The sequence below is a fragment of the Magnolia sinica genome, chromosome 10, assembly GCF_029962835.1.
Source record: "Magnolia sinica isolate HGM2019 chromosome 10, MsV1, whole genome shotgun sequence".
Classification (NCBI taxonomy): Eukaryota; Viridiplantae; Streptophyta; class Magnoliopsida; order Magnoliales; family Magnoliaceae; genus Magnolia; species Magnolia sinica.
In genome coordinates, this window is record NC_080582.1 from 12,474,971 (window position 1) to 12,547,059 (window position 72,089).

At 41.0% G+C, this 72,089-nt stretch overlaps 2 protein-coding genes across 3 annotated transcripts; one reads left to right on the forward strand and one right to left on the reverse strand.

The window, feature by feature from the left end:
- Positions 1-6,300: 6,300 nt before the first annotated feature.
- On the reverse strand, positions 6,301-52,203 carry LOC131257997 (uncharacterized). 2 transcript variants are annotated; one of them, XM_058259019.1, is made up of 8 exons: positions 50,850-52,203; positions 50,174-50,513; positions 43,580-43,664; positions 22,866-22,922; positions 15,909-15,968; positions 15,592-15,810; positions 13,500-15,131; positions 6,301-6,941 (listed from the first exon to the last, which is right to left on the reverse strand). In XM_058259019.1, exons 1-8 carry the CDS (start codon positions 52,099-52,101, stop codon positions 6,369-6,371), a joined length of 4,218 nt encoding a protein of 1,405 aa, XP_058115002.1. In that variant the 5' UTR covers positions 52,102-52,203; the 3' UTR covers positions 6,301-6,368. The 2 variants fall into 2 exon arrangements, with proteins under 2 accessions (XP_058115002.1, XP_058115001.1); XM_058259018.1 differs by having other exon boundaries at positions 50,174-50,540.
- A 5,604-nt stretch (positions 52,204-57,807) lies between these two features.
- On the forward strand, positions 57,808-59,202 carry LOC131217349 (uncharacterized). The gene has a single exon (XM_058212262.1). It carries the CDS (start codon positions 57,808-57,810, stop codon positions 59,200-59,202), a length of 1,395 nt encoding a protein of 464 aa, XP_058068245.1.
- Positions 59,203-72,089: the final 12,887 nt, after the last annotated feature.

Below are 72,089 nucleotides of genomic sequence, written 5' to 3' on the forward strand. Positions count from 1 at the left end.
ACAAGATTCTAGGAGGATCCACAACACATTTAAACAAACATTTGAAGATGTGTCCTAAGAGACCAAGACTCCCTCCTAAAGGTCAACAATTGTTATCATGTATGAAGTCAGAAGGGGACGACTCACAAGGCGTAGTATCCACTCATAAGTTTGATAAAGAAAAGTTAAAATAGTAGTATGCTAGATTAGTGATTCTTGAAGAAAAACCTTTCAGAATGATAAAAAGTAAAGGGTTTAGGTCTTTCTGTCAATTTCTTAACCCTCGAGCCGAGAATATCTCCCGCGTCACTGCGCAGAGAGAGTGCATGAAGATATACGCAAAAGAGAAGAAACTGAAAGAAGTTTTGGCTTCAGTATCCAGAATAGGTTTGACGTCTGATTTACGTACAGCGTCCAATCATAGAAAAGGATACATTTCATTAACCGCTCACTATGTAGATAAAGATTGAAAACTCTACAAGAGAATTTTGAACTTCCACAATCTTTCTCCTCCACATACCGGTTTACTTATTTCAGATTGCATGTACAGTTGTCTACAAGATTGGGGCATTAAGAAGAAAATTTCAGCGATAACTTTAAACAATGCTTCAACAAATGACAGTGTCATTTCGTGTTTACGTAACCAGTTCAAGGCAACAGAAAATTTATTTTTTGATGGAAAAATATTTCAGGTCAGATATTGTGCCCATATTCTAAATTTGATTGTACATGAAGGGCTTAAAGAAATTAACCATATTTTAGAGAACATAAGAGAAAGTGTGAAATATATAAGGGGATTGTCATCGAGACTGAGTGTATGAAAGACATCATCCAATGTTTGAATATGACATCTAAAATAACGTTGAAGTTAAATGTGTGTACACGTTAGAACTCGACTTATAAAATGTTAGATACGGCAATGAAATTACAACTTGCATTTTCTGAATATGCGGCGCATGACAGAACATATTCTTGGTTGCTGAGCACAGATAATTGGACCACAGCAAAACAAGTTCACACCTTTCTCAAAATTTTCTATGATTGCACGAAGATTTTTTCCAGGAACCAGTATCCAACTGCAAATTTGTTTCTTCCATCTCTTTGGAAGATTAAGAATGTTCTACATAAAAATGTCAATGCGGGTACAGATTTCATACGCCAGATGACAATTGGTATGAAGATGAAGTTCAATAAATGTTAGGATGAATGTCATTTGTTGATGTCCTTAGCAGTTGCTATTGATCCTCGTTGTAATATGGGTTTAGTCAAGTTTATTTTCATGAAGATTTATCCTCCTGAAAGAGCGGCAACAGAGATGTTCAAGATTCGTCAAGCCCTTGAAGATTAATACAATTCGTATGCTACTACTTTACTTACAGCAGGTGTTCAAGAAATTAGAGACACGAATGTTTCTATACCTGATATTGAGGATGTACTAAATGAATACATATCATACTTGGCACAAGAACGAATAGGAGTTGAGACTAAGGAATCAAAGCTAGAATTGTACCTTAATGAGCCAATCATAATGTGATCCGACTTTGATGTGTTGGAATGGTAGAAAATGAGGGTCAATGAATCAAAATACCCTACATTATCTGTGATAGCATGAGACATATTATCAATACCAATTTCAACAATGGCATCAGAATCCGCATTCAGTATAGAAAGCAAGGTTGTGAGCAAGTATCAAAACTCACTTTCACCAAATACAGTTGAAGCATTGATTTGTACGGAAGATTGGTTGCACCCGATATGGGGAGGAGATGATATTAATGATGATAAAGAAGAAGAAATTAAAATTCATGACGAGTCTCTACCTGCAGCAACAAATACATGAAGGCATTTTCGGTTTTTCAATTATTTTCTTTTTGGTTGAAACTTGAATAATCTATAATATTATTTAACTTGAAATATGAAAGTAGTGGAATGTGTTCTTTAAGACTTTGATATTTATTTACTCACTATTGTTCATTTGTTTTTATTTTTGATATATTTATATTGCTTTTATTTTGTTCTTATATTAAGTTCAAATTATTTATCAACATTCTATTTTTTTATTAAAAATTGAGTATAGATATGTCGTCATCTGACCCATTAACAAACATTCGGGACCACGCTTTCCTAGTTGAATCGCCACCAAAGTCTGGAAGAACAAAGATTGTATGTGGTTTGTGTGGCACAAATTTATGAACAAGACTCATTGGTTTCGGTTACACTTGTCATGTCGAAGTGGTGATGTAAAATCATGCCCCAATGTCCCTAATGATGTCCAAATTCTTTTTCAGACCCTTTTAGATTCGAATAGAAAACCTTCCACTCCATCCAAACCTTTTGGTTCTGAATTTAGTACACGAATGACTTCCACGGAAGATACAGAGTAGGAAGCCAGATTAAAAGGTTTGGAGGAAGAACAATTCCAACTCGCCTTAAAACACAGTATGGAAGAAGTTTCTAGACTTCAGCGATATCCTCAGAGACAATACGATGTTAAAGCAAGATCAAGTATGACAAGCAAGAAGAAGAAGAAGAGTAACAAATTAAAATTCTTCACCCATCTCGGTAAATTTTATAAGCCAATGGGTACTACATACAAATCTTCACATAAAGAAAGTTTGAAAAATCTAGTTCAAAGTATGAAAGAGTACAAAGGAAACATGTCTTAACCTTCTGACTCAGAGGAAGTGAATCAATATGTATATGAAAAATTAGATAATAGTTCGGATGGATCAGATAACGATACAGAAAAGCACTACTCGTATGAAGGTTATTAGTTGTAAATTGTAATTTTGAATAATATATTTATCGAAATTTTTTAATCATAAATTATGTATTTTATATATTTTATTGTTTTGTTCAACTTCAAAGTAATCGAATTCAAATTCAAATGAAACTCAATATATAACTTGAACTCGGAACTCGGCCCAAAGCTCGAACTCGAAACTCGAAACTTGGCTCGAAAACTCGAACTCGAAACCAGCTCGAGGACTCGAATTCGAACTCGACTTGAAAACTCAAGTTGAACTCGGCTTGCACTGGACCGATCTGTTGGCCGAGCCGAGCACGATCTGTTATTCTAAGCTCAAAGGCCGAGCACGAGCTGAGACTCAAGCTGTCGAAGCCGAGCATGAGCTGGACAAAGCACGGCTCCGCTCGGCCGTGTACACCTCTAAATTGATGGCTACAAGAGATTTGCTGGGCCACCTCACCGGGCCCTATATCAGGTGGAACCCACCGTGTATATCCTCTGTCCAAGAACTAAACAATTATAATTACGTGATCAGTTACTTCCCGTTAAAACAGAGAAATGTTCCAGTGTTCGCAGAGCACTATACGTTATAGTGCTCTCAGTTGCATCAGTTCACTTGGACAGACCAATCGATCGATGTGAGCCGTCTATTAATTCCACAATACATTATATAGGCTACCAGACAAAAATCTAAGAAATCAGATGATCCAGTCCTTTGATTTAGCCTTATTTTCAGTAGCTACACTTTTTCCAAGTCATTGATCAGATGGTTGCGATTGCCTAAAAAAAGATTCCTAAGAATCATAAGCAATCCATGATTATTGATGGGCCCTAACCTGAATGGATCAAACTGTCGACTAGAGCTATTTCTGTAAACAATCTTGACCGTCTAAGATAAAGGATATTCATCAAATGGTTAATATTTATCAGATTCATTTGATCTTTGAATGATAGCCTTAGAAAGGCCCGTTGGAGTTAATGAACAGTCTGGATCAGTCGATGGACAGTCTGAATGTCCCAGTGCAACTAGGAGCACTATAACTGAGTAGTCAGAGAAGACGGAAACATTTCTCGTTAAAATATTGCATTTGTTAGGAATTTGTCAGTAAAATCCATTAAAATAATAATAATTTTAATTTCCTTGAAATTATTTTAAACAATTCCTTGTACTTGAATTTCTTGAGAAAAAAGGTTAGTATGTACCGGCTAACCTAACCTGATGATACACGCTGCTTTTTCCAAAATCCTATAAATAATAAAGTTCCTTTTTTTATTGAGGTCATCCTCACCACATGGTCCATCCATGGTGGATGCAACAAACGGACGGTTTGGATTACCGAACCATAGGCCCCACCTTTGAAAATCAAAATGGTGTAAAGATGTGTATAATGTATCATATAATGGAGAAATGAGTCAATGACTTGATGTTACAGCTGGACACATGGGCAATTCGATCAATCAATCCAAGCCGTCCATCTGGTGATGCACTGATTTTTTGGTCTACCATGCAAAAAAAAATGCACGAATAAGATGATCCGATCCACCTGTAAGTTCTTTTTTCTTTTTCTTTTTTTTTGCATCCGTCCATTTCAGAAACATAAGGATCTATGATAATCCCATGATACGTAAGGATCAGATTGTTGATTGGACCTATTTTTACACAAATAATCTTGACCATCCATCCTTTTTATCAATCGGACCGTCCCAAGTGTGGCGATGCAAATAGGGAACATATACAGATCATTTCTCCATATAATTCCTGATGACCAAATTGCCCCTAGAATTATTGGACGTTCTCCTCTTTTATTGAACTAGCAACGGATCATTTATAAAAAGTATTTTTTAAAATTGCAAAGACGAAAATACTCTGTAGTTTAGATTTTCTTTTCTTTTCTTTCTTTTTATTTTTTATTTTTTGAGAATTAGTTTAGAATGATAATGAAAGTGACCAAATTACCCCTGTTAGGATAAATATTCACATACAAATTGTTGTATGGGAGCTTTACCATGCAACTCCTCGTTGGGATTTTTACTGCAAAATTCATCCGGAACTCTAATTTTACTAAACAGTGCCTCCCGGAACGATATTCCTAAACTGCTTTTTCAGTAATTAAAAAAAAAAATTATATTACTACCTTGATTTTTTCTCTGCCAAGGCAAGAATAAAACATTGTGGGGCCCATATGGCATGTGTTAGACAGACCAAAAATATCTCAAATCCAATTATATGGTAACCAATAAAAAAAAAAAAAAATAAGGCAGGCCAATCCATGAAAAATAAAATATACCCACTCAAAATAACCCCATGTAAGTGTATACCATTTGATGATTTGATCAAACTTTTTTTTTTTCCATGTTATCACCATGGGGTTCATACACTTGGATGAATTGAATGTTACACACATACCATGTGGACCCACAAGTCTCAACTTTCACTACTTTTTTTTAGAGAAAAATTAGATGAAGGCATTTTGTAATTTCATCCCCCAGAGAGCACCTCCTTGTAATTTCTAATGGTCCTGGCGTTATTTGGTAAAATATATATTCCTTAGGAATTTTGGTTTATACACACACACACACACAGATTCTACAAGGTATTGAATGAGATTTCAATCTAGATCAATAACATTTCTGAAATTTTGAAATTTTGCCTGCTTACAAACAGATGGCTTGGATTTTAACCACATCAAGAAGACAGATGGCTTGGATTTTAACCACATCAAGAGGGGGTTAGACCTGCTCCTACGCAAGGGGAGTGGATTAGGTGTTACCCTTACCGTGTGGGGCCCACCTTAATGAATTTGTTGTATATCCAGGCCGCCCATCCGTTTTTTCAGCTCATTTTAGGACGTGGTCCCAAAACTTGAGCAGATCTATATCGCCGGTGGTCTACACCACTGGAAACAGTGGTGAATGACCATTAAAAGCTTTTTACAAGCCACAAAAGTTTCCGATCAGCTACACTTCATCCAGGTCTGGTTGACCTTATCAACAGATTGGATGGCAAATAAACATTACGGATCTGCTTATAGCGAGTCCTGGTGATTTTTAACGGGTGGCATTCAATCACCACTGTTTCCAGTGGTGTGGTTCACCTGAGATTTGGATCCACTTGATTTTTGGGACCACATCCTAAAATGGCCGGAAAAATGGATGGATGGCATGGATATACAACACACCATCAAGGTGGGCCCCACAGTAAGGGTAACACATTAACACCTAATCCGCCCTATGGGCAAGTGCACACGAGCCCATCTAACAAAGGTTATATGGAGCCCACCATGATAACCGTGTAACATCTCCTACATAAGTGCACTGCCTCTTGTTAGGATGTCAGCCCAAACAAAGAAGCAGATCTAAAACTCCAAAGGGCCACAATAGGGGATTATTTTTTTCTCAAAGAAAAAGGTCTGGATGGGTCCACCACTGACAACCTACTGTTTCTCATGTAGTCACATTCCTTCCGGGGTTTTTTTTTTCCTCCAGAAGTCTCTCTCTCTCTCTCTCTCTCTCTCTCTCTCCATATGCATTGCACATGCCAATTCCCTAGTGAGCTAACGGGCCAGCCAAGATTTACACAAAAAAATAACTAATGCCATTTCAATGAGAAAATATTTACAAAAGCAACCTACAATGGAGGTTAAGGAATTCCATCAGGCTCCAGTTTCGTACCTTCTTTTGTCTTGGCCGATGGCAATGGCTCCGAGCAAACCGTATCAGGCTCCAGTTTCGTGCCTTCTTTTGTCTTGGCCGATGGCAATGGGTCTGAGCAAACCGTATTCTTATTCATTGTGGTCTTCGGATTTGTTCTGCATACCCGCTTTCTGGGTTTCTTCACTAACAGAATACCATCATGTTCAGCAGCAGCAGAACTTAAATGGGGCAGTGGAGATTCTCGAGGACGTGCCGTTGCACCCTCCGTTTTGGGCTTCCTCTTGCTCAATCTGCTGGGACGGGATCCAAGTCCGTTGCTCAGGTCTTGATCATCTTGATTCCTTCTTTCAAGTTTGGATTTTGAACCAGAACTCCCTGGGGTGCACGTCTCAGAGCTAAAACTCACAGCATTTTTTTGTTTTTCAGTCGATCCTAACTTACGGGAACGTGTGTTGCTCTTGGCAATACAGACATTGCTTTGCGGATCGCATGTCCTTTGTCTATCATGATCCTGGCTGGCTACAATCTTTTCTCCATTTGCTGTCATGGTTGAGCCCACCTGCTACAGTGGCAATGTTAGCTAAAAGTGTTTCACCAAACAAAATTCAGATTTGCCGATCACACTAATATATTGCAGTATAAAGATGAGAAATGCAGTGCTTTCATAGCAGTGCAAGTTATGGTGCTACAAGACAGATTTAGAAATCAACACATGAAGAGCCTAATCAACCGATCTGGACCATCTGTTGATCCAGGACACTTGTAGGCCACTGGAAAATGATTACACTGATTCAACTAACCATCCAATCAGTATCCTATTGGTCAGGATCATTTAAATGAAATAGGTCCAAACCCAATAATCAATCCAGACAATCCACTGTAGTCCCAACTTGGAATCTTATGGATCCAAAGAACCATTTTAAACAGATCCCATCAGTAACTACAAAACATACAGCTATTCAAAAGAAGGCTGACATTCGGATGGATTTGATCATCAACTCAAGAGTGAGTTTTGCATGGCGACCAATGAACAGGTGCTGGACCAAATCAACGATCCAGATTTGTTGATTCCACTGTCCACATATCAGAATGCAACACAATTTATAATGCAACCGAGCAATGGCAGTACTTACACACTTCTCTCTCTACCATATACAACGTTGGCTGTAAACAACAATTTTGCAGCTCGTACTTTGTAACCACTCCCCTCCCAAGGAGAGTTCAGATTTTACCCTTTTATGGTGCAGGGGTATCACCCATTCTCATCCTGGAACCCACACCTCCTTCCATCCATCGGATTTTACCCTTTTATGGCACTGGGTACCAAACCTCATTACCATCTCACAAGTGAAACTTACAGTTAACTGAATTTCATTCCAATGGAATTTTACGAATCTCATTCCAAAGGTAAAATGTACTATCATTTTACCCTTACATTTGAATGACAAAGAAAGGTTAATAGTTAGCATAACCATTGATCAATAAATATCAATGTGGAGTGAGAAATGGGCAACGGTTGGCTAGTGTGTCCCCGAGAAGCAACTCCCCCACAACAACACCCGGTTGTGATGAGAAGTACACGGGGGTTCTTACGCCATTCTAGACACGCAAGAGTAAAGAAGCTAGTCAAGAAGAATAGGATTCGCCTTACCACATGGAATATAGAAATACTGACAGGTAAGAGTATGGAGCTAGTAGACATGATGAAACAAAGTAGAATTAAAATAGCTTGCATTCAGGAGACCAAGTAGAAAGGATTCAAAAAACTAAAGAAATTGATGGATATAAACCATGCTGTATAGTTAAGGACAATGATAGAAATGGGATAGGGATAGTAGTAGATAAAGATTTGAAGGATAAAGTTTTAGATATTAAGAGAGTAAGTTGTAAAATTTTATTAATAAAACTTATGTTAGGAGAGGAGATAATCAATGTTATCAGTGCATATGCTTAGAATCAAGAGGCAGTTCTAGGAACACCCTGATCCATAGCTCAAGTGGTAGACTGAGTGAAAGATACCTCGTTTCAACACTGAGGTCCTGGTATTGATCCCTAGTAGGGGGGGGAGGGATTGATGGATTGATGGAGAGAGAGAGAGAGAGAGAGAGAGAGAGAGAGAGAGAGAGAGAGAAATATTTACATTATTATGGATTTTCTAGGTACTTTTTCAGAATTTTCAGTCAAAAAAAAAAAAAATTCCAACCATTACGGGGGGGCCCGTATGGGCTGTTACGGCCGATACCCGTATCAGTAACAGTTGGTGAGGAAGATTCTATATTGTCGTTGAAAGAGAAATATGGTAAATTCTCAGTCAAATTGTTCTACATATTTATTTCTGAGTTTTCATCGGGCAGCCAAATTAGTCACATGTCATTTGTATGGCCCCCTCACAAAGAGGTAACTTTGGCATGGTTAGGTGTTAATGGTTGAAAAGCTTCTAAAAGTTGATCACTGCATGGGACATTGGAGAGTGCAGAACTAAACTCAAAGGGATATTTAGAATGGTATTCTGTTTGCAACAGTACATGGGCAAAGTGAGGACTGAAAAATGTTAGGTGCAGAGTTGAGGATGTTGAGGTGGATGTGTGGTAAGATTGGGAAGGAAAGAATCAAGAATGAGGTCGTGGTCAGGCTTTGAGTTCATGCTTAGGAGTAGCCCCAATCCGTTTTCAAAATATCGGTATCGCGCAATGTATCACACCCATGGGATACAGATACATATCAGTTATCGCACGGGATATATCGTTTGTATCGGCATAATTTATCGCACTTTTTGGGAAACATGGGGAAACATTGGGAAAATGGTTGAATTTTTCAATGAAACTTCAAGGATTATTAAAAAGGACCTTAACGCACACTTTTAAATCATATAGTCTCAAAAAAGAAGTGCACATAATAGGTTTCCTTTGTATAGGGTCCTAAGCTATGTGCTGTCCGATTGAACTAAGACAACTATATTCAATATCCACCCCATCCATCCATTTTTCCATATCATTTCAGGACATTATCCAAAAAATAAAGCAGATCCAATAAAGCAGATTCAACAGGTTGGATGGTTAATAACCATTACGGTGGACCCTAGGAAGTTTTTAATGATGGGAGATCATTACTATTTCTTGTAGTGTAGTCCACTTGAAACTTGTATCTACTTAATTTTTTGGGACCATGCCATAAAACAAGCAGCCCAAACAAATGTACAACATCGATATGCAATACATACATCGAGGTAGGCCGAAAAGAGTTTAGTCAGCTTTTCGAAATCCACGCACACTACACAAACCACTTCCTCGAATAGTGGTCAACTGTGGCATTGAGTGAGACCTTGACCATAGGGCCACATTGATGTAATAAGGTGTATCTACACCGTCAATTCATTTTGGCAAATGATTTTAGGGCATGGGCTAAAAAATGAGGCAGATTCAAAATTAAGGCGGACCACACCACACAAAACAAGGGTCACCATTAAAAACTTTTAGGGGCCACAAAAGTTTCGATCAAGCTGATATTTGGTTTTTTGTTCATCCAAATCTTATGTGATAAATTAGCGGGCCCTAACAAGTGGTTAGATAGCAAATAAATGTTACCATTGGCCAAAGAAGTTTTTAATTTTAACCGTTAAATCACCACTTTTTTTAGTGTGCTCAACCTGAAATGTGGATCTAACTCATTTTTCAGCTCATGCCCTAAACTAATCATCCAAAATAGATGGGCAGTACAAATAAAACACATGACATCAAGGTGGAACCCACAAAGCCCCCAACAAGACCGTCCATCTATAACTAGAGACCTCGTAGGGTAAAAGGGCAGCGGATTGGCTGGTGCACCACACACCACCACTAGCTGGTGTGTTGACGTCACCAAGTTTTGTGGGTCCCATCATGAGGTATGAGTTATATCCAAACTGTCCATCCACTTGGTGAGCTCGTACTAAGACTTGAGCTGAAAATTATGACTCATCAAAAAATAAAGTGGACCACACTGTAAAAATCAGTGGGGGATTGAACGCCAGCCATTGAAACCTTTTGAGGGTCATAGAAAATTTGGATGAATATGATATTTGTTTTTTCTCTTCATCCAGGTCCATGTGACCTTACGAACAAATTGGATGGAAAGTAAACATCACGGTGGCCCCTACAAATATTTTAACGGTGAGAATCATTGTCCCCACTGCTATTTGTGGCGTGGTCCACTTGAGCCTTGGAAATTACTCATTTTTGGGATCAAGATCTACAATGATCTCCCCAAATGGATGAATGGTGTAGATATGATCAATACATCATTGTGGGGCCCATGTAACTTTGATCTTGTTTGAACCTTTCATACAACTCAGAGCACTAGGAGTGTCAACGCTCGTTTTCGAACGACACGTACCCACACCAGCTAGGTTGTTGGTGGCTTCCCTGTAAAAGGGCTTCTAAAGCCATTTTTCAAACAAGTGGGTTCCAAAACCCTAAAATCTCTCGCTGAAACTCCAAAACTCCAGGATTTTTGCTGATTTGTCGCCAAAATCACCTTTGCAATTTCAATCTATCATCTATATGAAGAAAAAAAACGGAGAAATTGAGATTTTTTCGCACGGCGCACTGCTATCGATCATGGCCCACCAAAGTATACTTTCGATCACGCAATCTAGTACCGAAATCCCCTCTCTTACATGGATTGAAAGCCTTTCTCTTTTATTATTTTATTTTTTTCAATTTTTTTGAGTAATTAGGCATCAAATTTGATAAAATCCCTTAATAAAACATGAGAAAGATGATAATAATGGCAATATCGCAAAATATAGTGCGATATCGTGAGATATACCGCACGATACAAATAATTCCAGAAATTTTTAGTATTTTTGAGGGGTTTCGTGTCGACGGTGGCCGTTAACGATAATATCGGCCGATATATTGGCCGATAGTATCGATATTTAAAACACCGGCCCCAATAATGGAAAATGATGGAGACCTGGAGAACAGATCGAGATGGTTTAGTCATGAGCTACACCACTTCATAATAACCGAAGATAAAATGATGAGGAGCATGTTGAGATGGTTTAGTCTTGTTGTATGCTGCATCATAACAATCAAGGATCAAGTGATGAAGAGGAGATTGAGATGGTTCGATACTAAAATAAGCCCGGTCAGGAAGGGAACTCTAATTAGCATTGAAAGGCCTAAAAGGAGGACATGCGGAAGACATCTACCAGGATAGAAGTGGTGAGAAGAAATATGACGGCAAACTTACAAAGAATAGGGCTTTGATAGGAATGATTGATGAAATTGGATTGTAAAGACGGTTATTAGGTACTCCAAGAAGCTCTTTTTTCTTTCTTCCTTCTTCTTCTTCTTCTTCTTTTTTAAGAAGTAACTCTAGGAAGTGGGTTGAGACTTACGAGATCATAAAGGGAAGCAATATATTATTTTTTTCCAGTATGGTTGAGAATCTATTCTCAAACTGTACAAGGGCTGCAATCATTATGGAAACAAAACAGTAAAGCAAAAGCAAGAACTGAAACATGAGGATGGGATATAATTTCTGCAATAGTTTCATGGAATGCATAACTAGGGGTGTACACGAACCGAGCTAGCTCGTTTGGCTCGCTCGACTCGACTCGAAAATGAGTTCGAGCCGAGTTCGAGCTGGCCCCTGCTTGACTCCACTTGGATTGAACCCAGCTCGAATCGAACTCGGATCAAACCAGTTTGGTGACTCGGTTACTTTGATATTGATGTTACTCGCCAAGTGTTTGATGAAATGACTCAATGAAGAGTGGCTAGTGGCAAGGAAGGTATGTATATGAAACAAATACCCTTTTTTTTTGGATTTCTATGTTGCTTGGAAGGTATTTGATAAAATACCTGAACAACCTTTGCTGCTGTTTTACAGACAATGGGATTTTGAAGGTGCAGTCCAAGTGTTTGTGGAAATACTGCACAGAAAAACTCGGCTCGATCTTGGCTCGAACTCAACCCGAACTGGCCCGAGCTGCTGACCGAACCGAACCGAGCTAGCCAGTCAGGCTTGAGGACCGAGCCGAGCCGAGTTTGAGCTGAGGTCAGCTAGTGGCCGAGCCGAGTTGAGCTGAGGCCAGCTCGACTCGGTTCAGCTCGATGTACACCCCTATGCATAACAATAAACTAAATTTCAAAGATAGAGGTTTGCTAAACCTACATCAGATCTACACAGCCACATGTGCCAGCCTAGCACATTTGGGATATCGGAACCATGTAAATGTGGCCCCACGGTAGAGATGACAGGCCCAAAACTTAGAATGGTGAATTCATAAAGTAGAAACAAATGTTCAAAGACAATGGTTCAAATTTCAAAAGTATTTACAGAGACCATGTTCAATGTACATGTGTGGCCCATTTGATGAGTGGAGCAGCATGACTTTTGTGCTGGTTCATCCAAGGTTGGGACCACCTAATTCGCAGCTCAAATGCCCTATTTGTGCGAGGTTGGCTCATGCTGACACTTGTACAAATGCATGTGTGCATTCAAGCACTCTGGCCAAGGCAAACTCTGCAAATGTATGGGGCAAGTATTCTTCCGACAAGTTGTGTACATACAAAGAATAGGATTGGAGCCAGAATGGTGGTCTCCAATTAGTGATGAACAAGCCAGCATGAGGGTCTCCAATTAGTGATGAACGAGTATGGCCAGTATGAAAACCATCAAATAAATAAACGACAAGTTTTATCTCCACTACAAGCACATTTGGATGTGTATATATGCATGTAGTATGTACTTATGCCAAGAAAGTAGTACAAAGTAGAAAATATTGAAGCTTTATTAAAATACAGTTACTATATTCTAATATCCAGCGTTGGCAGCTGTCTGGATGTCCCCAGAATGAGGACAGCAGCTGATGCCATCTACCAATCCACATTTCCCAGAATTAGAGACATAGGCATGTGCTGCAACTGAGTATGGCAGGATGCACTAAATGCTCCCAACAGAAACATACTACCCAAAACGAGAATGAAATGGTAAAGGTTAGAACTGTTACCATCTCATTCTCATCCCGGGAAGCTAAATTGCACTCTAATCTGCGCTTTTAGGTAACACCCAGACAAGCCCTAGAACTCCCACAAGAACCTGAGCATTGAGATATGAGAAACTGGTGTACCTTAATTTGTATATCAGCAAGCTGCTCACAATCCAGTTCCTCTCCTTCGGAATCAGCCATCTCCTCACATTCAAATTCTACATCTTCTCCGATATCTTCATCAGAATCACTCAACTCTTCTTGTTCCATCACAATTTCTTGAAGAGATTGCTCACATTGATTATCTTCACCATATCTGCTTATACTGTTGCCTGATAGTGCCATTTCATGAGCTATAGCATGTGTATCATTGCTAGCTTTTGTCTGCGAGCCTGTTTTACCAATTCCCGCTGCATTCACACATGAATTGGCTGCGAAAGAAGCTGAAGAGCAGTTTTCTCCGTTGTGATAAGATTGGATATTACTCTGTTGTCTTTCTTCTATGTTTCTATCGTCCAGTGCACTTGTGGTCGGTCCACTAAGGTCATGTTCAGTCATGCCTCTGCTTCCCTTAATATTCTCCTTGCTAGTTGATGTACTTAAGTGGATGTCCAAGTCCAGTTCATTTGCCTTTTCATAAGGGCTGGAAGGTGCAGTATTGGTAGCCCACTGATCATCAATGACTTGTGAAATCGGAATGGGATTAGATGAATTGGAAATACGAGCAGAACTGCCTTGGAGTGATTCTGAATCACCAGACATGTGAGCCACCGAAGATCCAATTACGGGGTCACTATCTACATTATCAGATCTTTGCAAGAGCGGATGGAAGTCAATAGTGCACAAGTCAGAAGGTGTTTCCTTTGACCTTAGAGCTGGATGGAAACAATCCAAGGTGCTACCTACATGTTGGGACTTGCTGAAGGGCTTGAGGTTAGCCTGAAAAGGATTTCCTGGAAAGAAACTGAAAGTATTAGAACCATTAGCATTCTCATTCGCTGGAAAATATGGCACGCGTCCATCGTCAGGGGCCTGGAGTAGTAAAGGATGCATCTGAAGATCTGATTCAGGGACGCCTTCCTCAGTGACGAGTTGATTTGGAGATGTTCTTGGGTCTTTTTGGGAATGATTTTCAGTACTGTTTTTGGGGAGTACGTTTCTGGATTTTACAGCAGTCATGGAAGGAGCACTTGATCTTACCACATGGGGAGACCTCAAGACTGGATTTTCTGTTTCACAACCATGGTGCTTAGAAATTGGTGATTCACAGTTGGAGCTTTTGAGAGCAGATTGGGAGATCACGCGGACAGATGGGGGAAGGTTTACTGGAGGCAAATCGGGTGCTAACTTGACCAACTGAGCAGCATTGCTTTTACGCATTCGGTATGGCCTGAAAGGCTTCAATTTGCAATCAGAAGTCATTTGGCCAGAACCCACAGTGTGAGATGCACTGTACCTAACATTATTAAAACAAGATGCATTTTGCTGGTCACCAGGGGACTCCGAAGCAGCCTCATATTCGTGCATGGAACCAGATCCCTCGTATTCATTCATAATTCCAGTCCATTTTTCTCCTCCATGTGAACCAACTTGTGCCAGGGTACCACCAGATTGCAGGAGGGTACTGCTAAAATTTGAGAGAGGAAGTTCAGAAGACATGGGCCTGGAGCTTCCAGGTTTCCAATCTGCCAAGAATGCTTCATGCACATAGGCTTCATCTTCATCATCCATGTTACCTTCTGCACTATTATCCCCTCCATCAGCATTATCAACCTGGTAACCAAACATTCAGCATACACATGATGAGGTCATTAGAATGCTTCAAGAAATGTGTACACAACACGCACATTTAGATGTGCAGGCACACATCTAATGGGAACACTTGTTCAAGAACTGGCCATTCATCAGGAGAGAGAACACCTTCTAGATGCCCTGACCCACACAGGCCGGTCCAATCATCTAGTTGGCTACAAATGCATGTTGAATGTGGACCTTTGGACTTTCTTTCAGTGCCTTTGATTTCGTACATGTGTGATCCACCTGATGAGTGAACCAGCCTGATTTTGGGGCAGAAGATATGTGGGGTGGGGCATCTGATGAACAGCCTGGACCCCGCACACGTGTGCCATGTTGACTTTCATGTACCCACAAAAATCCCAAAGAGATCCCAATAGCAGGGTCCAATGTTTTAGAACCCTGTGGATTTCACTGATCAACCATAAATTGAACTCACCTCTTTTTCTGATGTACTTTGCCAACCAGACAAAGCCTTTTTTATTTTTCTTTTCTTTGATAAATATAATCGCCGCTTTTCCTTCACAGAATCACTTGTCTTATATGACCTCTGAGTCCCAAGTGCAATTCGCCACTGACGGGGCAGTAAGGATGGATCTCTATGTGGGACAAAGAATTTCCATACTGACATCCAATCAAGCTTTAGGACTTTGAGTCCCTGGTTATTACAAAATTGGCATATGATGGTTATATAATCCAAGTGGGAGATTTGTAAAGAAATGAGATAAGTGAGCAGAATGGCCAATTAATAATCACCTCATGAATACGTGCTTTTTCTTCAGCAGTCAATGGAGAAGTCTTCATGCGTCGAACTGCCTGCGTTAAGTCAAAAGGATAGACTAGCTCATTAGGTATAGACATGAAAATGGCCAACTGGAAATAGCAACTGAATATTCCACTGTATTAGCCAAGAAATTACAGCCTGATATCAGAAAGCATCAGTAAAAAAAGGGAAGACAATTAAGTTGTCCATATTAATGCAGTTGAACATGAGGAGTGCAACTGTCAAATCAGCCAAGCAGGCATTGAGTTTCCAGTGTATGAAACCGTCACAGTTATTTGAAAGAAGAATTATAGCAGCTATGTGCATTAGGCTTGTAACTATAACATTGATTTGAAAGTTCTACACTAATAAACACCAACCAGTCCATAGATGCATTATTCTTTTAAATGATACCATTAATTGTTCTTTGAAATAAATCCAAAAGATAATATGGAGAGAAAACGAGATGTCTTTTCCATAACAGAACAATAGAAGCAACCAAGTCTCCTGACTTAATCCCCAAGAAGGCAGGAACAGAAAGAGCATATGTTATATCAAGAGTGTATGGCTCAGGGCAAGCAATCTACCAAAAATTATAGGTTAACTGATCATTTGCAGGTGCAGATGTGATGGACTAAAAAAAGTTTCTCAAAAATAGCATCCTAACAATCAAGGATGGTTGACAGCACGTAGAAAAATTTACACTTTAATTTCTGAAACTAGTTGGGAACCACCCGATGCATGGTTGTGCATGGAGAAAGACATTCAACATGGTGCAGATAGAAAGTTTGACCCAGGATCAGAATGATCTAATATTGGCCACATGAAAAAGGAACATGGACACTATCCCGCCATGTTAGATGTAGAGAACTTCACATGCACAGTAAAACATCACACTTGTAAAGAATATGGGACCGTTCATAGATGGAAACCACTCTCAACATGCGCTGGCCTAAAAAATAAAGCAAGCCCACTCATCAGGTGGTCAATTATCTCATGTGTATCTATAGGAAAGCTACATTGTGTACTTAGTGTATGTATTGGGTGTGTGAGTGCACAGTGTTGTGTGCCCTCTTGGAGCATGTATATCTGTTGAATATGGAGCTTCATCCAATATATATAAAAGTCTATCTCTTCCCCCTAGAAAAAACTTTACAGATTGAGCCCACTACAAATAGTTGTTGCCATTCAACTTGAAAGTTGTAATCAATGTTTTAAATATCATTATCGCGTAATGTATCACACCCTTAGGATACGGATACATATCAGTTATCACATGGGATATATCAGTTGTATTGCATAATGTATCGTTGCTGTTGTTGGGAAACATGGGAACACTGGGAAATTGGTCGAATTTTTCAATGAAACTCCAAGGATTGTTGAAAAAGACATCAATACACACTTAGAAATCAAAACATTACCAAAAGAAAAGTGCACATAATAGGTGTTTCTTTGTATAGGGGCTAATATATGTGCTTTCCAACTGAACTAATGCAAGTATATTCAAAGTCTATTCATATAATTTATAAACGCAGAAGACATGTATGGAAACCCAAGCAATGCATTCAAAAGCAAAAGAAGAATCACTAGATCAGGTTACATACATGTTTAATTTTGTGTTTGGATACAAAGATTACAACTGACTTGCGAGAAATTGAGAATTTTAGATTTTTCTCAATTATTCGCAACTTAACCCATCTCCCCCAAATCTCAAAATCAAAGTTCCAAATCCACGATTTTTCATGGAAAACGTGAAGGATCATAGATTTATAACCATTTGACACTAGTTTGACATGACTTACAACAAAAAAATCGAAAATGCTCACTAGATCAAATATGTGGGATATATCGGCACTACCTGTGCATTTCGTAACACACAGTTGGGATACAAGATATATCGTGGGATATATCAGCTGATATCATCGATATTTAAAACACTTGTTGTAATTAACAAGGGATGAGCTTCCGACGATCCCATACCAGATCCGGAAGGAATATTGTCCAACATAAGGACCCACACATACAGAACCCAAGAATAAACAACTCAATGAAGGGCCACAGATCAGTGACAACCATAGATCTATGGCAAGTTAGCTTCAGATGATGGCTTGGCGGTCCAGAAACAGATGAAAAGAAGGAAACACACAACAGAGATCATAGAAGGCTTGATCCAAGCATTAACAATGCCTTACACAAGAGAATCAAGCCTTAAGACATACATGGAGGGTTTCGATGTATTTCCAAACCCCCAAGGACCCAAAAACGGTACCACCACACCTTGGTATGGCTCAACAGCACCTCCAAATCCCTAGTTCTTCCAGAAACAACTTCTTGAGAAGGTAGATAGAGAAAATCTGACCCAACATATGTGAAGAATCTTAAGGATTAGCTACAATTTGAGAAAACTCGACGAAAAACTTAATTTTGGGATTTTCCAGCTGAAAGTGAAATGTGTCCCAAATGTACCTCAAATGGGCTCCATAAACCTTGTAAAAATCACCGCAAATCTTCTCAAATTGAGATCTATCAAACTATATTCTTCCCGAACAAAAAGAATTCATACAGTTCGTACACTTGTTGACATCAGCAGATTTATGTGTCACCGATCAATGCAAGGAACGAGGTTCTAATACCAAGTTGGTTTTAGGAGATTTGAAGTGAGGAAGGAAGAAAAGAAATGAAGGAAAGAGAAGAAGTATTGAAAGAGAGAGAGAGAGAGAGAGAGAGAGAGAGAGAGAGAGAGAGAGAGGCCCTAACACACCTTTATTATATCATTAGAAACAAATATACATGCTCTAAGAGAGTACATAACACTGTGCACCCACACACCCAATACATACACCAAGTACACAATGTAGCTTTCCTACAGTATCAGGTTGGCATGTATGCCCATAATTCAAAGTACCTTTCCTTGTATAGTCCACTAGATCACAGAAAAAATAATGCATCCAAATGGTTGCCATCATGTTGCATTACTATTATTGAATTTACACGCACATAGAGAGAGAGAGAGAGAGAGAGAGAGAGAGAGAGAGAGAGGGTGTATATCGTCGATTTGTGTATGTCATATGGAAATAAGAAACCACATGAGTGCATGGTTAGCTTCACTGTCTCTAATACCATCGATCGATGTATATCACATGGAATAAAGTTCCTGTGAAAGAGCCAATATCACACCCAGCGTTCTAAACATTGTTGATGTTATTGGTATCGTTGGGTGGCCAATAGAGATACTGGAGTTTTTTTTTAAAAAAAGTTTTACTTTCATTGGCAAAAACATCACCCGTATCGCCAAAATATCACCGATATGCCGCTGACCCGCTAGCACAAATATTTTGTATTGGCAATATGGTTGATATTAACGCTACTACAGGGGATATTGTCAAATGATTTTAAAAGTTAAGAAAAATAAATTAAAATTTTGTTTACTTATCAAAAAACAATTATGTTGTTTCCCAATTATGTATGCATGTGTGGATGGATGTGTTATGCATGTACTGACATATCATGCGTGAGATGTACGTATGTATGCATGGATGTATCATGTATGTATGTATGTATGTATGTACATATGTGTGTATGTATGAATGGAGGCATGAATTTATTATGTATGGATGTATGGATGGATGCATGGATGTATGCAGTGGAAACAAAGATGATGACTTCAAGCTGCATCTTAACTCCATGTGGATTTGAGGCAAAGTTATGTTTTTCCTTTCTTTTTACTTTGTGAATATGTAATTTATGTTTTATTACTTTCATTCGATGGTATTTGAATAATATGAACTCATTTTAGTTATAATTGACTGCATTTTACCGACAACACATGGCTTAGGCCCCTATAAAATGGATGTATAGTTGTTTTTTGCAATATTTTGATTCCTAAATGTGTAAACATGTGTCTTTTAGCATCTCCTAAAATTTCACTAAAAAATTCACCTTTTTCCCAATGTTTCCCTCAGTCAGCGATATTTTTCCAAATATCAGTGATAACGACATGTTTCTGTAACCCCAGTCATTGATGCACATAATGATAACAATACTATGAACACTGATGACACCCTCATTTCTTAGCACCTTTTGTGCACACTTCCTATCATGTCCTTCCACTTTTTTTAGTTCCAAGCATAGCCAAAAGCAGAAAAAGGGGTTTGTGCATCATAACATTGAGTGTAAATATCTTTAGCTATCTAGAATATTAGTTGAGCACCATACTAATACAACATATTACACAACGCATTTCATAGTGTTATTTACACAGGCATTATGTAATATGTAATACCAGATGAGAGCCTTGGTTGTAATTCTCGTGTTTGGTGGGAAAATAAGTATGTAGAATGCCTGGTTCCCTACTCGCTTTTGGTTGAGCGCATCAGCAATAAACCAGCATCTCTAGTTCTTTTGCTACCATTTTGTTGGACTTCAATACATGATCCTAATAATTAATGGCCAAGAAATGATTGAAAATGGCATGATGCTGGAAGGAATGGGATTTTGAGGAGCTCATTGCATCCACTTTACAAAGAGTTTGGGACCAAACTCGTCTGGAAGATGTGGTACCTGTGAGCTAAAGCAGTGAAATAGGACACCCAGCTCCAGATAGCATGTAGGCTTGACCAATAAGACTAAAATGTGGACGAGCTGCTATGGATAAGTCCTTCCATTTGGAAGCCATTAAAGACTGCTTGGAGTTATCAGACTGGACAAGGGTATTGTGTGGGGACTGAGTGCATCATGGGAAGGATTCATTCAGGAGTGAGACACCTCCCAGTTGAGTCGTAGATCCTATCCATGCAACCAAGCAATGGAGGGTCCTACCAGAGCAATATTTTGATATTTGAATGATTACTGCATAAGATTGCTTGGTTTATTTTGACTAGCATAAAAAGGTAGCATCCCCTTTCAAAAGCTAATGGTGTCTTTGGACTCCTACCCTTGCAAGAAAGGCATTCATTCAATCGATAGCCCAAACAAGCCAACACGTTTAGTCCTTGGCACTGATGACATACATTTTGATTGAAATTACAATCTTTTTTAGGAGATAAATGCTGCCTGCATTTTATTGTTGACCATACCAAAGTTGCCAAGGCTGTCCATTTATTGTGGAATTATAGCAAGTGCCTACTTCAACAGGACTTGGAATGAATTGTATGTTCAAGAAAAGCTTCCCCCTCGAGTTCTATATATGAACTTTGACAGTGGTTCTTTTGGCAAATAAGTCCTTATGGGGTTGTTGTGCTGATTAAAGATGGTTGTGGTGTGGTGATGATGCGGACACTAGGCCATTTAAAGTATATCAACGCAGGAGGCATGCTTTACCCATGTCAATATGGTTAGATGATGGATACGGTTCCGGTCTCTAGCGGTTGAAGACCTTACACATGTGTTCGTGACATGTGTAAATTGCTTGAAAGAGACATTTGAACCATTGGATCACAAGGATGGTGTAATTCGGACCATTGGATCATCACGACCTACCTTCATTGCGCTACCTTCATGGCACTATCATCGGGGCCCATCGAGCATCTTGAATTTGAATTTAGTTTATAAACATTTGAGGTATTTAAGTTTTGAGACATTTTGCGCACAATTTTTGTGCAAATTTCTTCTTCTGTTTGAAATTTTTTAATAGGGGTATTTTGGTAATTTCATGTAATTACGAATTTATATGGGTGTTTTACCCTAAACCTAAAGGAGGCTATGTTATGTTTTAAGAAGAATAAGGAAAAAAAAAAAAAAAACTTTTGCTTCTGACGATTTCGTCTTCGACTTCCAATGATTGGAAGAGGGCATGAGGCCCAGGGAAGTGATTTCTCATCCTCTACTTCTCTCTCCTTCTTTCTTTTCTCAAGGTACTCTTTTCTTTAACCCTATTCTTTTCCTTTTCTCCTAAAATCTTTAGATATAGAAGCCGATCCTGTTTCTTTTTATCGAAATCATTAGATCTTAAAAGATTTTCATCCCCACATTTACATATTTTGACATTCTTCAAATCTCATCACCCAAAGCCTAAATTTGAAGAACCACCAATTTTTTTCTGAATTTTTCAGATTTCCCAATCCAGAAAATTCATATTTTCTGGATTAGAAAATCCACTTGGATCGTTAGACGGACCTCTTGCAAGACGAAAGTTCTATCTTTCGCCGGATCGGACTAAATTCAGATTTTAAGATTCAATACTTCGTGCTTGTGATGGATGGCCATAATCATTGTTGCATTAACCTTTTTTCTTTCTTGTGTTTATGATGAATAAGGCTGATTTTTTTTATTTGTTTTTTAAAGATTGCATAAATCTGCCCCTTTCAAATACCATATTCATTTAAGGTTGGATTAGGCCGTCCTACATTAGGTGAGAGTGATCCTAGTTGGTCTTGTTGGTGTTAAGCACTTAAATGAAGCAGAAGATAATGTTCTTGCACAAAGTCTACAAATATTGCAACCCTCAATTCTTCTGTCCCCTTATGGCAGATAGCAGTTAGTAATGTAATATTAACATAGGGGAGAATAATAAGGATTTCCACTATCAAGACAAGCAGTTTAGAGGAGACTTTTTATTATGCACTCTTTGGGTCTCCTTTAATCACACATTCATTAAGAAGCTTGCATATCTCTGGCAGAAGATGGGGTCTCTAAGCCTGTTCATATTTGTCGTATTTACTAGATCTCCACTGCAATCTTGTTGGCTGCTTTAACTTTTAACCTTTGTAAAGGCTGTTTAATTTCTTTGTTCTTTTTCCTCTTCCTTTTGTTTTCCTTCGTCCGCTTCTCCAGATCAATAAAGTACTATTATTCACGTCAAAGAGAAATAAGCAACAAACTCCGAAGCACAGCTTCACATGCAAAAACACCCACTAATGCATGGGCAAATATAATAAGAAACCAATATCTGAAAAGTACTAAAAACTTCAATGAACATATATGAGAATGAATACCAGAGATTAAATGCATACTTTTATTGGATTTTCAGGTGCTTTTGAGGAGTTACGATTCTTCTGCCTTACAAAGATCTACAAAATGTAAAGCAGCACAGTTAAAGAATTGCAAGTTTACTATATGATCAAAGGAAAGACAAATATGACTACTAATGAAATCCTTCTTTTAACAGTGGGCCACTAATGTAATCCTTGACAGAACATATCCAGTACACCAATATTGTTACTTCCAGGATTTGTTTAAGAATTTTTGAAACAAATGTGCAAAAATTAACTAGTTAATTTATGGTCAAATGAACCATGCAAGTGCCAACTATAAGCACCAAAAAATCCCTTCACTATTGAGGCGAACCAAACGTCAGTTGAGTTGACAAGTCGATCTCTGGGTGACATACCCAATCAACTATATTTTACGAAACAGTGACACATGAAGTCAGGAGAAAGTGAACTTTGTGAGGACACACCATTGAGGTGTCTCTGGTGAGTTTTCAAGGTTTTTTTTTGTGATTTAGTGAATCAATTGACTGAGTCAAAAAGGTATTGCTGAGAATGTCGCATTGTGTTGTTGGCTAAAAGATGTGTTTTTCTTTTAATATTGAGACATGAACATTATGTAGCATGGACAATATTAATATTTTGTTAACATTAAATACAACAGAAAAGAATATGTTATTTGATGATACAAAGCTTCTTTTAGATAAGGTTTCTCCCTTCTTTTCTGACTTTTTCTTGCTTTGTTCCATGAACAGGAACCGCAACTGCAGTGATAACCGTAGCCCCACCTAGACCAATTAAATGAGTAACGATGAACAATCATAGATTTGGCAATTGTTTGTAGGACAGGACATGTTCACAGGGGGGCAGCTGATAAATGTCCCAAAGTCCACATCTGTCGCTATTTTGCCAACCTCATTTTGAACTGCCAAAATTAGCCTTGGAGTCTTGGACACTTCCACATCTGTTGCCATTTTTGCCAATCTCATTTTGAACTTACAAAATTATCTTTAGACTCTTGCATCAAAAGGAGTTCCTAGGAAAGTGGGTGTGGAGATTTGGGTGTAAGGAGAATAGCTTCTAGCACCAGATAGTTGTGGCTAAGTACAGCATATCATTACTGGATGGTGGACCAAAAATTCCTCTACCATCGTGCTTCATTCTTGTGCAAAGGAATAGCCAAATCGTCTACATATGTGTTTGAAAGAATTACATTCTCTTTGGGAAAAGGACAAAATTAGATTCTTGTTAGACATTTGGCTGGGGAATAGATCTATGGTAGAAGTTTTTCCTGCTCTATTTGCTATTTCAGAGAATCCAAACACTCTTGTTAGAGACTATTTCCATCCAGATGGTAGTGACGGGATTTGGAACCCTTCGCTCCATAGGAATCTTTCTGATTTTGAGTTTCAAGAACTTATTAATCTCCTCTCATATTTGCAAGCGGCACCCACTCCATTACCTATCAAGCCTAAGGACTTTATTCATGAGCATTGTCGCCCACAGGTCTATTCTCTGTGCGGTCTTTCTACTCCTCCCTAGCTGCCTCATCATTCAACACTCCATGTCATACCTATTGGAGTGATAAAGTCCCTTGATATACATTGATACACCACACTCTGACAGCTTAAGCTTTTAGAGTAAATGGTTGTTTGACATGATATCAGAGCGGAAGGTACTATATTTGAATCTCGAGAGTAGCAAATATGCCTCGCTAATATATTATTCTCCCACGAGGGGTTAGAAAAAATCAGATCCAACCCAGGGACCGGGAAATCAATCCCTGCTTATTTATGGTGTGAGTATCCCTCCACCCTTATCAATATGTTCCCGTCAGGGTATTCGAAAACGGTTACGTATCGGTTGTAACGGCCGATACGTAACGGTAACGGCCATGACCGTTACGCGTTACGGGGTTGTAACGGCCACCCCCTCTTTTTTGTGCCCATAACGGCTGTTACGATACCATAACAACTGTTGCGGGCCATAACCCCCTAAAGAAAATAGGAAAAAATGACCCCAAAAAAAAAACATTACTTTTTTTTCTTTCTTTTCTTCTTCTTCTTCTTCTTGTTGGGCTGCTGCGGCTACAATGGGAGCAGTTGCTGCCCTTCTTCTTCTTTCTTCAATTCCCTCTCTCTCTCTCTCTCTCTCTCTCTCTCTCTCTCTCTCTCTCTCTCCCTCTTTTCAGTTCCCTCTCTCCTGTTTCCCTCTTTTTCTTTTCAATTTCCCTCTCTTGTTTTCATTTTCAATCTTGGAAAAATGAATGGACTGCATGACTGTGAAACAGCCACGCACTTCAATTTATTTTTTCAAATGCTTTGCAGTGCACGCAGTACAGTGCACATGCATTGTTTTGTAACGTGGGGCCCACCTTGATTTGTGTGTAGTATATCCATGTCGTCCATCAATTTTTCAGGTTCATTTTATGGCACAATCCTTAAAGTGAAGGGATCCAAATCTCAATTGGACCACACAATTAGGATTGAATGCCCACTGTTAAAATCTTCCCAAGGCCCACTATAGTATGTATTTTCCATCTAACCTGTTGATAAGGTCACATAGACTTTGACCTTGATGAAGGGAGAACACAAATAACAGCTTGATCCCAAAAAAAAAAAAAACATGTCATAAGAAATTTTTAATGGTGGGAATTAAATCCTTATTTTGTGGTTCGCCTAAGATTTGGATCAGCCTCATTTTTTGGACCATGCCCTAAAATAAGTTGGCAAAAAGGATGGACCACATGGATATACAACAAATGCATTGAGGTGGGCCCCACTTTTAAAGGGATATTCACTAGTGGTCCACCGAAGATTTAGATCTACCTGAATTTTTGGACCATGCCTTAAAATCAGTTGGCAAAACAAATTGATGGCATGGATATACAAATACATCGAGGTGGCCCGCCTGGCCAACTAGTGGTCCACCTGAGATATGGATTTACCTTATTTTTTTCCAATGCCATTAAATGAGTTGTCAAAACGGATGGATGACATGGATATATAATACATAATCGAGTGGACCCAAGTACATAGCCCTAAAAATTTATACATGAGGTATATATCAACTCAAAATTAACCAATTAAATTTTGGGACCATTGTTGCCAAGTCACAATCCCAAAATTAAATAACTCCTACAATCTTCACCATTAGTTTGCAAATATTTGTTTTTTGAAATAGGACCATTTGAAATTTTTCATTTTTCACTGTCCAAAAAATGTCCACCAACCGATTAGTGGGATAAGTACCAATAGATTGCATTAATTTGAGGCTAGTTTAGGGCATCAAATGGTCCCCAAATCAGCCCCGAATCGACAACACTATTTACCTCAATTTAATTTTAATTTTTTTAAAGATTTATGGGGGAAAATGATATCAAATTGTTGGGTATATGAATTACATAATAGGATACAAAAGTCCCCAAACTCTACATATTGAAAAGAAATGTATGTGAGTCACGAAGTATGCAATGCAGTAGCACTATAAATAAAAGGAAAATTTGAAAATATAAGATGGTTTGGTATTACATTCATTATAGTAATTTTATATAGATATTATATAGTTAGAAAACTAAATATAAAAGGTTTACAATTAATTCCAGGTTGTCAGGTTCATAAATCCATTAGACAGCCTGATATAGCATTCTCACCAAAGAGTGGACTGTTACACCACCATAAACATGTTCCAAATTATAAATGAATGCATATTTGGAATATTTAGAATATTCTGGATTTAATGGATATTTTTCCATAATTTTTTTTCCAAAAAAAAGAAAAAGAAATACACACCTCATATTAGCCGTTACGACCCCGCATCAGCCGATACGGGGCATATCCCTATCGGTAACGGTGGGCACCATTACGCCCACATATACCGCAACAGAACACCTTGGTTCCCGTGCCGAGTTCTCACCCCGCACGTGTCGAGGGGGTTTTGGAGTGATAAAGTCCCTTGATATACATTGATACACCACACTCTGACAGCTTAAGCTTTTAGAGTAAATGGTTGTTTGACAATACCAACCCTGTGTGGTTCTATAGAGTCCCTCCCAAGGTTGCTTTTGGTTGGTTGGCTAGTAGAAAAATGATTCTGACCATCAACAATATGAGGAAGCGCAGCATGCAGCTCCCGAATATGTGCTTACTCTGTTATTGTGCAGAAGAGACGGTGGATCATCTGCTTCTTCATTGTCCATTCTCAACAGACATTTGGTGGAGTGTTTTCAGACTTGCAGCGGTTTCCTAGGTCATGCCCCATGACATGGAGAGCCTCTATAGTGGATTGCACACGGATCCAGGTGGAGCTCTGGGTAAAAGAAAGTGGAGGATTATCCTCCTGGCTGTTATCTGGGCGATCTAGGACGAGCGGAACAATCGCTGCTTCAAGAATATCTCTATCTCCTCAGTAGGGGTTTTCTCTAGAGTGCTTGTTCTGTTTAGAGATTAGGCCCCTTAGTTTTTTCCTTTTTCTCTTTTGCTTCTTGCTTCTGTTTTTTCTATTTTTCCCCATTTGCTCCACTTTGCCTGGCTTCGTCTCTAGGAGTTTTCCTTTTCTTGTTTTTTTTCTTTTTTCTATCTTATGTTTTCTTTGTAGTTTTTAGTTTCTAGTTTCCCTTTCCTTGTTGCTTCTCTCCTTTCTTCTTCAATAAAAGTATCACCTTTCAAAATAAAAAATAAAAAAATCAGAAGCCATACTTCAGAGAAATCATGACATGATCAAACATTGAGAGATATGGGCACCTAAATAAAGATCTGGTGTTTCTACTGATTTGAAAGAAACATCCCAATGACCAACCAACAAAATGGAGTAAATCTCTTTAATGGTGGTTTAGATTAGGTATAAAGACAAACCAACAAAGACAATGGATGCCAAAATCATTTCTTGATGGCAGAAAGCAACAAGAAGGTAAATCTCTCTACCATAGACAGAGAACCTGACCTTTCAAAACCTCAAGATTCTTCCAACATTCAAAACCCCCCAAGAGAATAGGTACAATAACATGGATATATCCTACAACTATCAAAACCGATTTGGAATATATTTTCTAATTTAAAGAAGAAAAAAGGCAACTATTGTTTTTCTATTTGGCACAAAACTCATGGTAGCAAGAGGGCCCAGGATAGCTTGTCAAACCACCTACATGTCTTCACGAAAGACCATTTCTTTCACTAGGGCCTGTTTGGGGCCGTCGTAGTGCTATGTGGATAGAGTCATCCGGACAGTTATTTTATGATGATTACTATTGTCATGATAGTGGCTATTTGTGTTTGGTAGTGACTCTGACTATCTAAATAAGCATGTTTGAATAGTGATCTCAGATGTTCTGATGACACAAATTAGCATTCCATGAATTACTGATAAAATGTGTAGATTATTTTTTTTAATAATTAAGTTACATTAATAATGTATTATTAAAACTTACTAATCTAAGATTCTAAAAACTCAAACAGTAGATGGCTAAGATCACTTACCCATGTGATTTTTAGGCTACCACATATTCATAATGGTATTCACCTTTTGAAGGTATGGATTGCCATTAAAAACGCCAACTGTAGATGAGTTGTCACAATCTAGCCAAAAGAGGAGTGTCCAACTCTAATGGTTGGGCTACCCTGCTGGACAGGTTGGATGACACGTACACATCAGGGTGGGGCCCACGCACAATCCTTGTAATTATAGACTTCCAAACGAAACAACTTCTAGAAGTAGAGTTCCCTGCCTCTGAGGTAACTCGCAATCTAACGCATCACCACCCATTAGAACACACGTGCAGAGATTATCCTATGATTTGAACCGTCCATATTCTCATTACTACCATAAATAAGCTATTATCCAATAATCACGATTAGGTGTTAATCCTAATCATCGATTTTTAGAGCTGAATAGAAGCCATTAAAAGTTTTCCTCTCATTGTTCAAAGTCAGTCAATAGTCACAATCATCCGTTTGCATATTTACTTTGGCCTATATTGCACACAATACACAAACATGGACGGTTCTGATCATCATAAAACTTAGCATGTGGGCATCATTAGGTGGCGATATACGCTGATGGTTAGATGATTTGAATCGTCTTTATTCTATTTACTATCATAAATAAGCTATTATCGTGTAATCATTCCTTAATGATGGTCCTCAACTACAATTTTTAGAGTTGAGTGTGAGCCATTGAAATTTTCTTTTCATTGTCCCAAATTCATCTAAAGATTCTTTAATGATGGTCCTCAACTTCAATTTTTAGAGTTGAATGTGAACCATTGAAATTTTCTTTTTATTGTCCCGAATTCATCTAAAGATAGTGGTGGTACCAATCACCCTTCCAGAGCAAGTTTCAAAATGTGGCCTGCATGGCACATTCTTCTTTTTTTTTTCACACGGACGGTTCCAATCATCGGTACCCTCGGCGTTTAGGCATCAATGGATGGTGACAAACGTTTGATCTTCAATTGCGACGGTTTGCGACGGAGGCCAAACGAACTCTCATCTCTTAAATAATTGTACTCCTTTCTCAGACCCAACTATTTTATTTTTATTTTTTTTTAAAAGATAACGGATCTATATTAGATCAGAAAGGATTAAAAACGCAGGGAGAGTAAACCCGTTGAGGTAGCGGGAAGACTACTCACCTAAAAAGGAAAAATGGGAAACATCATTAGAGGCCCATTCTACTATTAGATAAATCACCCTCTTAAGAAGGGACTCCGCCGAGTTAGAGGTATCCCTGAAGCACCTCCCATTTCTTTCTTCCCATACGGACTGCGAGACAACTAGAAGCGCCATTCTCCATATTTACGTTGTTTCCTACTATAGCACCTTGCCAGGCATTAAGCAGCCGATCGGTAGAGTCTCGAAAGGACCAATACAAGCCAAAGAGGGACAGAATTGTTGGCTAGATCTGATTGACGAACGGCAATGAATGAACAGATGGTCTATAGATTCTTCGTTTGCCATACAACACAGGAAGACATTCGTGATTGGCATGCCGCTTTTTCTCAAGTTATCAATTGTCAGGACCACCTTCATACCAACTAGCCAACCAAATGCCGCAATTTTTGGAGGAACTTTAGTTTTCCACACTCGCCCTTTTAAGTTCTCAGATTTGGTAGAGGATTCGCTGCCAACTTTACCGAAAACGTGTTGGATTTATCTAGTTTCCATACTAGGGTGTCCTCGCTATTCTGATCCAATTTACAATTATTTATGCGGCTTAGGAGAGCCAAATATTCTTCAATCTCCCAGTCCTGGAGGTCTCTTCTACACGTAAGATTCCAAACGATTTCATTCCCTTCAACTGAATAACAGTCCACTACTTTGATGGATCACTTCGGGGCTAAACAGAATAGGTTCGGAAATTCTTCTTTGAGGATAGCTTCTCCTATCCAGACATCTTCCCAGAAACGAATTTTCTTTCCGTCTCCTAGAACAATACCAATACCTTTTAGAACCTCATTTTTTACGGATAGCACATCTCTCCATAGCGCTGATGCTCTGTACCAAGACGAGTCCTTAGTCCACCAACCACCCTCCAAGCGGCCATACTTACTTTTAACTAGGCTGTTCCACAGAGTCCCATTCTTAGTCCCAAGCCTCCAAGTCCATTTACCTAGGAGGGCTCGATTCATTCTTTTGAGATCCTTCACCCCTGCTCCACCATCTTTCCATTCCTTACACACCTCCTTCCAATTCACCAGATGAAATTTCATCTTATCTCCTTCCCTTGCCATAAGAAATCTCGTCTTAGTCTTTCTAGAGTTGTTAATGTCAATGGTGGGCATTTGAATAGGGACATGAAATATAAAGGCAAATTTGAGAGTGCCGCTTTAATCAAAGTGAGACGCCCATCCAAAGACAGGTATCTGCATTTCCATCTTGCTAGGTACTTTTCAAACCTACCAATAATCTTATCCCATACGGATATTGGAGGCTTGCCTATACCTAACGGGAGCCCCACAAACGTGGTCGGGAATTTTTCCATTGGGCAATCAAAATAATTCGCGAAAACCTATGTCTCTCTATCCTCCATATTCACTCCAAACATCTTAGACTTTTCCAAATTTACCTTAAGGCCCGAAACTGCCTCAAAACACAAAATAGTGGTACGCAGGCTGGTCACTTTTTCTTGGTCTACTTCACAAAATAGAAGTGTATCATCTGCAAACTAAATATGGGAGATCGATGTATCCATTCCTTTCACTGTAAGACCACTGATGGTTCCATCATCCTAACCTTTTCTCAACATTCTGCATAAGGCCACCCCAACAATGAGAAAGAGAAAAGGAGATAACAGATCATCTTGGCAAAGGCCCCTTGAACTGCTAAAAAAGACTTTCGGGGATCCATTTAAAAGAATCAAAAAATAAGTTGAGCCCACACATTCCCTCATTCACCCTTTCCATTTAGCTCCAAATCTCATATGATGTAACATATAACTGCAAGAAGCCCCAGTTTATGTGATCATACGCCTTCTCTAGATCAAGCTTACATAGAAGACCCTTAGAGCTAGACTTGTGACTCGAGTCCAAACATTCGAACGCAATGAGGGCACTATCTATAATTTGTCTTCCCGAAATGAATGCACTTTGGTCCTTAGATATGATCTTTCCCATCGCCCCTCTCAACCGGGAGGCCAGAACTTCTGCTAAAATCTTATAGGGCCCACCAAGTAAACTGATTGGTCTGAACTCTTTCCAGGATTCCACTCCCGAAAATTTAGGAATGAGAGCTACAAAGGAGGCCCCAAGATCCTTAGAGATCCGCCCACGGTCGAAAAATTCATTAATGAAATCCATGACATCTTCCTTTAAAATGTTCCAAAAAGTTTGGAAGAAGATTATTGGAAAGCCATCAGGCCCAGGGGCCTTGTCAACACATAGGGAGTCCACCGCACCTTTCACTTCTTCTATCGAGAAATGGGACTCAAGCGCTTTGGAGTCCTCTTCTGAAATGTGGTCGATATCAAGATGGTCTAGATTTGGCTTGGGCCAAGCTTCTCCCTGAAGGAGTTTGCTGAAGTACTGTATTGCATCTTTTGAGATTTTATGTAGCATCCCAATTCATATAGCCAATTAAACGCACCTAGACGTATACATACCTACCTCGCAAGTAATACGTTGAAAATTTAAACGTAATGAATCGGTTAAGATGATAAAAGCAAGTACAGGTAATGTATCAGATAATCAAAATATGCAGTGAAAGCTTAATAGGCCACGTAGAATTATCCATTACGAGAATATAAGATTTCGTGACATCCCCCATGAGTTTAGAACAATCGAGATTATGGATTGATGGAAACATGTTTACGCGAAATTTGCGCAGTTTAACTCAAATTCCAAGTCCTAGAAAATCTCAATTGATCCTAATACCCTGATCAAGCAAGGGACCGATACTTAGCAGGATTACGAATTGATACCAGTAAATCCTCTGTACTGCGCAGGCAAAGGAACCGTGTATCGGCCACAAACCCACTACAACCATCTATTCATATTACCTCGACATAGGAAATAGGGAATCCTTAGAGGCATAGCAAATGGCTTGTATAATGGAAGTACTAAATTTCGGGGGCGAAATTATGTTTAAGGGGAGTAGATTGTAACGCCCCAAACATTTCAATACCCGAGTATTGAAAGTTCTCGAGCGTTACCAAGAAATTAACTAATATATGCGATACAAACCCAACTATCCTAACCTTACAGCCATTACCTGACACGGATTTAATCATTGGGAATGACCTCCATTCTATAGATCAAGCCATCTGAACGTTGATTTCAAAATAAGACCCTCCATCACGTGATTTGACATAAGTACTTTCCCTTGAATGAAATGACGAATAACTCCCTATCCATAATGATTTAGATATACGTTCTTTTGTAAGAATCGCTTAGAAACGTACCTATAACTATTTGGAGCCATTAGATTTCCCAAAACTCACGGATCAGCAATAATTACGAAAATGTCAATAACATAGACCCTTGAATTCCAAAACACATAGTTCCCATGATCCGTTGCATGTAAAATTTTATATCATTCCTAGATATCATAAATTAACGGTACACGTCGAATTTCAGCACTTAGATCATTGTATACGTGGCCCAATCGACAGATCAGCCCCTTAACCATCGATTTAGGTGTCCATCAAAGGTCAGGGGTAATCTTAGTAGGATATTCCCCTTCATCGATGTCTATATGATCTTATGAACTGGTTAGATGACAAATAAACATCACTGAAGGGCCTAAAAAGGGTTTCAACGGTAGAAACCATGGTAACCCTTGTTTCATGTGATATGGCCCATCTGATCTTTGGATATGCTTCAATTTTGGGCTCCACCCCTTAAATTAGATGGAAACACAGATGGGCGGTGTAGATTTCCCAGAAGAATCATAGTGGACCCCACTTGACGACCTACGAGTGCACTAGTAGGTGTGCACTCACGTCACGACACACCTAGAATCGGGTCAAACTGAATTTGACCCCATAACTTCCATCGAATCCTCCCTTCTTTCACTCCTTTCCCAGCGGACGGATGGCATCCGTTTTGCACGACTGGTGGGCCACCTCTGCGATCATCCACGACAATTTGAATCGTCTATTAGATGCGTCCCTCACCCACAACCTTAGAACATGACGGATTGCACCCCGAAACAGAAGGGGCTGTGTGCGCTATCCGACCGAGCTAAACATCACCCAGAAAACGTGCGACAGATCAGGGACATTGCACGTCCTTACACCGGTAAACCGGCCCAATCTAGGCCGTCCAAAACCAAGGATCAGAGAGTCCGACCCCACCCTAGTCGTCCGAAGGAAGGAAGGACGAGCAGAGGTTGTCGTTTCTCACCAAACTTCTTGTGCCAAAGCACAACACCGAGAATTTCTTTTGCATGTTAAGCGAAACCAAAAATCTCGCATGCAAGATCTCCGAAAAGTTCGAAAGATGTGATCAGCTGTGGGCCAGGGATCGTCAGATGATGATCCCTAAACATCCAGAGATAGAAATTCAAATTAGAAACAGGTGTGGAAAACACCCTACCAGTAGAACAACAACCGTCTGTTCGATCAGAAAATGAGAGACAGAAACAGGGGCCAGGTATTCAAAGAGAAATCAAGGATGTTCATCTGATGGATTTGCATCAAAGAAGCCTTCCCAAAGAACCGATCGTAGTAGGAATAGCGTGTGGTGATGATCTCGATTCCCTTAAACCGGTCGATTGCGAAATCCATGCGCAAAAACAAAGCGCGGAAACAAACAGGCCACCCGACTTCAAACTCTTGTTTCACGCAAGACCGATTGCACCTGCGTACGCAGAAAGTTCTGGAATTCCAAGGCCTTATAAATACATCCCTCCCTCTAGGGGACGCTCACGACGGAGAGAAGAAAAACGTGAGAGAGGAGGGAACAGTGGCCAGCCTTGCTAGACATGGCAACAAGGAAGAAAGAAGAAAAAGAAAAAGAAAAAGAAAGAAAGAAAGAAAGGAAAAGAAAGGAAAGAAGAAGAGAGAGAAAGGAAAGGAAAGAGAGAGAGAGAGGGAGAGAGAGAGAGAGAGAGAGGGAGAGATTGTGTGTTGAGTCGACTCGCCGAGTCCCAGGACTGAGTCAGGGCCAGGTTCGAGTCAGTACTAAGAACCTTGGTGAGGAGCGTTCATCAGATGGAGTTATAGGATTAACGAGCTACGTTAAATGAGGTAAATTATGTAAATACCTAATGTCTCGATTCAAGTTTTACTGAAATAGTAATTATTCAAGCCCTATACCTGGGCCATAAATATAACCCTAGATTTCGTCCTAACCTAGTAAACCTTGTAGATCTTATAACATAGGATAAGATTGAATGTGAAGGAGTGTGCAGGAACACCTAGAATTGGATGAGGACAGTTCGATTTTAAAGGTGAGGGTATTATCCTTTAAGCTTACATTAATTTAAGTTGTTATATTTATCATATCTTTTACATGCCTTCATGTTATTTTATCTTGCATTTTACATGCCTTCATATTACTTTAAATTTTCCCTGCAATTATATGTTTTGCCATCAATTATTTTCCTTTTGGGATTATAGTATAATGTTGCTTACAAGTGATATTTATGAATTTATGTGAGGCGACGAATACAAGCCTTGCCCTTACCTTATCAAATTTATTTGAGTTAGCCCTGCCGCTCGTCTCTTTATTTGAGTTGGCCCTGCCACTCGTCTCTATATTTGAGTTGGCCTTGCCACTCGTCTCTTTATTTGAGTTGGCCCTGCCACTCGTCTCTTATTTGAGTTGGCCCTTGCCACTCTCCTTATTATTTGAGTTGTCCATTGCCACTCTTCTATTTATTGAGTTAGCCATTGCTACTCTTCTTTTATTAAGTTGATCATTATCACTCTCCTCTATATTATGTTGGCCATTGTCACTTTTTGAGTTGACCATTGTTACTCTTCTCTTTATTATATTGGCCTTGTGCTATCCATCTTTAAGGCTTGGACATGTGTCTTGATATTTCAAAACCTCCATGATTCAGTTTACATTCTCTATAAGTGCAAGTGATGTGTTAAGCAAGGTATCTCATATCGGTACCGATTGGCGTAACGGTGCCCTCCGATACCGATACGGATATGGGGGTGTAACGGCGATACAGGAGCGTAATATCCCGTAACGGTGCAATTTTATTTTTTATTTTTTTTTGCCAAAAAAATATGAAAAAAATGGATTAAATATGGAATATTCTACGCATTCCAAATATACATTCATTTATAAATTGGAACATGTTTATCGTGGTGTAACTGTCCACTCTTTGGTGAGAAGTTGTATCGGACTATTTGATTAATTTTTGAACCAAGTAACCTAAATTTGACTACAAAATTCATATATTTAATTTTCTAAATATCTAATGTATATACTTAACAATTTGATATCATTTCTCCCAATAGTTCTTTAAAAAAATGAAATTCAGGTAAGATAGGTTTGCCAATTTGGGGCTGACTTGGAGGACCAATCTATGCCCCAAATCAGCCTCAAATTCATGCAATTTATTGCCATTATCCCACTTACGAATTGGTGGACATTTATTGGATAGTGAATCATGAAAAAAATCAAAAGGCCCTATTTTAAAAAATAAAAGTCCACAAATTAACAATTAAAACTATTCAAACAATTTGATTTTAGCATTGTGAGTTAGCAATTGTAGTCCATAATTTAATTGGTAAATTTTAAGTTAATATATGTCTCGTGTACAATTTTTTAAGGGCTCGAATTAGGCAGGACTCGAATTGTGAAGTGTAGCACACGTGTCAAAGTTTTTTGGGCCCCACCCATGATGAATGTGTTATATCCACACCGTCCATCCATTTTGCCAAATAATTTTAGGGCATGAGCCCAAAAATGAGGCAGATCCAAAGCTCAAGTGGACTGCACCATAAGAAACAACAATAATTAAACGTTCACCATTAAAAATTTATTGGGGGCTACAAAAGTTTTAGATCAAGCTGACATGTGTGTTTTCCCTTCATCCACGTCAGTGTGACCCAATTAATAGGTTAGATTGAAAATAAACATTACAGTGGACCCTAAGAAATTTTTAATGGTGAGCATTTTATAAACCACTGTTTCCTATGGTGTGGTCTACCTGAGATTTGGATATTACTAATTTTTTGGATCCTGACCTAAAATGACGTGGCAAAATGGACGGACAACAGGGATAAAATATATACATCATGGTGGGGCCCACTCGGGTCTGATCATGAGGTATGTGTTATATCTAAACCATCCATTCATTTGACGAGCTCGTCTTAAGGCTTGACACAAAGAATAATACAGATCTAATTATCAAGTGGACCACACTGCAAAAAGCAGTGGGGGATTGAACATCTACCATTGAAACCCTTCTTGGGATCACAGAAGTTTTGGATCAATATGAAATTTGTTTTTCTTCTTCATTTAGGTCTTTTTGACCTTATGAACAGATTGGATGGAAAATAAATGTTATGGTGGGCCCTACGAATTGTTTAATGGTGAAAATCATTATCTCCGCTACTATTTTTGGTGGGGTCCAAACGATCTTTGGATATAATTCATTTTTTGGGTAGTGCTCTAAAATGATCTCTAAAAATAGATGAACGGTGTAGATATAATAAATACATCACTGTGGAGCCCATGTAACTTTGATCTCCTTTGAACCGTTCGTACAACTCGAAGCTCAAGGAGTGTCAGCGCTCGTCTTAGCATGACACGTACCTACAGTAGCTAGCTGGTGTGTGGTACACCTGCAAATAAAAAAAGAAGGGAGAGAGAGGGAAACCGAAAAGAAAAAAAGAGGGAAAGAGGAGAGAGAGATAGAGAGAGAAGAAGGCCACGGCGGCCGCAGCCGCAACTGCCTGAGAAGAAGAAGAAGAGGAAGAAGAAGAAGAAGAAGATGAAGGAGAAGAAGAAGAAAAGAAAGAAAAAAAGGTAAGTTTTTTTTACCTTTTTTTTCCCTAATTTTCAAGGCCCGTAACAGCCGTTACGGTCACAGAATCGGGGGGGTGCCCGTTTCGACCCCGTATCGCGTAACGAAGTCAACCGTTACCATTACGTATCGGTCGATACGGCCGTATTGTAACGGATATGTGACACCTTGGTGTTAAGATGTATCACGACTAGTGACTCAATATTTATCATGGACGTAATGCGTTACGGGTAGCGGCCCTCTTGGTCGGCACATAATTCCGTGGGTTGGTTGGCGTGGTGCACAATCGATGTAGGTAAATCATCATGCGTGCTACATCACTTTTTCAGGATTAGATGTCGCAAATAGTCGCTCCATGAACACATCGTGTTACGTAAATCCCCCAACCGCGTGTTGTGTTGCCTTGAGATGTTCGCGTAAATCCACGTTAGCGTTGGTCATGCCAGCGAATATCCGTAGTTATGAGATGCAGGTCGAGCCGGGTTTTTCTACGAATCGTGTTCCACATTGTAATGATCACTATGTATAATGAGCCGCACACACTTTGCTAGGCATGCATCTCATGTAGGTTGTTTGCACGTACTGATATCTCATTTATTAGTGGAGTACAAGACATATCAGAACCCTTACATTTATGAATCTCTTGAATTATTGTTAATCTTAAAGAATAACCATCACTATGAGTAGGGCATTGACCCTCTCCCAACCGTACATATCATGCAAGTGACGTACAAATTGAAGACCTAGTGAACAATCTTCCTAAGGAAGATTATGTCGAAAGAATAAGAAGACGGTTTTATGATTTAGTTTTATACTTCCGCTGCGAACTCAATAAATGTAATAAGATCCCATTGAGAAGACATTTGATTATTCTTTTTTACTCTGATGAAATATAATTAATACAGTTGATTTTATTCATGTGAATGTTACCTTCATAAATGTATCTGGATGTGATCCAAATGTAAAAAAAAATACGGTGGGATTTTCAAAAGCATCCAATTTATACATCATTAACACCCGGTTTTCTCGGGCACGAGTACTCTGGCCATGAAAATTCGGGATGTTACATTTTATCTCTATCCTCTATTCAAACACCATTCACAACAATGCTGCTAATTTTGTTCATTCTGGCTCACGCAATAGCTAAATTGGGAAAGAATCTGGTATTTTTATCTCCTTTAATCCATTTGCATCGTGATTTTTGCCTCCATGAGATCTCATCTTCGAGCATCCTTGCTGAATAATCCTAGATCAGCTGGACTCTTCTGTTCCAATCTGTTGTGGTCATAGGGACATCTTCAAATTTTAAATCCATGGCTTGTAGCTCTGAGAGGATTTCTTTTGTTTCCAATTCCCTTTTCCGAAGTTCCACTACTTTCCAATCCTTTATCTTTGCTTTGAGAAGTCTCAGCTTGCAGCAAAGCCTAAAGCCAGCATAGCCATCTACTTTAAGCCCCTCCCACCAGTCTTTGATGAGTTAGTGAAAGCCTTTAATTCTCAGCCAAGCAAAATCGAATCTAAACAGCTTCTAACCCCAATTTGGATTGTCTGCTGAGAGAATCAGCGGGCTGTGATCTGAGGTGGGTCTCGAAAGGACAGACTGAGACACGAGCAAAAACACTTCAAGCCAATCAACTGAGATCAGGAATTTGTCCAATCTAGACATCATCGGGTTCACTCATTGGTTTGACCATGTGAATCTGGAACCGACCAAGGGAAGATCCAGAAGTTCTTGATCTTCAATCCAATTCGAAAAACAGCGCATAGTAGCAGTGACTTTCCCCCCGTTAGATTTCTCTTCGGCATATCTGATAATGTTGAAATCCCCTCCCAAACACCAAGGCCCTTCAAAATTCTGACAAGCTTCCTTCAGTTCTTCCCAGAAGACGCTTCTTTTATCCTCCTAATTTGGGCCATAAACAGAGGTGATAAGGCATCTAAAATTAGAACATACCTCCGTTAGGATAACCGAAACTGAGAACTCTCCTTTCCAACTTTGCTCCATGGCCCAAACTGACGACTTCCATGCCTGCACAATACCTCCCGCACTTCCTTTTGTGTCTACAGTTACCCATCCCACATCTTTTTCCTTCCACAGAGGGCCCATCAGTTTGTCATTGAATTTTTTAACCTTTGTTTCCTGCAGACATCACATCTGCCTTACTTCTGCCACATATATCTTTGAGGATTCTTCTCTTCTGTTTTGATCCCACCCCTCTGACATTCCATGACAGCATCTTCATTTAGGAAACATAACTACCCCTTAGTCCTTTCTTGCCACTTCCCATGTAGACACCACTGGCCAGATTGGGGTTGGATATTAGACTTTGAAGTTCCCTGCTGCTTCTTGATTTGAGTGCTAGTTTCCTTAGGGATCTAGCTTGTATCAAAGGTCTGCCACGAGACTCGATACACTGGACGAGGGCTATATAGTCCTCTAGATGATCGCCAAACGATAGGCCAATGGCTCTTCCGAATTGTCTCATAGCATCTCTGATCCATCTTTTCTTCTGGATTATGTTGACCAAGTTCGCCCTTTTAGCTTCCATCTCCGCCATTGGAACTTGTTCATCATACATAACTTCGTTGGCTCCTCCCATCCGAATCTGCAGAGGCTCTACTACTATAACTTCTTCCCTGATTTGCTCCTGGAATAGCGTAACCAAAGCTTGATCTGACATGGCATCTCTGGAAGCCAGGGAACGGAACGACGAAAGGGAAGTCGTACATTCCGAGGACCAAGAGTGACCATCTACCTGGTAGTCGACGAAATTCTCTCCAATCATCAGACAATCTGCTTCGAGGAGATCTACTGACGATTCCATGGGAAACAAATCTTGCGAGGCTTGCGGAGGCAGGGTAATCTTCCAAGATGGGGATTCCCTTACTGGAACCGCGAACTCTAAGGGAGAGATTTCTCTGTCTGATACCCGTGGAATCATTTGACGCTCGATATGAGGGATTGCGTTAAGAGAGAGGTCAAGATTAAGAGTGGCTCGGATCGACGGATCGAAGGCACCCGACTCGGACCCGAAAAGGCTACCGGATCCCACACCATCGATAAGTCGTCACATGTGGCTACCGAATCTGGACCCAAAAAGGCTATCGGATCCCGCGCCTTTGGTAAGTCATCACACGTGGCTACAGAGCTGCCACGCGTGCCAAAGCTGTGATAGTCTGACGGGCAACATCAGCATCAGCCGATACAGCATTCCTTGGGAGGATACGTGGCGTCGGCTCAACCGCCCACGTGTGCTGGGGAGAGAGAGACATGCTTTTTGAGACGGGATGCATGTCGCCATCCGACGAAGGGTGGACACATGTCACGCGATCCGCTTGAAGACTGACGAACTCGACATCTCCTCCAACCAGGTCGAGACACATGGGTCTCGAAAGAACCGATGCTCCCACAGTATACGATTGGTGAATTCCTTCCACTGCCTCTCTTGCCACGACTGTCGATGACGCTACCCCTCTAAAACTCCAGAGATCACCCCAGCGTGCGATTGAAGAGTCTTTTGCCTACATTTGGATCGGCAAGAAGAGGTTTTTGTCAGCTACAATGACTTGAATATATGAAGGTACTGACTCTCCCTTCCTCCTCCTTACCCTAACCCTTATGACCCCCATTTCCTCACCCTGCTTCGTCCCAATTCAATGAAGCTCCCTAGCCGATTTGCTGCTGTAAGGAAGAAATCTTCGTACCAAAGTTCGAGAGGAACCGACCAGATCAGCATCCATACGGCTTCTGTTCCGAACGTTGAAAATTCCTCCCAGCTTAGGATCCTGATCACTGGGCCATCTTTGTGCAGTGCCCCTGCCATTATCAGAAGGTCCGGATTCACTCCGGGGCACAATCTGATCCATAGCTCGCTGAAACCTATGGGTCTAATGGTAAAGGTCTCTGGCGGGAGTGAACAACATTCATCTAACCAGCGTCTCACTTGGGTGATCATTGTGCCTACTCTGGTGATCGCCACAACCGAGTCTCGAAGGGCCTCGCTAGATTGCTTAATCGTATCATGATTAATATGGATCGAGATGTCTTCCCCTTCCTTTGCCATCTCCAACCCTTTCCCAAATTCCATCTTACCGCTACTACAGACTGTGAGTACTGCAGCTTCTTTTGGTATGATTCCCTCTTTGGATTTGGTAAGCACTTCTTTGTAGGATGTTAATCCCTTCTGGAAAATGAGATCTAGACTTGTATGATTCTGCTTCACTGAAGTATTCATCGATCTTTTTTGTCGTCCTCCAAGTTTATGCTTCAGTTCTGATCTGAATCTGGCCTTCTGGACAAGCAACGTAACTCCCCCAAAACTTTCGCGATGAAGGGTCCGAATGGCCCTGAAGAGTTCGTCGTCTGAACTCATTCTTACCAACCCAAATCCCCTGTAAGCCCCACTTTCTTTGTTCCTAGGTATAACCACATCCATCACCGTTCCTGCTCTACCGAATACTCTTGAATAGTTGATGGGTAGCCATCCCGCAGGGAAGCCCTTTATGTATAACGTCGGGTAACTTGCAACATCCCTTACAAACTGCTTCCCTTTCCCTTTCCACCTCGAAACGTTAATCCAAACTCCTCTTCCCCCCTACAAAGCAGATTGTGTATCTTCTACCCCCTCTTTTTCTCGTGCTCCTTTGAACCCATCTTCACCCGTCCCCTCCTCTATCGTCCCTGCTCTCCGATGAACTTCGGAGTGCATCGCCGACATCAGCAGCTAACTTTATCTCTTAACAGAAAGGAAAGGAGAGAGATAATGCCACATTTAAAGAAGGCAAAAGACATGAAAATAATGTTATTGAGATGATCTTGCTGTTTGCATAGTGGACTAGCAAGCCAGACATAAAATAGTATGTGCTGATTGTGTTATTTCTATGTGCATGTGGCTATGATGTGCACAAAACGGGCCCTAAAGGATACTTTGGTAATCATTAAAATTTTAACCTAATTTTATTCTTTAAAAATGAATAACTTTATCGCACAAGAGAAAAGGTCCAACAAGATTGGGGCCCCTACTAAACAACCTATCATAAGCCAATTAAAATCCATGGAAAGAAACACTGCATCTGCTGATGTCTATACGTCTTGGATTGGAAGCTCCATCTAGCTGCAACATGGACAGGCAAATTCCACAATGGCAAGATTCCTTCTGCAAAATTGTTTGTCAAAGCTTGGAAAGAAATATGTCTGCCCCGAGATCGAGTTCCTTTAAGGCAGACATGCAGCGGTAACTGACGGTTCGCGTGGACACGTGGAACTGGAGTATCAGGAAACGTATAGAGTTTCATGGAACTTTAGACTCTAATAAGCAGAGTTCTAGGAACTCAGTTATGCTGTTTATTTGACAACTCGTTCCATGAATTCAAGTTGCGGAGCTTGGATGACAAGTTGGTGGTGAGAATAAAGGAAAGAAGCCCTTCCTCGTTTAGGCGAGATGGAACCCTTTTCAACAGGAGAAACATCCCACCTTTTGGCAAAACCTAAAATCTAGCCATTTATAAAGAATCTTCTTCCATCAAACTGAACTGGACAGTACTAAACACTGGAACTCAAGACATCCATGGAAGACAGATATTTAAGTGGAGAGTTCCCATTCATCCAGACGTAAGGGCCTCATGTGGTAGTGTGACTGGCCCGCTGCTAGAAACTAGACACTCTACCTACAAGAGGTTCCACCAAAGTTTCAACTCATATAGCAGGTACGCTTCCCTGAGAGCACAGCCTTGGGAAGCATGATGACAATATGACAATATAACTTCCATTGTCCATTAGGAGTAGAGTCACTATCATTGTGTTGATGGGCCAATCCATGTCTACGGAGAGACCTTTTGAATTAGTGAACAATCAATAGTTTCAATTAAGGGAATCGCAAATTAGGTGGCATGGCATTCAACAAGGTTATTACATGCCATCTCACAAAGACTACACGAAAGGGTGGGCTAAATCAGATGATCCCAGCCCTTTGAGTGTGGGTTCATTTTCTCACCACCATCTGTTTTTATATACCATAGATTGGATAATTAGCATCATCAAAACCAAAGTGTTATAGAATTATTCCTACTGAGTAGATGTTTCAAAATGATGGTTGGACCTATTTTACTCTCTGCTTGGTCTTGACTGTCCATTTTTCATGCCATTGATCAGATGATTCATCTGCGTGATTTTTGCAACAAGACATGTCCCTAGTAGCATGAATGAATGGACAGTCCACAACGATGACAGGCTGTCGAACAGGCACTGATAGTATCCCCAAGAAGGTGGAGACATTAGCATTATACATATAAGTATACATGTGCAAGAAAAGAACTAACTTGGTGCTTGGATTTGCAAGGAAGAAACCGTTGTTGGATTGCCTTCCAGTCATTGTTATATTCCATCAAACCCATTGCTAATAATCTGCCACATACCAAAAGTTAGAACATAACAATACCAGACCAATTCAACTAGATTAAAACTACATTGTCATTAGGAATTATGCATTCTAACGTCATTAACAGAAAAATCATACATAATAAATTGTAATAACAGATAGTTAAAGTCATTGACAGAAAAATCTAAAACCACAAATGAATCTCTTTAACAATCCTTTAAATCCCATAAAGTTGCATCATTGCATGTGGCTTCAAAAGTCTCCATGTGATTAGAGAAAAAATTTATCAGTTAAGTTGCACATTAGTTTCTCAATTCATATAAAATATCATCAGGATTCGTGTGAAAAGGTTCTGGCCAAATTTTGATGCTAGCTGCTTGTTCTGAAAATATCAATGGATTAAAATGGTTGTGATGTAAGTGGCAACAAGGTCAACAAAGTAAGATCCGTATAACCAACCCAACAACTAAAACAGAAGGTCCGTCCTTAAGAAGAATTTAGCAAAGTGAGACAGCTAATAGAAAATTATGTACACCAAGGGGATACTTGTAAGGAAGAAAACACCAAAACCGGAGGACAAGGGATATGAAAAATCGGCTAAATGCTATTAGAATCAAACATCAGCATCATCACAACTTTGCCCCGGCTACTTGGGTCAGCTTTACATGTTGAGCATGAAACCCTCCCTCCTTCAGCCTCCCTCTCCCCCCTCCATCATCATCGTCATCATTGACATCTTAGTCGTTTTCACTGGTGCCGCTGCCACAACATCATCATCATGGCCTTGTCCCAGCTATTTGAGATCAGCTTCATAGATCTTGTTTTGGCTTTACATGCAAGTAAATGCATTAGCTAATGGGTAATTCTAGATTGTAACTATCTCTAAACAACGTATGACATGTTTAGTCAATAAATGAAATATCGCGATGCTTTTTTTTTTTTTGGAAAGATACCAATTTTATTAGAGCAGGGCCAAGAAGCAACATATTAACAGCAGTTATATACAGCAAATAGTACATCTACGCACAGGACCCAGGCCAAAATGGCTCAGGTAAAAAGGCAAAAATTTACAGATCAGCCCAGTCTGGTCGAGCAAGGGAAACTTCTTTTAAGAAAGAATTTTGTGCTGCCCATTCAATAACCAAACTTTTCGCCTTGCAAAAAACACCTTCCACACTTCCCGAGGAATTGTTAAAACACCGTTTACTCCTTTCCTTTCATATTTCACATATTCTAGCAAGCAAAGCTAGGCGCCATACGCACATCCCAACCTTGCCAATTCTGCCTCGATGCCATGCCCATAAAGGTTCGGGGAAGGATTTTGGCATCACCCGTGAGGCTCCAAACAAAGATAAGAAATTATCCCAAATTCCCCTTGCAAATGTACAATGAATGATGAGATGGTCCACCGATTCACCCTCCTTCCAACAGAGAGCACATGCATTTACCATGGTCATACCTCGTTTGTGAAGGTTCTCAATAGTAAGGATCTTGTTCCAAACTACCAACCACGCAAAGACCACAACCTTCTTTGGTGCACCACATGACCAGACAGATGTGGGGGGTCGTCCCTCAGATGTTGTCCAGAGAGCAGCGAATAAAAGTATTTAACTTAAAGAGTTGAATTTTTCTAATGACCACGTCATCCAATCCCTCTCCTAACTCAGCTCAATCCTCGAAAGCTTCTCCAAAAGAGAGAGAATCACAGCCTCTTCTTCCTTCAAACTCCTTTTGCATGAGGGAGTTCACATGCCTGAAGAGCCTAGCCAAAAGAAGCAACTAGCGCGACCGATATCTCTAGGCTCAAAGAAACTAGGGCTAGGCAAGGGAATAACTCCTTTAAGGGTCGACCCCGGAACCAAATATCTTCGCAGAATCCTAGACACTACCCATCCCCCATGGAGAAAGACAACCCCCTCTTGAAGCTACCTTCCAACTCTACTATGGCCTTCCACATCCGCATGGCCTTATACAATGTGGGTTTGTTAGGCCACCAACCCAAATCCTTGACCCCATATTTTATGATGATTATTTCTTTCCAAAGACTCATTTCCTCACTGAATCTTCATAGCCATTTACCAAGGAAAAGTTTGTTGACAGATACCAATTGCCTAATCCCCACCCCTCCTCTACTTTTCGGGTGACACACATCTTTCCACCTCATCAAATGAAATTTCCTCTTGCCTTCAGCACCTCTCCAAAGAAAATCACTTATGAGTTTCTCCGGCTTTTTTATCACCCCCATATGACATTTGAATAGAGAGAAAAGGTATTACAATAAGTTTGAGAGGACGGCATTTATCAAAACGAGCCTTCCCTGCATATAGAGATTACATCAAGGTATTCCGTATTGGTAACAGTGGCCCTAACGGTCACCACCATTACCGATACGGGTATTGGCTGTAACGGTTGATATGGGGGCGTAACGACTGTTACGACCACCGTAATGGTTGAAAATTTTCTTTTGCCCGAAAAATTCTTTAAAAAAATATTTAGAAAATCAAGAATAATGTAAATATTCCAAATATGTATTCATTTTTTTTATTTTGAACATGTTTATGGTAGTGTAACGGTCCACTCTTTGGTGAGAGTGTTGTACGGACTGTCTAGTGAATTTGTGAACATGATTATATACATATATACATACATACATACATATATATATATATCTAATGTTTACACATCATAATAAAGCATTAAAACTATAAATAAGAAAAATTGCATAAATAGTACTTTTTCATATTTTTTTAAAAAATAAAGGCCATCGGAGCTTCTATTCACTCAAATCACTTCAATATATGATTTTAATATTAAAAATTATAGTAAGTGTAGTCAAAATCTATTGTAAAATGATCTAGAAGAGTTTTTGAAATGACAAAAGTATTGGTGGGGGGGGGGGATTTTTAAGGGGTAACGGTCGCTATGCCCCGTAACGGCCAATATGGTCCTAGAAAATCAACTGCCCTGTTTCACCCCCGTATCGCATAACGGTAATGGCCATTACCTATACGTATTGGCCTTTATGGGCGCATCGTAACAGATACGAAACACCTTGGATTACATCGCTACCAAGAAGATAGTGCCTTCTAAAATATTTCAATTACTCGATCCCATTGACATTTCGAAAGCTTCCCAATTCATAGTGGGAGCCCCAAGTAAGTAGAAGGAAAAGAGCCCTATCTACAACCAAAAACTACGGCCAACTTCTCTAAAAATTCAAAGAAAATGCCAATACCTAACATCTCACATTTTAAAGGATGCACCTTTAACCCTGAAACTGCCTCAAAACAACAGATAATCTCGCTCAAGCTATCCATGTGGTCTTCATTGGCATCACACATGAGAAGGGTATCATCTGTAAACTGGAGATGCCAAACTTGGACACCTCCCTTATAGATCCTAGAGTTGCTTATGGTGCCTAAAGAGACTCCTTTCTCCAACATCCTACTCAGTGTTTCCACCACCACCACGAAGAGAAGCGGTGACAAGGGATCACCCAGTCTTAATCCTCTAAATGACTTAAAGAAGCCCTTCGGCGATCCGTTGACTGGAACCAAGAATCAAGCCAAACTTACACATGTACATTCAATTTCTCCACTTCGCCCCAAAACCAAGCCGTCCAAACATCTAGCCCAGAAACTCCCACTCCACATGATCATATGCCTTTTCCAAATCAAGCTTGTAAACTACATTGGCGCATCCTTCCTTGAGTGGCGAGTCCAAGCATTCATGAGCTATCAAAGCACTATCTGGTATCTATATGCCTTGCCCAAAAGCACTTTGAAACTTGGATATGATCTTCCCAAGAACTAGCTTGAGTTGTTCCGCCAGAATTTTAGCTAAAATCTTGTACGGGGTCCCCAGCAAATTTATTGGTCGAAAGTCCTTCAAACAATCTGCTCCCTCCTCCTTGCCCAAGTCATCCCACAATTCTTGTATATCACCTTGATCCAAGGCATATGGCACTCCCATCATGGAGACATTTGTTGGACGGCATCAACAAATCCTTAGTTACAACCCCTCAAAAATAGAAAATCCAATATCAGGCCGGAATCACATATGCATAATACATAGGAAGGTGAAAGAGACAGTTGGTTACCTCTTCGCTCCCTTTTTTAATTGGCACTAAAGGTTAACTTATTTAAGAGATGAAAAAGGAATCCAACAATGGGAAGTTGTTTCCAGTGAATTGGGCTACTGTCAAAACATGCCTCATCATATCTCCTGCCATTTCTTGGCAATGCAGAAAGCTTGAACCTTCTTTCTCAACCTTTTCAAAATAAATCAGGTATTTTTTCAGCAGAGACAGTGAACTTTATCAAATAATGATCAAGAGGCCTACGCTTATTATCGTAGTACAGAAAGTATAAAAGAAGGGGTGTATCTGTTAAACAGAGTGGTGCAAATATCATTGAATAAATTTACAGCTATGGTGTCACTATCTGATTCTCAATTCACAGCATAATGAAGTACGCCAACAGTGATATGTAGAGAATTTTTCCTAGTAATAATGTACACTGCAACTATTATTTGCAAGCAGGCAAGGTACAATGTTCCAAGTAATTTGGGCATTCTCCTATTTCATATCATTTAGACTTTTTTGGTTTTTACAGCTAAGGTGTCACCAATGTTGTCATGTGCGACTACATATGCGCATATCCATATGCAAACCACATATGTGATCATGGCATATGCGATCATGGCACATATGCGATCGCATATGTGGCATATGCGAAAATATGCGATTGCATATGCGATGTATGCGATTGCATATTGGCCATGGCACATTGAATTTTTTATTTATATTTTTTTTGCAAAAAAAAACATTTTGCCTATAAAAAGGCTTCCAAATCTCCTCCATTTATCAATATTCTCACTCCAAAACTCTCTTACTCTATTTTTCTCTTACATTTCTTAATTGCAAGTGGTCTTAATCTCTCTCTCTCTCTTGTATTTCGTACTAATAAGTGATCTTAATCTCTCTCTACTACATTCCCTCTCTTGGAAGTTGGAAGATCAAGATTCAAGCACTTTCAAGTTTCAAGGAAGATAGCTTGTTGATTTTCTACAATAATAAATAAATAGCTTGTTGATTTTGTTGTTACTTCTTGTTAACTATATTGTTAAATGCAGATGACTTGATGTTTAATTCATTGTTTAATTGATTTTAACTCTCTTAAATGCATTTTAAATATGTAAAATTAGTTATCTATTAACTTAGAAAAGTTCTCCTTACTTTCTTTTAACATTTTTTTGAATTTTTCCTTATTTTATATATATATATATATATATATATATATATATATATATATATATATATATATATATATATATATATTATTTTTATTTTTTTGTAATAAAAAATATAAAAACATGCGGTCGCATATGCGATTGTGTGATCGCATATGCGCATAGGCACATGCAATCGCACATGATCGCATATGCGATTCGACAACATTGGGTGTCACTATCTGATTCTCAATTCATAGAATACATAATGAAGTACGCCACCAATAATATGTAGAGAATTTTTCCAAGTAATAATGTACACTGAACCAGTGTTTTAAATATCAACGATATCATCCGATATATCCCACAATATATCTTGTATCCCACCTGTGCAATATGAAATGCACAGGTAGTGCCGATATATCCCACTTATTCAATCCAGTGAGCATTTTCGATTTCCAATCCATGTTTTTGTTGTAAATCACGTTAAACTAGTGTCAAATTGTTACAAATCTATTTTCCATGAAAAATCATAGATTTGAAACTTCGATTTCGAGATTTAGGGGAGATGGGCCAAGTTGCTGAAAATTGAGAAAAATCGAAATTTCTCAATTTCTCATAAATCAGTTGCAAATCTTTATATATAAACACAAAACTAAACATGTAACCTGATCTAGTGATTCTTCTTTTGCTCTTGAATGTATTGCTTGTGTTTCCATACATGTCTTCTTACATTTATAACTTATATGAATAGACTTTAAATATACTTACATCAGTTCAGTTGGAAAGCGCATATATTAGGACCCCATACAAAGGAACCCCTATTATGTGCAATTTTTTTGTAATGTTTTGATTTCTAAGTGTGTATTGATGTCTTTTTCAACAATCTCTGAAGTTCCATTGAAAAAATTAACCAATTTCCCAATATTCTCATGTTTCCCAACAACGGTGATAGGTTACACGACACAAATAACCAATATGTATCCGTATCCCAAGGTTACGATACATTATGCGATAACGATATTAAAAACATTGACTGCAACTAATATTTGCAGGCAGGCAAGGTTCAATGTTCCAAGTAATTTGGGCATTTTCCTATTTCATATCCCCCTTAAACTCAGCACATATCATGTCCATGATATGATACACCTCCATTAACCTGCCCTGACTATTAATAAATCACATGGTTGAAGCTAACAGCAAATGGCAGCCCAACTACAAACATGAACAAATGCATGTAAAATGCCAAATCTAGTAAACAAAAGCCATCAAACTGGGACAGCAAGGAAGGATGTATAGAACTCACTCATCCTCTGCATCAGTGAAAAGCACCCGATTAGCAAGAGATGCCTGGGGAGGCTTATGAGGAAACAACGCCGAATTGAACAGTGGGAAAAACCTCCGCGCTAGCTTGACAATGTCCTTTGGGACAAGAGCAACTGACTGCTTGGTACTTTCTACAAGCAACGCAGCCAAAGTCTTCTTAGGTTTTTGTGCTTGATCAGTGGGAGCAGCTTCTTTCAAAGCTTCATTATTAGCTTCCTCAACAGAGGGACTTAAACTAGGAAGCGGGAAAAGAGGTTCTTTCTCAAAATGGGTACTGCTGTAGACAGCTTCCACATGACACTGCTTATGCACTTCTACGGCTGTTGAAACGGGCAAACCAAGGCAGACTATCCAAAAGTTAAACCCATCGGTGATTAATCACTAGAAAATAGATGATCGATGCTAAGTTCTATTTAGGGGGTGTTTGGAAGTTTAGCTGAATCAAATCGCAATAAATCGACCGAACAAAGAAGAAATGACACAATAACCATTTACTCATTTCAAGTCTAAATGGAAACATGTGGAATTGCAATTAGGGGTTTGGTTGTTGTCATGGGTTCAAACGGTGGCCCCCACTATCTGCATTTCCTCTTCACTAAATTGATTTATTGCAATTCAATCAATTGAGCATCCAAATGGATCCCTCTGCCACCTACCCATCGAAACATCAGCCACATATCTCCTGACCAAGCTAAGCGGTGATACATCAAGAACGGACCTTACAGGACCGTTAATTACAGGCATCCAGATAGAACCTTCAGAACTTCGATGCGGACCCATAGAATCCAATTGGGTCCCTCGCGACTGAGGCAAGTTATCAAACACCGATGTGTGCACATATGGAGGCTGAAAGCAAACATCCGGGTATGGAATTTTCCTCCAGGCTAAAGCCTCATTGCGTGTGTGGCTCATCTCCAGAATCAGCTTTTCAACGCCATTTGCAACATGCTGCCGAGACTGGTCGAGGACACTGAGAGAGTATACCTGGATAAGAAGCTGCACGTGCTCATGTATCAGACAATACAGCTCGCCGATCTGGGCGGCTGTGAAGCCCATCATCTGATCGGGCTGAAGAAGCCGAGGGCAGCGCTCGAAAGCATTGAAGGGCAGCAACGGGGGATGCAGTGCAGGCAGGACCTGCCCGTTCGAGACAGACGGCAACAGAGGGCGCAGAGGCACATTCGCCTGCCCCAGAAACTTCTTATTCTTCTTCTTGCTCCTGGCGGAGGCCTTCCGCCGCCGCTTTTGGCGGGTCTCAGGCTGCCGCTCGCCTCCACCACCATCACTCTCCAGCGCCTCCTCGATCTCAATCTCGAAATCGGCGTCGTTCTCCTCATCGTCGTCCCCAACGACACAGGTGCTCCCATTACCTTCAGGACCGCCACTGCCATCAGCATCGCCGTTCAGCACCGCGGTGAGAAATTTCCGGTATTCCTCTTCATCACCGGCATTGTAAAAATCATCCTCATCGTCCGTCTCCTGGAGGAATGTCTCCAGCTCGTCGAGCGTGGAATTGGCGAGGGAGTACCGAGCCCTGGTACGCCTGCAGATCGCATCTTCGGTGCCATCGCCATCTCGATGCTCCACCGTTGTTTTGGTAGCCTGCCCTAGAGAGCTTTCTTTGGTCTGCATTACGGTTTCGGTTTCTTCTTCATCTTCGATGGCGGGGGATGTGGGCCGTTGATTCTGAGGAGGGTTGATCGGAACGGGCGGTTGGGATTTGGGTTGGGCGGAGTGCTCGTTTTCGGAACTGAGGCTGGAAGAAGCTTCGGGAGAGAGCGTTTGGTGGGAGAGAGGGTTGAAATCTTCATCGTCTTCTTCGTCTTCTTCTTCGACGGTGGATTTCTGATCGGTGAGAAGCCGGGCCCCTGTTGCGGGCCGTGGGCCCGACGGGGATGCTGACGTCATTGGAGTGAGAGAGCGGGAGGGAGGAATTTTCAGAGGCCGGTGTCGGAGTCGGAGTTTTGGGGAAAAAGGAAGAACGGAGGGCGTTTGGTGGAAATCGCGGGAGACGATTCGCACGAGGGGTAATTGCAAGGGAAGCGGGTTGCGTGGTGTGCCACACATCACCTAGGTCCGTGATGTGTTGACGTCACCAAGTTTTGTGGACCCCACCCTAATGTATGTGTTCTATCCACACCGTCCATCCATCCTACGACATCATTTTAGTGCATGGGCCTAAAAATATGGCAGATCCAAAGCTTAAGGGGACAACAAAGTAATGTGAACATTGGTAGCCACGATTGAAACGTTCCTAGGGTCTAAAAGGTTTTTATTTGACAAGTCAAACATACGAAAAACATAAAAATCAACTTAATCCAAAACTTATATGGTTGAGAAAGTTTTTAACGGTAGATATTGACTCCCCATTATTTTTTGTAATTGATCTACTGCAGCTCTGGTTCTGTATCATTTTTGGGCTCACATCTTAAAATGATGTCACATAGTAGATGGACGGTGTAGATAGAACAGATACATTACGATGGGCACAAGGAACCCGGCGACACCAACACACCAGGAGGTCGGTGGTGTGCTGCACACCACGCGATTCGCTTCCACGAGAAGGTGAGTTTTTCGATGCTACGGGAGAGCACAACGCCAGATACGCGGGAATGGAGAATGGACGAGGAGTGCCGGGAGGGAAACGGATTGGCTGCTCACTCCCACCAGCCTGGTGGCTAATGGTCGGTGATCGGTGGGCCCCACCATGACGTGTGCTTTTCATCCATGCCGTTCATCTATTTTTGCAGATCATTTTAGTACTCTAGTGCTTGATCCCTAAGATGAGAGGGATATAAACCCCAGGTGGTGGACCACACTACAAAAAACAATAGTGATTGGATATCCACCGTTAAAATCCTCCTAATTCCCACTGTATTGTTTATTGGACATCCAATTTATTAGTCCCAAAAACCTAGGTGAAGGGAAAAAAACAAAGATGAGCTTGATCCAAAACTTTTATAGTCCCCCGAAAAAATTTAACTATTGACTTTCATTCAACTATGTTCCTGTAATATAGTCCACTTGAAATTGGAATATACCTGATTTTTTTATCTTGTATCATAAAATGATTTAGAAAAATAGCCGAACAACATAGATGAAACACATGCATTATGGTGGAGCCTACAGAGCACCAACCATCAGCCACTGGCTAGTGGCAGGGAGTAGCCAATCCATTTCCTGCCCGGAGATCGGAATGTGTGGTCCACCTCGATGTATTTGTTTCAAGGAAGCGGATTGGCTGGTGTGCCGCACACCAGCTATATTGATGTAGGTACGTGTCGTGTGAAGATGAGCCGAGAAGCTCCTTTATCCGAGTTGTACGAACGGCTCAAAGGAGATCAAAGTTACATGGCCCCACAATGATATATTTACTATATCTACACTGTTCATCTACTTTAATAAATCATTTTAAAACATTATACAAAAAATGAATCATATCCAAAGATCAGCTGGATCGCGCCATAAATAGCAGCGGAGATTATGATTTTCAACATTAAAACATTCGTAGGGCCGATCATAACGTTTATTTTCCATCCAATCGGTTCATAAGATCACAAAGACTTGGATGAAGAAGAAAAACAAATTTTATATTGATCTAAAACTTTTATAACCCAAAAAGGGTTTCAATGGTAGACGTTCAATCCCCACTGCTTTTTGCATTGTGGTCCACTTGATAGTTAGATTTGTCTTATTTTTCATCTCAAGCCTTAAGACAAGCTCGCAGAATGGATAGACGGTTTTGATATAACACATACCTCATAATCCGACCCACATAATTTGTTGACGTCAATACACCAACTATAGAACTGCTAGAGGTGTACACCAACTGGACTAGCTCAATTAACTCGCTCCACTCGGCCCGAAAAATCTCGACTCGGCTCGACTCGGAACTGAGTGCAGTCCGTGACGAGCCATTTCTTCAGCTCAAAACTAAGTTCGGACCGAGTTTAAACAGGTCCCAGTTCAACCCAACTCGGTCCGAAACTCGACTCGACCTAGCACAACTCGGCTCGACCCAACCATTATATATATATATATATATATATATATATATATATATACCCTAATCATTTGAACTTACTAAAGTGTAACGCCCCAAACTTTTCGATGCTCGAGCGTCGAAAAGTCCTCGAGCGTTACCAAGAAGAGTAGCACGATCTATGCATGTGTACAATACAAATCTCACCATTCTTACCTTACACCTACACCGGGACATTAATCTAACCATCGGAAGTGACGCCCATTCATAAAACCCTTAAACTAGCAATAAGTATAATAACACTGTTGATATAGACCCGTGATCACATGGTTCCCACAACTAGTTGGACATGAAAATTTCATACCATGCCTTTATACCATAATGTAACCGTACACATAAAATTAAAGCCCTTGAGTCATCGTAAAACTGACTCAATAGACAGATCAACCTTAAATAATAAAATCTAGGGCCACCTGATTTTTGATATGCCTCAAATTCGGACTCAACTCCTTAAATTCGATAGGTAAACGAATGGACGGTGTAGATCTGTCACTCGAGCAGCACAGTGGGCCCACAGAGCTTATGCGTGTGCACCACAGTGGTGCTATCGCCGTGCACCAAATCTGGGAGGTCGGTCAGCGTACGCTGACCCGACTCCGGCTCAAAATCCGGATGCCCTGTTTTTCATCGCCGCACGCAACGGACGGGCCCTATCCGTTTTGGGAGGTGCTGTGGGCCACCATCATGGGCCACTTGGTTAATCCAGACCGTTCATCTTGTAGATGAGCTCGGAACCGTCAGAATCATGCTGACCAAGTGCGCCTATGTACGCACATGTGCCTGCATCAACAGCCCTTTCTGCTGCGTTCAATCCACCGCAGCATGTTTAATTCCGTGAGGCCGCGCCAAATGCAAGTCGAAGTGGCCTATCCCAGACCGGAATTCCATCACGCAGCTGGTGGAAGGCATGGATTTCGTAAACACCAGGGAGTACGGGCCCCACAGACCCCACCGCAGCCTTCCTTACGCACAAGAATGTGCATCCGAGCCTCCCGCTGCGCAGGAGTGGAAGTTGTCTCCGAACGAGACTCTGCTAGAGATTGAGCACTCAACCTATAAGAGGGGGCGTGCTGTCTAGCGGAGGAAGAAGAAGAAACGAAAGCAAGAGAGAGAGGAGAAATCGAGAGAAGATTTTGGAGGAGGGAGAGAGTCTGGTTCGACTCTCTGTATCAACCTGAGCGGCCGACTCCAGAGCCATCTGTCGGACGCTACTGAGAGGAATAAAGAGCAAAGAAGGAAAGAAAGAAAGAAAAGAGAAAGAAAAGCAAGGAAAGAGAAACAGCAAGAGAGAGAGGGAAAGGAAGAAACAGGAGGGGAATCGGGGTCCGCAAGATCCATCAGAAGAAGGGGATTTACCTTCTTCCCAACCGAATTCGGAGATTGCTGAAGTCATCCCGAATCTGAAGAAGCAGACAGGTTCCCGGCTCCCTTCCATTCTTCTTCCTTTGCTGATTTTCTTCTTCTTTTTTTCTTGTTTCTAAAATGGTAATACGTGTGAAAGGCTTACCGAGTCAAAACCGAGTCGACTCGGTGGGTCAGCATGTCTGATGGCATGATCAGAATCGGAATTCAAACACGAGGCATTCCCTTAAACAATGCTATGGAAATCTAATTTATACCTAACCATGTATACTAGGTCGAGGATAAATCCATAAAGTGTGATCGGACGTTTAAGTAGGGATTAGAGGAGCTAGCAGACAATCGAAGGTGAGGGTTTCATCCTTTGAGCTTACATTAATTTAAGCTATTAAATTCACCCTGGTTTTATACATAACTTTATGGATTTGATCTCACCTTCACACGTATTTAATCTAGCCTTTTTCGTATTTTACATGTTGTTATATGTTTCACCATCAATTATTAGCCTCTTTAGTGCCTTTCACAAAATGAATTAATGTGGATTATTCTATACTTCATGTTTACATGTCCTCTGGGAATTATCCTCTCAAGTAATTTATGTTATATTAATTGGCCCTTTTTGGGATTATGACATGAGGTCAACCACAAGAGAATTTCTCTGCATTTATGCGAGGCTATGGATGCAAGCCTTGCCCTGCCTCATCAATTATTGAGTTGGCTCTGCCACTCATCTCTATATTTGAGATGACTCTGCCACTCCTCTTTATATATGAGTTGACCACTGTCACTCTTCTCTCATTTTATTGGCCTTGTGCCGTCTATCTTTACGGCACGGGCATGTGTCCTGTTATTCTAAAACCTTTATAATTCAGTTGATATTCTTCATGATTCAAATTCAGTTATATGTTTATAATTCAGTTTATCTCTGTAAGTGCAAGTGATGTAAGGTATCATGACTAGTGATTCGTCTATCTTATCATAGACGTAATGCATTACGGGTAGCGGCCCTCTCGGTCGGCACGTAATTCCGTGGGTTGGCTAGCTTAGTGCACAAATCGATGTATGTAAATCGGTATATGTGTTACATCAACTTTTAGGGATTGGATGTCGCAAATAGTCGCTCCATGAACATATCGTGTTACGTAAATCTCCCAACCGCGTGTTGTGTTGCCTTAAGACGTTCGCATAAATCCACGGTAGTGTTGGCCATGCCGGCGAATATCCGTAGTTATGGGATGCGGGTCGAGCCGGTTATCTAAAAATCGTATTCCACATTACAATGGTCACTACGTATGATGAGCCCCACATACTTTGCTAATCAGACCCTTACTTTATTTTTATGAGTACTTTTGAATTATTGTTAATCTTGAAGGATGACCATCACTATGAGTAGGGCGTTGACCCTCTTCCAACCGTATAGATAATGCAGGTGACGAATAGATGGAAGAACCTAAGGATCACCAACTTGAGGAAGAACACGACGAATAAAGTAGATGATAGGAATTTAGTTTTACTTGCGTTTCTGCTATTCATGGAATTTATGTTGTGCTCCTAGTATGAGAGCCTTTGATAATTTGATTATTTTCTTTTGGGATAAGGAAGACAGTTAATATCATTCTTATGGCTGGTTTCCATCTAAAGTGTATTTGAATGTGATGTCGATAAGAGAAAATCTCAGGGCAAGTCCTTCGGACATTCTCACTTTACAATATTAACACCTGGTTTCCTCGGGCACGAGTACATACTCTGGTCGTGAAAATTCGGGATGTTACACTTGGTATCAGAGCCCAAGAATGAGATTAACTGGGCCTAAGGGGATAAACCGTCATAAGATGACTAAGAAAGGATCGTGAATTAAACGCATACATGGAAATTCAATCCGCAAAGGAATTATGTAGCTACGGTAGCAAAAAAAAAAAAAAAACTCACATCTAGGTTCCCCATAAGAAAGATGAGCAATTTAGCAACTTTAGACCCTAGGACCCCTATAACAAATCTAGGGAATCGCAAATAAAACTGACCTAGACTAAGGGGCACCCTGAGATAGAGACACGACTAAGCAAGACATATTCTGAGTGCCTTAAGGGACTCTTGGACAATGTTCACAACTCTAACATATTTTTCCATCCACAGGAGAGATGGCGCCTAAGAAGAAGACTACCTGATCAAACTCCCTGCCCCCAACACAGGGAGACATCCCTCAGGAAGCAGCCATGGGGGAGTCCATGCCCTCGCTGTCAGCAACCCACCGAGGGGCCACGCTCCCAGGGCCACCCCTAGGGCAGGTACCACCAGATGCCCAAGCATGGGCACCATTCTACTCCATCCTGGGTCGGATAGAGACGTTTATGGAAAGGACCCAGCGGGCCATGGACAGACTACAGCAACAAGCTGACAACAACTCCCCAAGAGCCGCAACATCTCTGCCTTCGTCTACTCACGCCCCTGCATCAACCCCCCCTCGCACGGAGCGGCACGACGAAACCTTCATGTTAGAAAAATTCTTAAAGTTAAGGCCCCCAGCGTTCTCAGGTACAACAAACCCAGAGACGGCCGAACACTGGGTAAAGCAGACCAAGAGAATACTAAGGACCATGGGATGCCCGGACCACCTCAAAGTCTCTTTAGCTACATTCAAGTTCGAAGGAGAGGCAGTCAATTGGTGGGAGACAATAAAAAGGGCAATCCCGGAGGGCCGTGCCTGGCACTGGGAAGACTTCGAGAGGAGGTTCTTCGAGAAGTACTTTCCAAGATCGTACCGAGACGAAAAGATGTCTGAATTCCTGAAGCTCACTCAAGGCGAGATGACTATCGCGCAATATGAGTCTAGATTCACTGAGTTATCGCGCTATGCGCCGAAATTAGTCGAAGATGAAGACTTCAAAATCAAGCGATTTAAAGATGGTCTTCGACCCTCGATCCACTCCAAGATATGCTGCCTAAATCTGAAAAGCTATGCCAACGCGATCGACAAGGCAACTCGAGCCGAAAATGACGACGATCGTAGGTCACGGGCCAGGTTACAACAACATGAGGCCGGGAAGAGACTCAGAACAAACCCTATGATGCCACCAATATCGAACAAAAGACCGAGGATTGTCTTGCAACAAGCAGGAACCCTCGAAGACAAGAGGCCGCGAGATAGTTGCCCGGGGTGCGGCTACTGCCAGAAGTTGGGTCACGATATGAAGAACTGCTACAAGAAAATGAGGGACGAAGGACGTCCTGTTCCATCACAGAAGCAACCGTTTGGGCCAAGCGCGCCTCAAAAATCCCAAGGGCGCCTGTACGCCATGAGGTCACCGGAAGACGCAGACACTACCTCAGGACTAATAGAAGGTACGACTACTATCCGAGACACCCCCGTTGTACTTTTGTTTGATTGCGGAGCTACCATGTCTTTTATCTCAAGTTCGATTGTAGAACGGTTAAATTTGGAATTAAAGCGCACAAAGGAGACAATCACTGTGGCGTCACCTTTAGGGAAGGTGGTGGAATTAAACAAATATTGCGAGGGCTGCCCCATCACTATCGCAGGCCTCGTAATACCTGTTAACCTAGTGATAATAAACATGAAATGCTTCGACGTGATCCTTGGGACGGACTAGATGGACGAAACTAGGGCAACCATAGAGATTAGGGCTAAAAGGATCACCTTCACCGCAGCAGGGTGATCCCCCATCACAATACAAGGAAGAAAGAGGGAGGAACCCTTAAAACGAATAATGAGCTTGGAAGAAGTATTCGTGGAACAAATTCCAGTGGTCAAAGAATTCACCAGGGTATTCCAGGAGATACCTGGACTGCCACCCAGGAGGGAGGTGGACTTCGGTATCGACCTAATGCCTGGAACCGCCCCAATTGCCCTAGCCGCCTTTCGTATGGCACCGGTCGAATTGGCAGAACTTAAGAAGCAGTTAGAGGAGCTCTTGAATCAGGGGTTTATTCGACCAAGTGTTTCTCCTTGGGGCGCACCAGTGCTATTCGTCAAGAAGAAAGACGGAACCCTAAGATTGTGCATTGACTATCGTCGCCTAAATCAAGCAACAGTGAAGAACAAGTATCCTCTCCCCCGTATCGACGACCTATTCGACCAACTAAAGGGAGCACAAATCTTTCCAAAGATTGATCTGAGATCGGGGTACCATCAATTGAGAATTAAGGACGAGGATATACCTAAGACCGCATTTAGAACAAGGTACGGACATTTCGAATTTCTGGTAATGCCCTTCGGTCTCACGAATGCCCCGGCCGTTTTTATGGATCTCATGAACCGTATCTTCAGACCGTTCCTCGACCAATTCGTCATAGTCTTCATCGATGACATCTTAATCTACTCCCGAAGCAAAGAAGAACACGAGGTTCACTTACGAAAGGTCCTGAACTTGCTGAAGGAAAATCAACTATACGCTAAACTCTCGAAATGTGAGTTCTGGAAGGAAGAAGTCAGGTTCCTAGGACACGTGGTGAATCGTCAAGGCGTCGCAGTAGACCCGGCCAAGGTGGAGGCTGTCCTCCAATGGGCCAGACCGGATACCGTCACTGAGATTAGAAGTTTTCTGGGGTTAGCAAGGTACTATCGGCGATTCATCAAGGAGTTTTCCAAAATAGCCCGGCCACTAACCAATCTAACGAAGAAAAATGTACGGTTCCAATGGGATGGGAAAGCTGAAGAAGCCTTCCAAGAACTCAAGAAAAGGCTAACTTCCTCCCCTATACTCACCCTACCCGAGGAAGGGGTAGAATTTACGGTATATACGGACGCCTCCCTTGAAGGCTTGGGATGTGTGCTTATGCAGAACAATAAGGTGATCGCATATGCGTCCAGACAGTTGAAAGTACACGAACAAAATTACCCAACACATGACCTGGAACTAGCGGCCATGGTGTTTGCTCTCAAAATGTGGAGACATTATTTATATGGGGAACAATTTAAGCTTAACACAGACCATAAGAGCCTTAAGTACTTGTTCGACCAAAAGGACTTAAATATGCGACAGCACCGATGGATGGAAACACTGAAGGACTACAAGTTTGAAATACAATATCACCCAGGGAAGGCAAACGTAGTGGCTGACGCACTCAGTCGCAGGAAATCTCACATTTCGGCAGCCTCAATTGCACTCGAAGAATGGGAAATGCTGAAATTCATAAAAGACTTTAATATCCAGCTAGACCTAGGAGAAGGGAACGTACTGCTCGGAAATCTATCCGTGGAACCCTCACTGCTTCGTCAAATCATTGAAGCGCAGAGACAGGACGACGAGCTACAGGAGCGTTATTTGAAAGCAATAGAGAACTGGGATTCACGATGGCGCGTGGGTTCGGATGGTGGACTTAGATGTCGGGATAGGTTATGCGTACCCAACAAGCCAGAAATAAGATTAGCTGTATTGGACGAAGCCCATCGATCCAGATTAACCATCCATCCTGGGAGCACCAAGATGTACCAAGACGTAAAACGTCATTATTGGTGGAATAATATGAAACGAGAAATCGCCGCTTATGTGGCTAAATGCCTCACTTGCCAACAGGTAAAGGCCGAACATCAAAAACCAGCAGGGCTGTTACAACCGCTCGAGATACCCTTATGGAAATGGGACTCTATATCAATGGACTTCATAGTAGGACTCCCAAAAACAAGAAGAAGCCACGACTCAATATGGGTAATAGTAGACCGACTGACTAAGTCAGCTCACTTTATACCCATGAAAATCACTGCCTCCATGAACGAATTGGCAGAATTGTACATCAAAAATGTGGTACGACTTCACGGAATTCCATCTACGATCATATCAGACAGGGACTCCCGTTTCACCTCAAATCTCTGGACGAAGCTACAAACAGTACTAGGGACTTCCCTGAATCATAGTACCACTTTCCACCCCCAGTCGGATGGACAAACAGAGAGAGTAAATCAAGTACTCGAGGACATGTTAAGAACATGTATTTTAGACTTCAAGGGCAGCTGGGATGACTATCTTCACCTCGCTGAATTCGCTTACAACAACAGCTTCCAAGCAAGTATTGGCATGGCCCCATTCGAGGCCCTATACGGGCGACCTTGTCGCACCCCACACTGTTGGGCCGAAATAGGAGAGAAGAGCACACTAGGGCCCGAAATTGTTCAGATTACTTCTGAGAAAATCGATTTGATAAGGAAACGGTTACAAGCGGCACAAAACAGACAGAAAAGTTACGCGGACATTCGACGACGTAATCTCGAATTCTTCGAAGGGGACAAGGTATTCCTCAAAGTCTCTCCTATGAAGGGCATGATGCGATTCGGGAAAAAGGGCAAACTAGCACCCAGGTACATCGGCCCGTTCGAGATATTAGAAAGAGTGGGAGAGGTAGCTTACCGTATTGCACTACCCCCACAGCTGGCCAGTGTTCATAATGTCTTTCATATCTCCATGCTAAGGAAGTATAAACCGGACGCCTCTCACATTATCAACTGGGAACAAATAGAACTGAGGGATAACGCCACCTATGTAGAAGAACCCATACAGATCCTCGATCGCAGGGACCAAATTCTTCGAACCAAAGTTATTCCTTTGGTCAAGGTTCTATGGTCACATCACAACCAAGAAGAAGCAACTTGGGAGCGCGAGGAAGAAATGAAGGAAAAGCACCCCAGCCTCTTCTATAAAGACTAGTGCAGGAGGTAAGATTAAATTGCATTTTTCTTGTTCATCCGTTAAGAAGGGTAGATAGTAATAGTTTCAATACTTTCTTATAATCATCATAGAGAGGTATATACACTAATTAAAGAGTATAGGGCAAAGTATTATAGAACAACCTAGACCTTATTCCCCGACAAGAAGTAAAGGATTTCGAGGACTTAATTTTCTTTAAGAGGGGTAGATTGTAACGCCCCAAACTTTTCGATGCTCGAGCGTCGAAAAGTCCTCGAGCGTTACCAAGAAGAGTAGCACGATCTATGCATGTGTACAATACAAATCTCACCATTCTTACCTTACACCTACACCGGGACATGAATCTAACCATCGGAAGTGACGCCCATTCATAAAACCCTTAAACTAGCAATAAGTACAATAACACTGTTGATATAGACCCGTGATCACATGGTTCCCACAACTAGTTGGACATGAAAATTTCATACCATGCCTTTATACCATAATGTAACCGTACACATAAAATTAAAGCCCTTGAGTCATCGTAAAACTGACTCAATAGACAGATCAACCTTTAATAATAAAATCTAGGGCCACCTGATTTTTGATATGCCTCAAATTCGGACTCAACTCCTTAAATTCGATAGGTAAACGAATGGACGGTGTAGATCTGTCACTCGAGCAGCACAGTGGGCCCGCAGAGCTTATGTGTGTGCACCACAGCGGTGCTATCGCCGTGCACCAAATCTGGGAGGTCGGTCAGTGTACGCTGACCCAACTCCGGCTCAAAATCCGGATGCCCTGTTTTTTGTCGCCGCATGCAACGGACGGGCCCTGTCCGTTTTGGGAGGTGTTGTGGGCCACCATCATGGGCCACTTGGTTAATCCAGACCGTCCATCTTGTAGATGAGCTCGGAACCATCAGAATCATGCTAACCAAGTGCGCCTATGTACGCACACGTGCCTGCATCAACAGCCCTTTCTGCTGCGTTCAATCTACCGCAGCATGTTTAATTCCGTGAGGCCGCGCCAAATGCAAGTCGAAGTGGCCTATCCCAGACCGGAATTCCATCACGCAGCTGGTGGAAGGCATGGATTTCGTAAACACCAGGGAGTACGGGCCCCACAGACCCCACCGCAGCCTTCCTTACGCACAAGAACGTGCGTCCGAGCCTCCCGCTACGCAAGAGTGGATGTTGTCTCCGAACGAGACTCTGCTAGAGATTGAGCACTCAACCTATAAGAGGGGGCGTGCTGTCCAGCGGAGGAAGAAGAAGAAACGAAAGCAAGAGAGAGAGGAGAAATCGAGAGAAGATTTTGGAGGAGGGAGAGAGTCCGGTTCGACTCTCTGTATCAACCTGAGCGGTCGACTCCAGAGCCATCTGTCGGACGCTACTGAGAGGAATAAAGAGCAAGGAAGGAAAGAAAGAAAGAAAAGAGAAAGAAAAGCAAGGAAAGAGAAACAGCAAGAGAGAGAGGGAAAGGAAGAAACGGGAGGGGAATCGGGGTCCGCAAGATCCATCAGAAGAAGGGGATTTACCTTCTTCCCAACCGAATTCGGAGATTACTGAAGACATCCCGAATCTGAAGAAGCAGACAGGTTCCCGGCTCCCTTCCATTCTTCTTCCTTTGCTGATTTTCTTCTTTTTTTCTTGTTTCTAAAATGGTAATACGTGTGAAAGGCTTACCGAGTCAAAACCGAGTCGACTCGGTGGGTCAGCGTGTCTGATGGCACGATCAGAATCGGAATTCAAACACGAGGCATTCCCTTAAACAATGCTATGGAAATCTAATTTATACCTAACCATGTATACTAGGTCGAGGATAAATCCATAAAGTGTGATCGGACGTTTAAGTAGGGATTAGAGGAGCTAGCAGACAATCGAAGGTGAGGGTTTCATCCTTTGAGCTTACATTAATTTAATCTATTAAATTCACCCTGGTTTTATACATAACTTTATGGATTTGATCTCACCTTCACACGTATTTAATCTAGCCTTTTTCGTATTTTACATGTTGTTATATGTTTCACCATCAATTATTAGCCTCTTTAGTGCCTTTCACAAAATGAATTAATGTGGATTATTCTATACTTCATGTTTACATGTCCTCTGGGAATTATCCTCTCAAGTAATTTATGTTATATTAATTGGCCCTTTTTGGGATTATGACATGAGGTCAACCACAAGAGAATTTCTCTGCATTTATGCGAGGCTATGGATGCAAGCCTTGCCCTGCCTCATCAATTATTGAGTTGGCTCTGCCACTCATCTCTATATTTGAGATGACTCTACCACTCCTCTTTATATATGAGTTGACCACTGTCACTCTTCTCTTATTTTATTGGCCTTGTGCCGTCTATCTTTACGGCACGGGCATGTGTCCTGTTATTATAAAACCTTTATAATTCCGTTGATATTCTTCATGATTCAAATTCAGTTATATGTTTATAATTCAGTTTATCTCTGTAAGTGCAAGTGATGTAAGGTATCATGACTAGTGATTCGTCTATCTTATCATGGACGTAATGCATTACGGGTAACGGCCCTCTCGGTCGGCACGTAATTCCATGGGTTGGCTAGCGTGGTGCACAAATCGATGTATGTAAATCGGTATATGTGTTACATCAACTTTTAGGGATTGGATGTCGCAAATAGTTGCTCCATGAACATATCGTGTTACGTAAATCCCCCAACCGCGTGTTGTGTTGCCTTGAGACGTTCGCATAAACCCACATTAGTGTTGGCCATGCCGGCGAATATCCGTAGTTATGGGATGCGGGTCGAGCCGATTATCTAAAAATTGTATTCCACATTACAATGGTCACTATGTATGATGAGCCCCACATACTTTGCTAATCAGACCCTTACTTTATTTTTATGAGTACTTTTGAATTATTGTTAATCTTGAAGGATGACCATCACTATGAGTAGGGCGTTGACCCTCTCCCAACCGTATAGATGATGCAGGTGACGAACAGATGGAAGAACCTAAGGATCACCAACTTGAGGAAGAACACGACGAATAAAGTAGAGGATAGGAATTTAGTTTTACTTGCATTTCTGCTATTCATGGAATTTATGTTGTGCTCCTATTATGAGAGCCTTTGATAATTTGATTATTTTCTTTTGGGATAAGGAAGACAGTTAATATCATTCTTATGACTGGTTTCCATCTAAAGTGTATTTGAATGTGATGTCGATAAGAGAAAATCTCAGGGCAAGTCCTTCGGACATTCTCACTTTACAATATTAACACCTGGTTTCTTCGGGCACGAGTACATACTCTGGTCGTGAAAATTCGGGATGTTACATAAAGTCATTCCCATGAACTTGTTATAAGGTCCGAAACTGGCCTGAACTCGGCCCAAAAGTCGCCTGATTACTAACCGGGGCGAGTTCAAGCTGGATATGTTGGCCCGGTGACTGAGCCGGGCCTAATTCGAGCTGGTTTGGTTGGTGACCGGGCCGGGCCAAGTTGAGCCGAGTTCAACTCAGTTCGGCTCGATGTACACCCCTAATAGCTGGTGTGAGGTACACCAACTACTATGCTTCCTTGTTTACTCCAGAGCGGATTAGGTGGGAAATGGATTGGCTAGTGACACTGCCACTAGGCAACGGATAGTGGCCCGTGCTCTTGGCCCCACCATGATGTGTGTATTTCATTCATTCCGTTCATCCATTTTTCAGTATCTTTTATGGTATAATCTTAAAAATAAAATACATCTATATCTCAAGTGGACCACACAATATTTATTTAATGCACATCATTAAAAACTTTTTGGGCACAAAAGTTTTTGAATCCGATTGATATTTGTTTTCTACTTCATCCAGGCCCATATGACTTAATCAATAGGTCCGATGTCAAATAAACATCACCGTGGGCCGTAAGAGGTTTTTACCGGTGGATATTCAATCATTATTATTTTACCATGATGTGGTCCACCTAAGATTTAGATCTACCTCACTTTTGAAGTAAAGTATTAAAATTATCCTAAAAAATAGATAAACAGTGTGGATAAAACACATACATCATGGCGGAGCCCATGGAGCACCGACCACTAGCCTAACAGCATGGCAGACTGGCAGTAGTAGCCAAACCACGTCTTGAGTAGGTGATCCTAGGCCTCACCTGAGACGGTGGGGCCCACCTTGATGTGCGTGTTCTGTATCCACTCCATCTATCAGTTTTTCCATATCGGTATTATATAAAAATAAAAATAATTATCACATGGACAATACCATAGGAAGCAGCGATGATACCCTTAACGAGCAACAAAGGTTTTGGACGAACTTCATATTTGTTTTTTCCAGGTTTAACCATATCAGTAAATTGGATAGAAAATAAACATTACAGAAATATTAAGGTGCACCCTAAGAAATTTTATTTTATTTTTATCAACGTGGGGTGTTCATTGTTTCTTATAGCATGATCCACTTGAGATTTGGATCTTCTTCACTTTTGAGATCATGGTCCACTTGCGATTTGGATCTTCTTCACTTTTGGGATTGTGCCCTAAAATGGTATAGAAAAATGGATGGATGGTGTGGATAGAGAATACATGCATCAGGGTAGACCCATGATAGTGGTCGCACATCTTCGGTGAGATCTGCTCCTTTTTTCTAGATCATTCCAGGGTGTGATCCAAAAAATGAAGCAGACCTAAAATTTAGGTGGACTATGCTATAAGAAAAGATGGATACTGAATGCCTACCATTGAAAACTTCTTGAGAGCTAAAAAAGTTTTGAATCAACTTAATATGTCTGTCTTTGCAACCATTATCCCCACTATTTATTGTGGTGTGGTTTGCTCAGGCTTTTAATTTCACTTATTGATTTCATGTCCTAAAATGATATGACAAAATAGATGAACAACATATATGAGACATACAAATCATGATGGACCCCATTGAATTGTATCTCCTGGGACATCGATAGTGACCATCATCTCAAGGCAATCCACATCCTCATAGGAAGCATAAGTTAACCCAAATTATACCAACCAATATATGGAACCCACTATTTATAAGTCACAAGTCCAAAAATTAATTAGATCATTTTGCATTAGATTTGAGTGCCCTAGCCTCACCCAACACCTTATAACCATGACCATGGGGCCCACCTTGATATATGTACTGTATATCAATGTCATCAATCTGTTTATCCAGCTCCAAGAAATGAAGCATATCCAAATCTCAGGTGGACCACACCATATGAAACAATGGTCATTGAACACCTGCAATTAAAAACTTCTTAGGGCACACCTTAATGCTTGTTGTAATGTTTAGTTGCTATCCAACCTGTTGATAAGGTCACGTGGACGTAAATGAAGGGAAAACACAAACATCAAATTGATCCGAGACTTTTGTGCCCCACAAGAAGTTTTAAATGGTCAAATCACCAAGTGTAGTCCACCTGATATCTGGATCTACTTTATTTTTTAATAATGCAATTAAATGATGGAATAAGAAATAAATGGAGACAATGCCATATAGATGCCTATGTTTTAGTGGTGCACATCAAATTGGTAGAACCGTGGAACCGGACCAGAATCGACCAAACAGTCTGGTTTGGTCCGATTCTAGAGTGCACCGATTCCAGTTCCAAAACTCAAAGAACCGTTTAGTTCGGTTCGATTCTCGGTTTGGGGTATGTAGAACTGAACCGAACTGTGGATCTGAACCATGGATCCAAATCATGGAACCGAACTTGGAACTAAACCTTTAAAACAAATAATAAACAAAGCCTTAAGTCCCTAACCAGACCCGACCTTGCTGCGTGCGTCTGCTCTCTCTCTCTCTCTCTCTCTGCTCATCTCTCTCTCTCGCAACTGGGTTGGATGATAAAAAGCCTAGAACTGTGGAACCGAACCGGTTTTCACGGTCCAGTTCTAAGGTGCTAACGATCTGGTTCTGGTTCCTAAAATCCTAAAACCCTAAGGAACGGTTCGGTTCCGATTTCACCCCAAAACCGGACTAAACCGACCCGTGTGCACCCCTACTATATTTCAGTTGAATTTAAAAAATAAGCTTGCTTTTAAACTATTTCCTAAAATCTGCTTAAGGTTTTTGTGGTTAGCCAAAAAAGTACCTATTGTCTTATACTGTTGCGTATGGAATACTATATTTTTCAAAAGACATCCTTACTCATCAATAAAATATCCAAAAATCATCTATCGTGCTCTCTCTCATGCCCAAACACCCGAATGCACCAAGCTTACGACCCTACTTGTAAATCCTATCTTTCACTCCCTCCCTCTCTTCCACAATGTCGCCTTTGCCCGAGAGCTCCCTCTCACTTGCCCAATAAAGTGGGAATAATGACACCCACAGTTGAAACCTTCATAGGGCCACATTAACGCATGAATATACAAATGCGTACATCGAGGTGGGGCCAATAATCAGGTCCCACCCACAACGTTGGTTGAAAAAGGATGCAGATTGGGACACAGATTGCCTATCGACACTTCCAATAACAAGTAACACTACTAGATGGTGCTCCGTGGGGCCCCTCCATGATGTATGTGTTTTATCCAAGCCTTTCATCCTCTTTTCTATACCACTTTATGGGAATAGCTCAAAAATGAGGCAAAAATAAATCTCATGTCACCACACCGTAAGAAACAGTGGTGATTTGACACCCACCATTAAAAACTTATCGAGGGCCACAAAAGTTTTAGATGTAGTAGATATTTGCATTTTCCCTTCATCCATGTATCTGTAACTTGTTATGGGTAAAAATGGTCTGATTAAAGAGAGGAGGTTAGCTCGGACATTTTTGCAGGACACGAGGTCGGCCAGTGTCTGTCATGACCAATAAGCTCCACAATGGCCAGGGAAGATAGGTCGATCACCTATTCTATATGAATAAAAGCTTGCTAAGACTACCTCAGACCCCTACGAAAGGTCGGCAGTGTCACGCCCCGAACTCGAAAACGGGGCTCACAAAATTTTCGATCGCCGAATCCGGCGCCGACAGCCTCCGTAGAACCTCATTCTCAGCTCCCGGCACCCATTTACCAGGTTTCGATCCTGGGATCCTACAAGGAGGATTTCTAATATAAACTTAATTCATAATGAGCATAACCATAAGCGTAACCCAAGAACAATAACCATAAAAACACCATCATAAAATTCACTATGATCAAAAACTTTTGAGTACAATGCGTATAAAAGGAAAATACAGGATGATGATAATAACTGGAACTCCAAAAGCTCGACTGCACGCTCCAACTCTGATAAGGTTGCGGCTGCGTCCTGGCGTCACCTGCATGCATCGATCGTGCATAAGTTTATCTAAAGCTTAAAGGGCGGTGTAAGTGTGTGCGCAATATAAGCGTGCTGTTGAGGGTCAAATATTGCATATCAGACCCTGTTATTGCCTGGATTTTCAAACATAACACTGTTTAACGACCCGATTTAAATCGTGTTTGTGTTGCAGGGCGTATTTACGAGCCTGGACTGAAAAGGGTACTAAAAGCATGGATTTAATGCTCAGAATCCACCAAGGTAAGGGACGGACTCCACGAGACCAAGATCGAGGATTTACACACCAGAGATCAGAGAAATTCCAGTCACTCACTTCAAACAGGCCTGAAAGACATCCATAATGCAAGATCATGAGGTTCCCACCATTTGATTGGCTCCAAACTTTATATGAGGCCTGATGATCATGAATTAACCATACACGTCGATTTTCATCCATTGGATCCTTGTGGAAGTGGCTCAACGGTTAAATCATCCCATAAACCATTGATTTTGGTCTCACCAGAGATCTGGATATTCTTCAAACTGGACCTAGACAGCTCAAATGAGATGAGAAAAAGAATGGACAGATCGGATCTTCCACAAGCATCACGCTGAGTCCCACCTTGAATGACATGTGCAAGTGCACATGTGCACTAGCAGCGCACCGAACCAATTCAAGAGGTCATATGACCTTTGACCGACCGATTCCAAGTTAAAAATGGAAATCTCCGTTTTCCTATTTTCGCGCCCTGCGAAACGCTTGAACAGAGCCTCGCGGTTGGAGTCTGTGGACCACGATCGTGATGTTCATGATCGATCTGGACCGTCCACTGGAATCGGACGAGCGTACTGCCTCAGACCATGAAGACCGTGCCAGGGATGAAACCGGAGATCGCGCTCACCATGATTGAACGTCTGATGATCGCCGTAGGATCAATCAAGGTGGACTGTAGCAAAGACGATCCAAACCCGACCATATCTGAATGAATTTTCGTGAAGCGTCCAATGGACGGATTGGATTTCTCAGAAAAGCCCGATCATGAGCCCAACCATCAACCCAGCGGTAAGAAGGAGAGCTCTGTTGCACGCGTCCAAGACCCGATGATTCGGGGCCGTTCTGCACTCATGGCCAGGATCGGTCCGACGATCCTGGCCGTCCAAACCTTCTGTATAAGGCCGCTGATCACCCTCAAGGAGCCCGATTGGAGTAGATCATGCAATCAGCTCCATGTTACGCCCCTACTCATTGCACGCAAGAAACTTCCAAATCCGCTGCTGCGTAACCTCACGCACGAAAACACCAACTTCTGCATAAGCTTCACCGCCTCTCGTGCGGAAGAAACTGACTCCAGCCAGGACTTCCTCCCGCCGACCGTCCTACTATTAAAGAGACAAAAGAGATGAGAGAAAGGGAGCTTGGCTGGAGGCGGAAACGTGAAGGAAAGGGAAGAAGGAAGCACGCTGCTGGACCGTGGGGGATCGAAGCTCAGTTTGAGAGGGCTGCTGGAACGTGAGAGGGCTGCTTGAACGTGGAGACAGGGAGGAGAATGGAAAGTTTTTCTTTTCTATTTCCTTGGCTATTGTTTTTCCTTGCTTTCTTTCCCTTATGACTCTTAAGGTCATTAGCCTAATCATGGTTGGCTAAACCTCTTAGCTAGGGCTAAGAGGTGAAGCCTGTAGCGAGATGGGAGATACTATTTCATGCTTTTAAATTTCTGAACTGATTTTGATTTTAGTTGATTATGGAAGGAATGTTTTTAGTCTTTAATGGTCTGTTGTGACTGAAATTACAATGGATCTGCAATGGCCTTGAATATCTCCTTTTCCCTTTTGATGTGTATGACGTCAGGAAGCCCTGTTGTTCACCATCATCTCCTGAGCATGGTAGGATGATGGTACCCTTTCTAACTTGCATGCACCGTGATTGGTTGGTAATTAGTTTAATCCTGTTGTTTGTTTTGTCTCCTGGGCATGGTTAGATGATGGAATCCATTCTAATTTATATACCTTTCATCTTGTGAAGACTAGATCAAGTAGGTTCAGTTTGATTTCCGTGATTCTTGATGCAGGCAAAAGATCTCCCTGATCCCTACAAGTAGATCCTCTGAATCCCTAGTTTCCTTCCTTTGAATTCCTTAAAGTTTTACATTAATCTCTCACCCTTATTCATCAATTTACATTGGATTTATATTGCATCTTAGGCTAGTTCTATTTCTACCTAGTTTCAGAAAACGTACCAGTTTCAGTCCTTGTGGATTCGCCTTGGTCTTACGGAGTTTATTACTACATCACAACCCTACATTTGGGGAGTGAACAAGTTTTTGGCGCCGTTGCCGGGGACTGACGGTTACGATTCTCTGAAATTAATTGGTTTTAGGATTAGTTTAAGATTAGGATTTTACTAACCTTAGTTTTTTATTTGAGTTCAAAACTAACTTGTTTCCTGTTTTGTAGGATCCTGACGTAAACTTCTGAATTGGTAATTCCTTTCTAATTTATCTATTTTTCCTATTTTTAGAATTAGGGTTTAAATTTTAGAAATTTTCTAATTCTAGTATCCTCCCATCTGTAGGAAATAGTTTATTTTTAGAAATTAGGTTATTTCTTTCC

What these genes read in the sequence shown, in the direction of transcription:
- LOC131217349 (XM_058212262.1), top strand. Translation starts at nt 57,808, where the DNA reads ATGGGGGAGTCCATGCCCTCGCTGTCAGCAACCCACCGAGGGGCCACG.
- LOC131257997 (XM_058259018.1), bottom strand. Translation starts at nt 52,101, where the DNA reads ATGACGTCAGCATCCCCGTCGGGCCCACGGCCCGCAACAGGGGCCCGG. An exon ending in CTTGCAAATCCAAGCACCAA is followed by an intron (nt 22,923 to 43,579) that starts GTTAGTTCTTTT and finishes TACATTTTGTAG; the next exon opens with ATCTTTGTAAGGCAGAAGAA. An exon ending in AAAAAGCACGTATTCATGAG is followed by an intron (nt 15,811 to 15,908) that starts GTGATTATTAAT and finishes TGTAATAACCAG; the next exon opens with GGACTCAAAGTCCTAAAGCT.